General features: G+C 41.7%; 3 protein-coding genes across 10 annotated transcripts in view; 2 read left to right on the forward strand and 1 right to left on the reverse strand.

The window, feature by feature from the left end:
* Window positions 1–5211, forward strand: part of ABRAXAS1 (abraxas 1, BRCA1 A complex subunit) — a 16291-nt gene extending 11080 nt beyond the window's left edge. The window contains exons 6-9 of one of the 2 annotated variants that reach the window (XM_047799624.1): window positions 861–980; window positions 2214–2298; window positions 3566–3680; window positions 4029–5211. In XM_047799624.1, coding sequence (XP_047655580.1) covers window positions 861–980; window positions 2214–2298; window positions 3566–3680; window positions 4029–4462 — 754 coding nt within the window. In that variant the 3' untranslated portion in view covers window positions 4463–5211. The remainder of the gene's footprint in view (window positions 1–860; window positions 981–2213; window positions 2299–3565; window positions 3681–4028) is intronic. The other variant, XM_047799625.1, reaches the window with a different exon arrangement.
* A 1248-nt stretch (window positions 5212–6459) lies between these two features.
* MRPS18C (mitochondrial ribosomal protein S18C) lies at window positions 6460–13063 on the reverse strand. 3 transcript variants are annotated; one of them, XM_047799631.1, is made up of 6 exons: window positions 12907–13048; window positions 12147–12199; window positions 9559–9642; window positions 7361–7418; window positions 6770–6829; window positions 6562–6685 (listed from the first exon to the last, which is right to left on the reverse strand). In XM_047799631.1, exons 1-6 carry the CDS (start codon window positions 13004–13006, stop codon window positions 6609–6611), a joined length of 432 nt encoding a protein of 143 aa, XP_047655587.1. In that variant the 5' UTR covers window positions 13007–13048; the 3' UTR covers window positions 6562–6608. The 3 variants fall into 3 exon arrangements, with proteins under 3 accessions (XP_047655588.1, XP_047655587.1, XP_047655589.1); XM_047799633.1 differs by lacking the exon at window positions 9559–9642 and having other exon boundaries at window positions 12907–13057; XM_047799632.1 differs by lacking the exons at window positions 7361–7418; window positions 9559–9642 and having other exon boundaries at window positions 6460–6685; window positions 12907–13063.
* Window positions 13064–13067: 4 nt separating this feature from the next.
* HELQ (helicase, POLQ like) lies at window positions 13068–54022 on the forward strand. 5 transcript variants are annotated; one of them, XM_047799630.1, is made up of 18 exons: window positions 13072–13671; window positions 14617–15403; window positions 17417–17595; window positions 18459–18659; window positions 19692–19764; window positions 22212–22309; window positions 24205–24303; window positions 25578–25723; window positions 27096–27335; window positions 36696–36837; window positions 37181–37285; window positions 39876–40134; window positions 41002–41159; window positions 42101–42199; window positions 46158–46331; window positions 49276–49389; window positions 50214–50348; window positions 53712–54022. In XM_047799630.1, the coding sequence occupies exons 1-18, from the start codon at window positions 13144–13146 to the stop codon at window positions 53817–53819; spliced, it is 3645 nt and encodes a 1214-aa protein (XP_047655586.1). In that variant the 5' UTR covers window positions 13072–13143; the 3' UTR covers window positions 53820–54022. The 5 variants fall into 5 exon arrangements, 4 of the variants coding, with proteins under 4 accessions (XP_047655586.1, XP_047655584.1, XP_047655582.1 ...); XM_047799626.1 differs by having other exon boundaries at window positions 13076–13611; window positions 14686–15403; window positions 53712–54019; XR_007137611.1 differs by lacking the exon at window positions 53712–54022 and having other exon boundaries at window positions 13068–13611; window positions 14686–15403; window positions 46158–46309.
* Window positions 54023–54244: the final 222 nt, after the last annotated feature.

A 54244-nucleotide genomic window follows, 5' to 3' on the forward strand; every position in this document is an offset into this window, starting at 1 on the left:
CATGATGGGAAGTACCGCCACTGATTCTTTATAGATGGAAAAATGAAGGTCAGATGAGGAAATCAGAAGCCCAGTATGGAACAATGGCAAAGTGACTTGTGTTTCTGGTGCTGAGGATTTGCTGTTATTTACCGTAAGGTGAAAAAAATATGCATGCTTTAGATATTGGTTGCTAATGTACAACTGAAACCTGCATACCTGAGCAGCTTTTTGCTGACCTCTGCCAGGAAGCTGGGTGATTCTTGATGCTCCACCAAAATGAGCTAATGAACAGTTGATGGAAACAGCATTTTCATGAGCATGAGAATAAAGTTAAGAGAGTCCCGGAGAAGAGTAATTTTATCATTTATGGAAGATGGGATGGATCACAGCAAGACGGCCTTATTTTTACACGTGCTAGTCAGTTAAAATAGCTGTTAAAGTATTTTTCTTTCTTTCTGTTTTTTTTTTTTTTACGGCCGCACCCATGGCACATGGAGGTTCCCAGGCTAGGGGTAGAATTGGAGCCGTAGCCGCCAGCCTACACCACAGCCACAGCAGTGTGGGATCTGAGCCAAGTCTGTGACCTACACCACAGCTCACGGCAACACTGGATCCTTAACCCAGTGAGCGAGGCCAGGGATCAAACCTGCATCCTCAGGGATGCTAGTCAGATTCATTTCCACTGAGCCACAGAGGGAACTTCCTGTTTCACAACTTTTAAAAGCCGTTTGCCTCAAGTCAGTAAATTCTGTCTTGGCTAAGTAGTAAGGAATGGAATTTTGTTTTTTCTTATAAGGGCAAGGTAGTCTATACTAAAAAGTAGATGCTAATCTATCACTTTAAGTTTTTTTTTTGTTTTTCCAATTTTATTTCTTCAGACTTTTTCATAGAATACCTTTAGTGGTGGCCAATCTGGGCATGTCTGAACAACTGGGTTATAAAACTGTATCTGGTTCCTGTATGTCTGCTGGTTTTAGTCGAGCAGTAAAAACACACAGGTGAGATTCCTTAACTGCTTCCCCACTAAACTTAATTCCTGTTCATTTTTTGAAATTAATGTTTTAATTACACAAGAGAATAAAAATGAACACTAATGACTACATTACTCAGGTAAACCAGACTGTTTCTCCATATTTCCTTCTAGCACTTTATATGTCCATCTATAAAATCTGAAAGAGAGGGGCTTTGTTTAATAGCCTACATATTTTTACATAGTCTGAGAGTAAGGAGCTAGCCCCAGTATAATTTTTTAGGGCAGCAGTTCATATTAAAGACAAGAAATTAGACTGGATATTAAATAAAGACAAAAAAATAACCAAGATTTACTCACCAGTAGACGGCTAAGCTGTACCTTTTTTGAGGACAATAAAGGAATAGTTAATGTCGGGAATCACAACACTGGTACCGCAGATACTTAGTGTAAACTTTATGAGAATAATGAACTAGATTTTATTTATTTTTGTGTTCCCACGGTACTGAACCGTGTCTTATAGAAATGGAATATCACATTTCATTGATTCTAAGACGCACAGTTTTAAATTTATCTGAAATTGGGATTTTTACAGACATGCCTTAGAATTGTTTTTTCTTCGTGATATCTAAAATAACATTGCCTCTTTCAATCAATGATGACTTAAACTCAGTAAAATAATTGATCCCATTGTAAAGAAAAAAGCCCACCCCAACCCCACCCTTAGTTTCAGTCTTTATCTTTTTTTTTTTTTTGGTCTTTTTTTTGCCATTTCTTGGGCTGCTCCCACAGCACATGGAGGTTCCCAGGCTAGGGGTCCAATCGGAGCTGTAGCCGCCAGCCTACGCCAGAGCCACAGCAACGTGGGATCCGAGCCGCGTCTGCAACCTACACCACAGCTCACAGCAACGCCGGATCCTTAACCCACTGAGCGAGGCCAGGGATTGAACCCCCAACCTCATGGTTCCTAGTCAGATTCGTTAACCACTGCGCCACAGCGGGAACTCGAGTCTTTATTTTTAAATACTTCTTTTTTGAGTCCTGGAAGTAGTACTTAGGCTAAAAAAGTTTGCTAAGGTGAAGATAGATGAACTCATTTTTCTGCTTAGTTTTGCTCTATACAACTAAGTTGACAAAATTATGGCTCCTACAAGGCCACTAAAAAGAATCTTCTGTTGTTCCTTAACTACAAATAAGTTTTTCATTGTATCATTAAAATGAGTTCCATACATTTGCCTGAGGAAATGGTAATTTTTTACAGCTCTGAATTTTTTAAAGAAGATGGATCTTTAAAGGAGGTACATAAGATAAATGAAATGTATGCTTCTTTACAAGAAGAATTAAAGGTAAGTTAACATTTAAAGACTGCTTACAGAATTGATATCAAATTGGTCACCAAAATATTTTAGGGATAAACTGACTTGATAAGACGTGGATTTTTTTACTAGTTTAGCTTCAGGAACCAAGACCTCCATCTCAGTGGCCCACACAAACAAGTTTAGTCCCACTGACTTAGTGTCTTGGCTGCAACTTTGCTTTTGTTCTAAATGGCATCTTCCTTCTAAGATCTGGCCCTTATCTGATGTGGGACATGCTCTTCTCATGACAGAGGGAAAAGAGCAAGAAAGCTGGTGACAATTCACAGCAGCTCGCAGAACTTCTGCTTAGAGCTGGCATGTCACTGCCACTCACATGTCATTGGCCAGAGGCTGTCATGTCAGTAGTCAGGGATATATAACCCTTTTACAGGATAAAAAAGGAAGCAAATATTTGGGAATAAAACAGTCTGCCACAGTACGTGCTAAGCTCTATCTCATTGTGTCCATTCCGTTCCCTGAGAAGTAGACATAAGATGGGATTAGATGTGCAAGACACTTATTAGGCCTGCAAAGAATAAAGGGAAGGGAGCAGGAGTGGCTGGGGGACCTGCAGTGCAAGTCTGACACCTGAGAAGGGGTCAGGAAAGGAGGAAGGTTGGACAGGAAGAGCTTTAGACTGCAAGACCAGAACATCTCAGCCAGGCTGAGATGGAACGTCTGCGAGCACAGGCGTCCTGCAGGACGACTTGTACTAACAGCCTCTGTGCTGAGTCACTGGCTAGGAGCAGCCTGGCAGAAGAGGACCTAGGTGCAGACACAGTTTCCTGTTCCTGTGCCTTATCTAGGAGATAACTTGAAATAAAGCTTGTTTAAGTGGGAAGTTAACACATCTGGAAAGCATTTTATAACTATAAAGTACCATGCAAATACTTGCTGATTTCTTCAAGAAAAATAGTAAAATAAAAATTTTATAAAGAAAAATATATACCATGAAAGATTTTATGTTATTTGTGAACCTAGACTGTAGTACACAACTTAGAACTTTTATCTGTGCCCTTTATTTATTTATTTATTTTTTGCTTTTTTAGGGCTGCACTGGTGGCATATGGAGGTTCCCAGGCTAGGGATCAAATTGGAGCTATAGCTGCTGGCCTACACCACAGCCATAGCAATGCAGGATCCCCAACCCACAGAGTGAGGCCAGGGATCAAGCCTGAGTCCTCATGGATGCTGGTCAGGTTTCTTAACTGCTGAGCTACGAAGGGAACTCCTATGCCCTTACTTTATTTTGCAGAGTATATGCAAAAAAGTGGAACACAGTGAGAGAGCAGTAGAGAAACTGCTAAAGGATGTAAACAGATTAAAACAGGAAATTAAAAAAAGAAAACAAGCACAGATTCAAGCAGCACGTAAGTAAAAAGTTCCTGTGCTTTAAAGAAAAATTTTCGGATTGTAATTATCGATGAGCTGGCTGCACTAGCTGATGAATTTGTCTACTTTAGGATTAAAAATAGCTGTTTTATTAATACATTCAAATCCCACTGAACAGAGAACATGGTACTACCGTAGGTATACTATCTTGACATTAAAAAATATAATTTCCTTTTAGGATGTGTGGCATATAAACTTGGGACTCGTTTTTCTTAATTTAGATAGTTTGATATAACACTCTGAAGTTTTTTGCTTTAGTAACAGTTAACTATGGAAGCTTTGTAGGACAAATACTGTTAACATTGAACTACTTTTTGTTTGTTTAGGAGAGAAGAATGTACAAAAAGACCCTCAGGAGAACGTTTTTCTTTGTCAAGCTTTACGGACCATTTTTCCAGATTGTGAATTTCTTCATTCATGTGTTGTTTCTTTGAAAAATAGGCATATTTCTAAAAGTACCTGTAATACCACCCACCATGTCAGCGTGGATGGCCTGACCCTACTGGTGGAGTACACTGACAGTCCGGAAGCTAGTCCAGCTGGTAGCACACTGCAGACGAGTAAGCGCAAGGCTTCCGATGCAGATGACGGAGGGCGGTTCAAGAAGTCACGGCTGTTAGAGCTACAGAACATACCATCTAAGGCAGATACTGACAGCAGCGACCAGGAAAAGGCATCCACAATGAGTAGCCCAGAAACAGATGAAGAGCTTGAGAAAAGGAAGGGCTCTGGTGAATATCCACAGTCTCCGACCTTTTGACTCCGTTAGGCCCAAAGGAGATGCGTGGTCAGCTGAAGGATGAAGCCAGGCTCTTCTCTTGTTTTTACTGTGTTCAGCTCTGTGCAGTAACAAACGGGTGCATCAGTTAATCCGGAGTTTGAGTACAGAACGAGCCTGGTCATGCAGTGTATTTGGGATCAGCAGTTGGTCAATTAGGTGAAGAGGCCAGTGAAGCATGGCTCAAATGAGAGCATTTACATACACTCACTGCTTATGGTGTCTGTCACAGAGACTCCATTTTCACATAGAGCAGAGTGTACATTCATTTGTCAGACTTTTGTTGTAGACTAGGGACTTTTCTAAAAATGTCTTGGAATCCCTTTGTTCCATTACTTAACCTTTATAAGACTGCTTTAGTTTCCTTAAAGAAATCTGCAAATTAACCTAAGTACAAAATGCTACTTAGTTTTTTTCATCTCCCATTACCAATCTCATTTAAATATCCAAACTATACCTAATTTGGCAACTAATTTTTTTTAAGCTAGTTATCTTTACCAAGTCTTCTCAAAATATTTACTTAATATTCATTATAATGGTAATTTTCTTCTTAATGCTCGTATTCCTCTATACAAAAATACAGCTGACACACATCTGGGAGTAGCCAACTTGGCAATGCAGAACGCAACAGGTTAAGAAAGTCACGTCACGGGCTCCCATGTGACTTTTAAGGATGTAAAGCTCCCATTTCATCCAGTTTGATGGCTAATAAGTGGAGGTTGGTTAAGAGAGCTTTTACTGTGTGTTCTTTGTGTTTGCATTTTCCACAGCAGAATTTCCCATGAAGCATACACAGCACATGACGCCTTCATGTTTTACTCCGAGTGAGATGCTGAACCCACATGTTGACGAATGCTGTCAGTTACTTCCTAAGTGGTAGGGCCAACTCATAGCTAGCAGCAAAAGCGCTCATCTTCTGTGTGTTAGCATGCATTGATTCTCGTAGGGTGCTTATAAAGCCCACGTAACACCCGGGATGATTTGGGCAAAGAGAGTTTCCCATAGGATTGTCGTGCTGATTATATAAGCGCAGGGCAGGAGAGGAAATAGGGTTCAGTGTGAACCCTGATTTAAAAATAATTAGGTTTGCTGTCCCAACTTTCAGGGTGTTCAGTGAAAAGGAGGAAAAGAGTCCTTACTGGACATTTTTTTCTGCTGCTCCCATCTTTTGGCAGTTAGTTTGTATGAGTGGAGAAAGAGAAGATGAGAGATTGCCTGGACATGAGTTTACAAACAGGACACGACCGGTTTCAGGAGAGACGGGTCCAGGAGTAGATGTGACGGGCAGCACCCCTGTTCATCCTCATGTGACACTCCTCCAGAGGGAAGACCTAGGGTCCTGGCCAGGCTGGCTTATTTGCTTGGTAGAAAATCTTCCGTAGCAACTACAAATCCACACCCTGTCACATGTGATCTGTACATTCTGCAGGCATTTCACTTTCCTGCACCCAAATCCCCACAATCCCATTTGCAAGACAGAACCTGGGCCGAAAGTAAAATTCCAATACAAGTCATCCTTTCCCTGTTTAATGCCCCAGTATCAGTGGTATATTGTGTGAGCTATTTGGGGACCCGATACAAGTAAAAATCCCACAGTACCAATTTTTTTATTCATATGTAAGTAAAATGTAATGAGTGTCAACACTGTAAATAATCTGATTTATTTAATGAACATTCTCATATGAAGAGGAAGCTCCATCCCAAACCATTTCTCCTCATATGATTTCAAGTTATTAACAAACACTTAATACTTTAGGAGTTCCCGTTGTGGCTCAGCAATAACCCAACTAGTATCCATGAGGATACAGGTTCAGTCTCTGGCCTCACTTGGTGGTTAAGGATCTGGCATTGCCATAAGCTGTGCTGTAGGTCTGAAAGGCAGCTTGTATCCTGCTGTTGCTGTGGTTGTGGCATAGGCCAGCAGCTGCAGCTCTGATTCGACCTTTATCCTGGAAACTTCCAAGGGTCACACATGTGGCCCTTAAAAAAAAAAAAAAAACCTTAATACTTTGTAGTTTGATAAGAATTAACCTATTAATTTTCTATTCAAAGGTTATTAAATCTTATAGTTTGAGTCAATATTATCATCACACAAATATTGATAAGTTTATTGATAACTTTATATAATTTACTCCCTGTATTTGATGTTACAAACTTTAGGGTCTTTGAGATATGCAGGATCCTTGTATGTAACTGGCATAAACCCTGTAAAGAGATAATGAAAGTTATTCACAAAAGCTAGTGAGCAAAATTTTGGTTAGCATAATTCAGTTTTTCAGATGTTCTTACCCAGTATTTGAGCTCTCTTAATTGCTTTTGTAATTTCTTTTTGTTTCTTCCCACAAAGACCTGCAAAAGAAAATGTTTTCTTATTCATAAAAAAAAAATGCCAATATTCCAAATGCATAACCAATGCCCACATCATGGAAGGGTTGAAACCCCATCAAGAGCCAGTCAGTAAACGTCTTAGGCTTTGTAGGCCACACAGTCTCTGTCCTCATTACTCAGTCCTGCTGTTGTAGCTCAGACTCTATGGAAACTATAAAAACAAGCGGCAGATCTGATGTGGCGTATAGGCAGTAGGACCCTGGTTTAAATGATAGCCTAGGCATGACTAGAGTGTACTCCAAAACAGCAAGGCAATTTTTTTAAGCCCAGGTTTTCTACGTGTTGTCAGCCTATATACAATTAACTGAGTATAAGAAGACATGCAAATTAATAACCCTTTTGGCCTAAGACGAGGCTTTCTCAAAGTACGCATTGTATTTGGTCTAATAGTAATTTGTAGCACTATCTGAAAGTTTGCCAGTTTTCTTAAATAACAGTAGATTTATATAATTCTTACCTATATTTAAGTTGCTATAATAGAAAATAAAATACCTGTTATGTGCCTTCCATAAATGCATCCAGTAAAAGGAGAAATAAACTGGGATAAAAGCTGTTGAGTTTTATTTGGAAAGGAAAAAAAAATTTTATATTAATACACTTGTTAGTCAACCTTGATTGTGTAAATTTCAAAAACTTATGTCACCTTGAAGTTATGTAAATGTGTATTAATAAATTTCAGCCAAACGTAAAAAATTTGAATGAAAAGAGTGAATTATGTTCATTCTTCTAAGGGACCATCTTTTTATTTTTTTATGTTTTGGCTGCACCCACAGCATGCTAAAGTTCCCAGGCCAGAGATCAAACCCCCACCACAACAGTGACTTTTGGGCCACAGCACTGACAACACTGGGTCCTTAACCGGCTAAGCTACAAGGGAGCTCCAACAGATCATCTTGAATAACTAAATAGTTAACATCTTATCCAGTGTGTCAGAAAGTATACAACAGATTAATGAGCATATTCTTTCACTACTAAAGGTGTTTTCTTGACCATTCCTCTCTTCTAAAACAAAGCTGCTTACAATGAACAAAACATTCCAGCTATCACATATCAGACGACTGTGGGGTCTTCACAGGGTACAGGTACATCAAGCCATTTGCTGACTGATGTATTTATTTGTTTTAACTTAACGTATTTATTTCGCATTTTAGGTCCGCACCTGCAGCATATGGAGATTCCCAGGCTAGAGGTCGAATCAGCTATGCTGCTGGCCTACGCCACAGCCAGAGCCACACGGGATCTAAGCTGTGCCTGTGACCTATGCCACAGCTCACAGCAACACCAGATCCTTAACCCACTGAGCGAGGACAGACGTCCTCATGGATCCTAGTCAAGTTCATTACCACTGAGCATGACTGGAACTCCCAATTTGCTGTTATTTATGTCTCATTAAATTCTTTAGCACTTTCCAGGGACCAGGCACTGTTCTAGGCACCATGCATAATCCTAATATATTGCATTTTTAAATTTCTCTTTTTTTTTTAGCTTTCTTTTTTTCTGCTTTTCAGGGCCACACCTGTAGCATATGGAATTCCCCTTCTAGGGCTGGAATCGGAGATGCAGCTGCTGGCCTATCCTTAACCCACTGAGCAAGGCCAAGGATCAAACTTGTGTCCTCATGGATACTACTTGAGCTATTACTGCTGAGCCTCAGGGGGAACTTCCTTTTTTTTTTAACTCTTTTTTTTTTTGGATTTTAAAATTTCTTGAGTTTTCTCCCATTAAGGCAATTATCACTTCATACTGTTGTGAGTACACTTAATTTTGGCACCATTCTCTTCCCCAAATTTGCCACTTTTAATTTGCTGAGTGTTTGACAACAGATAAACTATATTTGACACAGTAACACTGGTGGTGAGCTATAAAGATGGACTTCGCCAGAGGAGCTTTTCCCAAACCGCTCAACTCCACCAACTGAGAATCACTGTCACAGTGAGTCATGGTGAAGATGTTTGAGGCAAAGAAAAAAGAGAAATACTGAGCTGCATTAACAGTAAATGAGGAGTTCCCATCGTGGCACAGTGGTTAACGAATCCGACTAGGAACCATGAGGTTGCGGGTTCGGTCCCTGGCCTTGCTCAGTGGGTTAAGGATCCGGCGTTGCCGTGAGCTGTGGTGTAGGTTGCAGACGTGGCTCGGATCCTGCGTTGCTGTGGCTCTGGCGTAGGCCGGTGGCTACAGCTCCGATTTGACCCCTAACCTGGGAACCTCCATATGCCGAAGAAGCGGCAACAGTAAATGAGGGGAGTTCCCGTCGTGGCGCAGTGGAAACAAATCTGACTGGGAACCGTGAGGTTGCAGGTTTGATCCCTGGCCTTGTTCAGTGGGTTAAGGATCCGTGAGCTGTGGTGTAGGCCACAGACATGGCTTGGATCCCACGTTGCTGTGGCTGTGGTGTAGGCCAGCAGCTACAGCTCCGATTGGACCCCTAGCCTGGGAACCTCCATAAGCTGCAAGGTGCGATCCTAAAAACAAAACAAAACAAAAACAGTAAATGAGGGACAGTGAGGGGGCTCTTATTTGAAGAAAAGAGAGTTGCCTTATACATAGAAGTATATCCAGATTTCAGATTATGAAGTTGCTAAAACAGCAACCCCTACACAAAGCCTGTTATAAAACTGACTTCTCTATTGTAAATATTAATAAAGGAGCAAAACCAAGTATCATAGTGAAGTAAAACCATATCTCACCTGCACATTCTTATAATCTACATGTTTTTCACACAAGATACATTTTTTCAGAGGCTCCTTATAAGGATTTTCCATTGGAACAGGCTAGGATAAAGAAAAAAAAAAAATCTGGTAATACAGTTTGTGTTAATTTTAAATAGAAAAGTCTCAGGTTACTACATTTAAGTCTCTCCAAGAGATTAGCTGTATCTTTCTTACTGTGAAAGAGAAATAAATACAACTTGGCTTGTAAAATAAATATCAAGTATTTCTGAAAGATCCTCCATTTTAAAGAGTTCAGTGTACTCATATTTTGTAGAAGCATCTTGTTTTAGTTTGGCTAGGAGGGATTAAGTTAGGAAGGAGAATTCTGGTATAAAATACAATCTTTGGAGAGAAAGGGCTATGGAAGGGGAAAAAAATCTGAAATCTTTGATAAGTAACTCTCCTCAAATGCTTTGCCCAGGTGGTAGGTAGCTAAAAATTCTCAACTTAGATTTAAATTAAGAAAAACTTAGAGCACAACAGTTATATGCAATTCTTAATAATAATCCCTAAATCCATCCCCATATTTCTGTAGATGTCTTGTCACTATTTCTGTGTTATTAAAAGACAATATCGGAGTTCCCATCGTGGCACAGTGGTTAACGAATCCGACTAGGAACCATGAGGTTGCAGGTTCGATCCCTGGCCTTGCTCAGTGGGTTAAGGATCCAGCATTGCCGTGAGCTGGATTGTGGCTACCACTCCGATTAGACCCCTAGCCTGGATATCTCCATATGCCGTGGGAGCAGCCCAAGAAATGGCAAAAAGAACAAAAAAAAAAAAAAAAAAAAGACAATGTCCCCATGGCTTACTATATAATAAAGTTCTCTGACTACAATTTTATGGTCCCAGACTGTTTTAAAAGTTTGTGTCAACTTTTTTGTTTTTTTCTGTGTTTACTACTGTCTCTTATGCTTCTGTCACAAGGCCTCCCTGCTATAATCAGTAGAGATATCTCCAGTCTGGAGATTTTTAATCTAGAAATGGTTTTGAAGTTCCTGAAGCCCAGTAGTTGTATGCAAAATTTCAAATAAATAGGACTCTGTGCCTTTTTCTGAGGGCACATAGCCTCATTAGAGTCTTGGTGGGGTTTATGACCTAAAAGAAGCTCTGGCAATTTCCTTTACTCTCTTGACTATGGTAGGAACTGATGACCAAGATGGACACTCAAAGGGACTACAGTTCTTGAGTTTTTGTAGAAGAGTTCATTTGCTTTTTCCAACTCCTCAAATTTTCTTTTTCTTTCTTTTTTTTTTTTTTTTTTCTTTAGGGCCAGAGCCAGGACATACTGAAGTTCCCCTGCTGGGGGTCTAATTGGAGCTGGAGCTGCCAGCCTACACCACAGCTATAGCAACGCCAGATCTGACCCACTTCTATGACCTACATCACAGCTCACGGCAATGCCAGATCCTTAACCCAATGAGCAAGGCCAAGGATTGAACCTGGGTCCTCATTGTTACTAGTCAGGTTCATTTCCAATGAGCCACAACGGGAACTCCAAGTTTTCTTAATGCAATTTACATTCAGCTCACATGTAATGACTGTATTCCTTCTCTACATTGTGCTAAGTGCTTTGTATGGTCTGATTAGTGTCAAATTATCTTTGCATGTAGTAAGAAAACCTTTACTGCCTAAGTCCAATGCTACCTAGTACTTGAAACCCCATTAAAGATATACCTACAGTTTAGAAGGAACTGTATTTAATGTCCTGGTATAAAACTTTAATTTGGATCCCTCATTTATTAAGGCAGCTCTTCCCACACACACCTCCCCAAAGTGATAAAGAGAACAAAGAACTGAATTTGAAATAAGGAAAACTTGGTACAGGTAAACTTTATACAATCCATTTGCTGGATTTTCTGCAATTACTGCATCCACCAAAAATACCTTTTTAATTTTTATTTATTATTCATTTTGTCCATGCCCACAGCATGGAGAAGTTCCTAGGCCAAAGATCAGACCCACAACACAGCAGTGACAAAGCTGGATCCTTAAGCCACTGTGCTACCAGGCAACTCCAAAACTACCTTTTTTTTTTGTCTTTTTGTCTTTTTGCCATTTCTTGGGCCAATCCCTCGGCATATGGAGTTTCCCAGGCTAGGGTAGGGGTCTAATCGGAGCTGTAGCAGCCAGCCCACGCCAGAGCCACAGCAACGCAGGATCCGAGCCTCGTCTTCGACCTACACCACAGCTCATGGCAACGCCAAATCGTCAACCCACTGAGCAAGGGGAGGGATTGAACCCGCAACCTCATGGCTCCTAGTCGGATTTGCTAACCACTGCACCACGACGGCAACTCCCAAAACTACCTTTTTTAATTCCTAAAGCACATATCTAGAAAGAAAAATATGGTGTTAGGGAAGCCATCCTTCTTGCTACGAAGCTAGGATTCTCTTACTTCAAAGTTCACTTAAGTGACTACTCAATAAATTTTAATTTTCAAACTTGACTAATGATTCTCGATTGTTTTTTTCCTTCAGCTGAACATTATTCAAACAGTTAAGACACAAGAATTTGATCATATTTGCAAGCACCTTATTAAAAGAAAAAAAAAAACAACTTACAAGGTCCTCGTTGCTGGCTACCTGTTTATATTGTGAACAACTTCTCCACAGCACTGCAATTGAACAGAAACAGCAAAAAACTACTTTTGATAGCTGAGCAGCTAAATATTTTGTTTCTATGGAGGCAAGATGAATTAAGGCATGACATAAAAGAAAGGTTTTTAATTCATTACACTAACAAGGTTAAATATAAGTTTTTTTAATCTGAGGCAGAGTGGACTTTGTGTGGTTTCTGGGGCTTTAGGGAAAGGGCGTATGTATCCCCACCATACAATCTCTTACCTGTTCTCTTCCTGAAATTTACTTTCTCTCTCTCATGGAGTAGAGACAGATTTTAATGCAAAGGAAAATGAAAACAGACTCCTTACAGAGAGTAGGTTTTGGCAGAGAAGCACAAAGTAGATTAAAGTGCATAAATGGTAGATTCCAGGGCCCATGTCACAATTTCGCCCTGATTTGGGACCTCGGATATCGAATTTGCTGCGGGGTTACTGTGAAGATGCTTCTTATCAAGTTCTACCCGAAGATCGTAAGCATGTCCCTGCCTCCTTTTGAGAATCCCCCCATCACTGTCGTACTGGACGTCCTCTTCAGCCTTAAAAAACTTGTGACAGGCCATGACAGATTCCCACTTACCTTGGAGAAACCTAAGGCCTAGACACCGGCGTCCATTAGCGAACGGTGTCGTCTAAACCGACCTAAACAGGGCTAAGCCAACGGCTGCAAGTCTACAAAGGAGCCTAGGATGTGGAGACTTTACCTGCATGAGTCCCGGGATCCGTAAGGCAGACAGCAGCATTCACGAAGTCTGTCGACTTTCTCCTCCCCAACCGACTGCAAAGAGATACCACAGCGGCCATGGCCCCTTGCCCCTCCTCTTCCGTTTTCCAAAGCGCCCGGACCAGCCCCTTCCGGTGTGCTTCCCCTGTGGGCCCGAGTACTCGGTTCAAAGGTTCCGCAGGCGAACGCGGAGAACCAAGAGCAGCTGAAGTTTTCGATGCGCCTGCGCAGCATCTTTCGGTTCTCCACTCCCACCCGGTCTCCGCGCCGCCAGCTGGGGACGTTAACGATTGGACAAGGAGAGGGCTCTTATGCTTGTGCCTCCGCTTCCGGTTCCAGAGCCCCAATAATTGGTTGGTGGTCTTTCTCGAAGGTGGATGGAGACGCGAGCCCCGTTTCCACCTGTTGCTACCTTTCCCCTGTTGCTGCACTCACCTTTCTACTGGGGTTTGGCGGCTGGGTCACTGGGGACGACGTTCGGGGAGGGCCCTCAGCCCCTGCCATGGATGATGGCGGTTCCCGTATCCGCCGGCGGGTGTCTGTCCGCAAAAGGAACCGATTTAGCACAGAGAGCGTTTTGGCCGCCCCCACCGCAGCTGAGCTTAAGCCCGGTGATGAGAAGGAAGAGGAGGAAATGGTGGCTGGGAGCCGGCGGCGGAAAACCGTGGACGTGCAGCCAGTCGAGGTACAGCCCCATCACCCCTCAAATTCCTCTGCGTTTCTTGTTCCATTTCCCACCCTTGGGATGAGGAGACACCAGGTCTCCCAGTGCGCATGCTCAATGGAAGACGTAGGCGACCAGCTGCAGGGGGCATGGATCTTGAAACAAACAAAAATTGGCAGATCCATTCCCAGGTGCAAACGCCAGCTGCCCAATTATCTGCCAGCGTTCAGGTGCTCACCTCGTTTTTGTTATCGATGTTAATCTCACTTGTGAGGTATTGCACTGTTGGCCCGTTTTTTATATATACATGTAAATAAAACATAGACCTCAAGACATACAAGTTGTACGCACAGCAAGTGTGGCATGCTGAAATGCATGTGGCATGACTGAAATGCAAACCTAGCCTTTCAAGTTTATGCCACTTAACCTTTCTCCGCCCCCGTTTCTTCATTTGTAGAATGAGGATGATAGTTTCTATTTAAGAGGATGATTTACATTTTGGTCTGTGATACATATATAACCATGTAACGATGTATCTGAGAGAGCCCTTGGCTGAAATTTTTACTCTTTTTTTTTTTTTTTTTTAATGGTTGCACGCACGGCACATGGAAGTTCCTGGGCCAGGGACTGAATCAAAGCCGCAGTTGTGACAATGTCGGATCCTTTAACCCAGTGGTCCTGGCTGGGGATGGAACCCATGCCTCCGCAGCACCCAGAGTGCTGCAGTCGGATTGGTAACCCATCTGCGCCATATCAGGAACTCCCGAAACCTTTTTTTTTTTTTTCTTTGTCTTTTTACTATTTCTCTGGCCGCTCCCATGGCATATGGAGGTTCCCAGGCTAGGGATCAAATCGGAGCTGTAGCCACAGGCCTATGCCAGAGCCACAGCAACGCAGCATCCGAGCCGAGTCTGCTACCTACACCACAGCTCACGGCAATGCTGGATCCTTAACCCACTGAGCAAGGCCAGGGATCAAAACCGCAACCTCGTGGTTCCTAATCGGATTCGTTAACCACTGAGCCACAATGGGAACTCCTCCGGAAACCTATTAATGAAGCTAGAATTGACCACAGATCTTTTGTTTTCTTTCCAGAATATTGACAGTGAAGAGGACATGTTTGGTGACTATGATAGTTTTGCTGAAAACTCTTTTTTAGCTCAAGTTGATGACCTGGAACAAAAATATTTGCAAATTCCAGAACAAGAGGAACATACTACAGATCATGCCACTGAAGATCTTTGTTCAGAAAGCATTAAACACAGCATCCTCAGCAGTAATACTGTAGGCGACTTTACTGGATTAAAAACAGATGAGCACACAAAGAACCAGAGTGGGCATGAAGACGTCTCTACTGAGCCTGAAGCTGATCTTTTGTATGATGTACCTTCTTCACAGATGTTATTCTTTGAAAATTTGCACAACTCTTCAGCTAACTTGGGCGATCCATCTCTTAAAGAGAGGGATAGGAGTTCATCCTCTCACAAGACCGTGAATGAGGAATTGCCCATTAATAGCATAGAGGAACCCCAGCAAATTGATGACTCCTCTTCTAAAGTCAGAACTAGTTCAGATGGGAACAGGAGACAAAGTCTTAAAGACCATTTAAAAAGCGCCATGGCTGGAAATGCCAGGGCCCAAACATCGGTATTTTCTAGGACTAAACAGCTCAAAGAGACTCTTCTATCTGAAGAAATGAATGTTGCCAAGAAAACGATTGCGTCATCCTCAGATGATCTTGGTCCTTTTTATTCATTACCCAGCAAAGTGAGAGACCTTTATGCTCAATTCAGGGGAATTGAAAAATTATATGGTAATGTTTTTTGCTGGAATGAGAAAAAGATCTACCATCATTACCATGCTGTTGGTGCAAATCATTCGAAAACTGATGCTTCCATAGTCATATTTCTCACCTTAAAAGAAAACATCCTTCCTCTCTGAGCCTTTCACCCCTGCGCTGCTACTATTGACCTTTTTTCCCTCCCTTCATGATCACACTTCTTCATCTGCTTTCCTTGCTGCCTCCCTTTCCTCGCCTCAGATAATTCCCGGCCCATTCCAACTCTGGGTTCTGTGCTGTCACCTAAGATATAATAACCAGGGGGTCTTGATCTGGTGATGTTTTTTATTATTTTTTTGGCTGCAGCCATGGTGTATGGAGGTTCCCAGGCCAGGGACTGAATCCAAGCCCCAACTGTGAGCTCCATCACAGCTCCAGTAACACAAGATCCTTAACCTGCTGTGCCACAGCAGGAACTCCCAGTGATGCTTCTAGTTCTTACCTTCACTGACTTCTCAGTTGCTTACCTGACACAATGGGCCAGACCCTTCTTGGAACACCCGCTTCTTGACGTTCCACTCGTGGTTTTTTTTTCTCTGATTGGCTGGCTGCTCCTCAGTTTTCTCAGCTGATGCATCCTTGACAGGCTCTTTGCTATCAATGTGTAGTTGAAATTCTTTTGACTATTCAGATGTCTTGAGTAAAAGAAGTCAGTATCCATAATGCCATTGATTAAACATCTTTAAAGACACCTGAAGTTAGGAGTTTAAGTGCAAAGAAATAGTAGTAATAATAATTTGTCTTGTAACACTTTTCAAAAATCTTGGGTCCTTGCACATATTTCAGATACCTGTCTTTTAAACAAGGGACACTTGGCTGCCACCCTGGAAAAGAAGCCTATCAATCAATCACTTACAATTCCTTCTGAAACTCCTATGTTATCATGAACTATACGAAAACATGGGTTCTCGGAGTTCCCGTCGTGGCTCAGTGGTTAACAAATCCAGCTAGGAACCATGAGGTTGCCGTTCGATCCCTGGCCTCGCCCAGTGGGTTAGGGATCCGGTGTTGCCCTGAGCTGTGGTGTAGGTCACAGACACGGCTCAGATTCCGTATTGCTGTGGCTGTGGTGTAGGCCGGCAGCTACAGCTCCCATTCGACCCCTAGCCTGGGAACCTCCATGTGCCACAGGTGCGACCCTAGAAAAGGCAAAAAGACAAAAAAAAAAAAGGAAAGAAAGAAAACACGGGTTCTCATCTGGAGAACACACTTTCAAGTAGGAGAAGTAGGATTACGGGAAACAAGGTCTAAGAGAAGAATTTCCAAGAGTCTGACAAATTCTAAATTATGAGGTTTGCACTTGAGGAGCTAAAGGTATTAGTCTCATTGGCGTAGCTGTTAACTTTCCTGCCTCTGCTTTTCTCCTAGCACCTTGTTCTTTGTTTAATCCGCATCTCCTGCCAGAACGAGTACCCTGAGGACAGGCCTCTATCTAACTCTTTTTCTTAGGTAACTAGCACTGAGCCTGAGTCACTGGCAGGTTCTCCACAGCTGGGGGTTGTCAGTCTAGTTATAAATTCTGGCCGTGTCACTTCAACACTAGTTTTGCACTGAGCCTTATTTCCTGATCTGTTAAAAAGGGACGATAATAACAGTTGTTTCGCCAGATACGTTCTGTCAGGGACACGTCCAATTAGACTTGAGAAATGTCTGTCAGTAAGTATGTTGAATACATCTAAGTAAGAACCTCAGGTCTTCTGATGTCCCAGGTGACACCTCTTGTCCAGCCAGCATTGCCTGCCCTGTGGAATCTTAGACTTCAGTCTGCAGCTGGCAAATAGCGGGCCAGTTGCCCTCTCCTCTGACCAGGCCTGAGCTAGAACACACCCTGCATTGGAGTTATTTGATGTATAACACTGATGTGTAGTTACGTTTATCATCATGAGAAGAGGTGACACAGGGTAGGATTTGATTGTTCCTTTTTAGAAAACTTTCTTGAAATTATAGAAAAGGAAAATAAGCCTTTCTTTTTTTTCAATTCCACAGAATGGCAGCACACTTGCTTAACACTGAAATCTGTGCAAGAAAGAAAAAATTTAATATATTCCTTGCCGACAAGTGGTGGAAAAACCCTCGTGGCTGAGATTTTAATGCTGCAAGAACTGCTTTGCCGACGAAAAGATGCTTTAATGATCCTACCATATGTGGCAATCGTTCAAGAAAAGGTGTAATTTTTTTTGCAACAAGTGGTATTTGCTAATGTTATTCTGACCTTCAGATATAAAAACTAGCATAGGAGTTCCCGTCGTGGCGCGGTGGTTAGCGAATCTGACTAGGAACCATGAGGTTGCGGGTTTGATCCCTGGCCTTGCTCAGTGGGTTAAGGATCTGGCATTGTTGTGAGCTGTGGTGTAGGTTGCAGATGTGGCTTGGACCCCGCATTGCTGTGGCTGTGGCATAGGCTGGTGGCTACAGCTCCGATTCGACCCCTAGCCTGGGAACCTCCATATGCCACACGTGCAGCCCTAGAAAAAAAGACAAAAATTTTTTTTTTGATTTTACATTTATTATGTAGTTTAAAGGTGGCATTCATTTGCAAAGATTAATACATTATTGAACATACAATCATTCTCTTAAAATAATTATGATATTTTTTACATATATGTCTCATCTGTGACCTTGTTCCCATTGATTGTTTTTTGTTTTTTGTTTTTTTGTTTTTTGTCTTTTTTCGGGCTGCGCCCATGGCATATGGAGGTTCCCGGGCTAGGGGTCCAATAGGAGCTGTGGCCACTGGTCTACACCACAGCTACAACAACGCCAGATCCGAGCCATGTCTGCAACCTACACCGCAGCTCACAGCAACGCCAGATCCTTAACCCACTGAGCAAGGCCAGGAATCAAACCCGCGACCTCATGGTTCTTAGTCAGATTCCTTAACCACTGAGCCACGACGGGAACTCCATTGACTGATATTCAACACTATTTTAGATTTTTAAATCCCTGTGAATGCTTAATAATTAGAGTTCTTCTTCATCTGAATGTTTTTTTTGGGGGGGGCCTTGTTAATTTTACCTGATATTTTTAGATTGCAGGTTTGTCAAGTTTTGGTATAGAACTGGGTTTCTTTGTTGAAGAATATGCTGGAAGCAAAGGAAAATTTCCTCCAATTAAAAGAAGAGAAAAGAAATCACTGTATATTGCCACTATCGAAAAAGGCCACAGTCTGGTGAACTCCTTGATTGAAACCGGCAGGATTGGCAGCCTGGGTCTGGTTGTTGTAGATGAGGTTGGCTACCACTTTGTAATTTATCGACGCTTTTATCGTAGTAACAGTTGTTGTTATGTGGGTTTGCTGGTACCTTTATGAGGAGAAGTATTTTAATACAGAGGCAGTACAGATGAAGACATTGCATGCTTGGTAATCTTAAATTTGGTTTGGTGTCAAGTGGTTTTCTTTTTAAGTTTTATTAAAGTATAGTTAATTTTTAAGGTTGTGATAATTTCTGCTCTATCAAATTAATTGTTTGTTTTTTGTTGTTTTTTTGTCTTTGGAGGGCTGTACCCAAGGCATATGGAAATTCCCAGACTAGGGATTGAATCGCAGCTACAGCTGCCGGCCTATGCCACAGCCCCAGCAACACGGGATCCAAGCCAAGTCTGTGACCTACACCACAGCTCACAGCAATGCCAAATCCTTAACCCACAGAGCGAGGCCACGGATTGAACCCTCATCCTCATGCATGCTAGTCAGATTCATTACCACTGAGCCACGATGGGAACTCCCTCAAATGTTTCTTAAGAAGTGAATATATGTGTGTGTCCAACTTTATAATAGTACCTGATGTACTATTCCAGACATCAGGATGTTTTCCTGGGGACAATCTCATTAATTTAAAATACCAGTGTACTCTGGTTGCCATAATTAAAAATGCCTAACAGTTATAAAGCAAAGATGGGAGTTCCTGTCATGGTGCAGCGGAAACAAATCCCACTAGGAACCATGAGGTTGCGGGTTCACTTCCTGGCCTTGCTCAGTGGGTTAAGGATCCAGCATTGCCATGAGCTGTGGTGTAGCTTGCAGACATGGCTCAGATCCCGTGCTGCTGTGCCTGTGGTGTAGGCCGGCAGCTACAGCTCCAATTGGACCTCTAGCCTGGGAACCTCCATATACTGCGGGTGCGGCCCTAAAAAAAGACAAAAGATTAAAAAAAAAGCAAAGATGCCTTCTTCATTTCATCAAACATATGCTTGTTTTATATACAGATATTATATGCAGATTTACTTGTCTCTCTCTCTCCTTCTTTTTTAAATCTCAAAGTTGCACATGATCGGTGAGGGAAGCCGTGGGGCTACACTGGAAATGACTCTGGCAAAAATCCTCTACACTAGCAGTAAGTATTTTTCACATGTGATGTGTCCTCCCAAGCCCTACAAAGACACCGACCGGTGTGTCACTAGCTAGATGAGGTAACCTGGGCAAGGAACTTGGGCGTTCTGCCTTGGTTTGTCGTGTCTGAAGTAAGCTTATACATTTTTGTTGGGAGCCAAGACACATGAGTAGAACAGTGAGGATGAGTGATGTCAGCAGGTAAGGACGGCCTCTATCGTCATCCTCCGCTCTAGCTACGCGCGCTTAGACGTGGCACGCGGCCTCTGTGTCTTCATCTGTAAAATGAGGATAATGATGGGACTGCGGTGGCGGCGGCACGAGCTCGCACCCCGGAGAGCACTCCGCCACACAGCTCCGCGAGCGGCTGCCGCTCCTGCCACCCTCACGATCGTCATCGTCGTGCCAGCGAAGCCCTGGAGGTCACGGCCACTTTGGGGCGCTATTTTGCAGCATCAGACAGTCTTTATGGGAAATATTTATTCTAAATAGCCTGTCTTTATCAATGGGCTATTGCAATAGCTTATTAGTTGTTGTATATGGTAACAGGCTATATATGGAAAATTATTAATCATAAAGGTCAGATCTTAAGAATTATTTTTACAGTTTTGATAACAGTGGTGATTTAGGCAGGTGGCAGCACTTTATGATCATTCATTTAAAAAAAGGTATTAGAGTTCCCCTCATGGCACAGTGGAAACTAATCCGACTAGAGTCCGCAAGGATGCGAGCTCAATCCCTGGCCTCGCTCAGTGGGTTAAGGATCTGGCGTTGCTGTGAGCTGTGGTGTAGGTTGCAGACGCGGCTCGGATCCCCTGTGGCTGTGGCTGTGGCAAAGGCCAGCAGCTGGAGCGCCAATTCAACCCCTAGCCTGGGAACTTCCATATGCCTCAGGTGTGGCCCTAAAAAAGAAAAAGCAAAAAACAAAAACAAAAAAAAAAGTAATGAGTACCTACCTACCATGTGTCAGGCCCTCCCTATTTGAAGTGCTAGGGATACAGCAATGAATAGAACAAGTTCCTGCTTCCTCAAACCTATGTTTTCATGAAAGTGAACAGATAATACACAGATAAATGAGAAAACGTGCTATTAGTAGGTGGCAAGTTCTATGGAGAAACATAAAGCAGAGGAAGAGAGGAAAATGACACCTTCCTGTCAAATCCAAGTTCACTGACCGTCCTTGTCCGAAGTCCTCTTCAGCATTCCATCGTTCATCACTCTTTTTTCCTTCGGGTGCAGAAGCAGCCGTCTCTCTTGGTTTCCCGCCGTCTCTGTGTAAGAGGGATCCCGTGTCAGCACTGAGAGATAATATAGCACAGAGGCTAAGGACAGACCTGAGCTAGATTCAAATCCTGGCTCCTTTAACTTTGTATGTGATCTTGGCCAAGTTATAATAACTGGGCCCCTTTTGCTTAGGCATCAAAAGTGGATGATAGTAATAGAAGCTTCCTCCCTGAATTGCCGTGGAGACAGTGTGAAGCAGTCTTTGCAAAGCATCTAGCACAGCACCTGAACGTAATGGACACGTGTTTACTGCTGCTACATGCTTACTCGTCTTTTTCTTTTTTTTTTTTTTTTTTTCCTCGTCTCTTTAGGGCCCCACCCGAGGCATATGGAGGTTCCCAGGCTAGGGGTCTATTTGGAGCTACAGCTGCTGGCCTACACCACAGCCACAGCAATGCCAGATCCAAGCCACGTCTGTGACCTACACCACAGCTCACGGCAACACTGGATCCTTAACCCACTGAGCAAGGCCAGGGATCAAACCTGCATCCTCATGGATACTAGTCAGGTCATCACCACTGAGCCAGGACGAGAGCTCCCGACTTGCTTTTTTCTGTCACCAATGCCTTACACTTCACAGATATTTGAATGAAAGGAATCTCTTTGGTTTTCTCCTCTTCTCGTCCTTTGTGACACTAATTTCTAAGCATGCTCATCACATACATTGGTGTCCCGTAGACTCACCTTGGACTCTTCTCTGCTTCCTGCTTCACACAGTCTCTGCTAATTCCCACCCTACTCTTGACTTCAAGTACTTCTTGTGTGCCGATGGCTCCCAGTCTCTGTTACCAGCTTACACCTCTCTCCTGAGTCTTATCACCTGCCAGGCTAATACTCTGGTACCAGCGGTTGACCCTTGAACAACACGGGTTTGAGCCGCATGGGTCCTTACATGTGGATTTGTTTCAGTAGTAAATACTACAGTGCCACACAGCCTGTGGCTGCCTGAATCCAGGGATATAGAACCAAGGACGTGGAAGGCTGACCTCACAGAGGATCGCTGCCCCCAACCCTCGAGTTGTTCCAATCAGCTGTTTGTGTTTTCCTTACCTGCCCCCATTTCCCAGATCACTCAGGAGGAATTAAGAACTCAAAAAAGGCTCAATAAATTGCTGTTATGCTACACTAAATAACCCTTTCCCTCCATGCTTTGGATGTTTTTTTTAGAAACGACTCAGATTGTTGGTATGAGTGCAACGTTAAACAACGTGGAGGACCTGCAAGCGTTCCTGCGAGCAGAGTATTACAGCAGTCGGTTTAGACCAGTATGTACCTGAGGTTTGATCGTTCTGTACCGTCTGCTGTTTAGAAAGAAAAGGAGCAAACCCATGACATAAAAATTCTAGCAGTAGCGAAGGAGCTCACCGCCACTCAGCAGGGCTAAATGCGCACAAGCGTGTGTAGAGAATGCGCGGTCTGCGGGGTCCAGGATCCTGGCGGGGTCGCTGCGGTATCTGTAGCTCCTGAAACAGCGCCTGGCCCGTGGGCCTTCCGTGAAGATTTACTGAATGAAATTTTTCATTCTGCTTTTCCACTTGATATTCTGTAAGGTACATTTTTTTTTTGCATTCAGTGAGAATTTCGTGATTCGTTTTTCAAGGTCCTGGCACATACAAAAATTTATCTTAACAGTTATATGTTCAACTGTTTATGCTCTGGTAGTTATAAAACTTTTTAAAAATAAGACTTCCCGTGGATTTAAATTTAAATGCCTCAGTAACGGTATTTCCAAAAGGCTTGAAGAAAGTAAATAAATGTACTTCATAGTTATTTGAGAGTAGCTTATAATGTACATGTACTCTGCAGTTTCTGTATCTAAATAGATGTTCAAAGAATAATTTTTTAGACTCACCAAATTTTAATTGGAAATTTGGTGTTTTTACATTTTCACTGAATATGAAATTTTTTGAGAAATATTTTCTAGCCTTAATTGTCAAATTAGGTGCTATTCTTTTAAAATTCAATGAGCTTTATTTACAAACTTTTCTTCCCTACTAATACTTAAGAGTATTACAGTGGTATTTAGGTTAAAACCAATGACTTATTCAGCTTTAAGTTTTGAGGAGTAATACACATAACTCCCTAAGAAAAGACAGTTGGGAGTTCCCATCGCGTCTCAGCGGAAATGATTCTGACTGGTATCCATGAGGACGCAGGTTTGATCCCTGGCTTTGCTGTGAGCTGCCATGTAGGTTACAAACTCAGCTCAGATCCAGCGTTGCTGTGGCTGTAGTGTAGACCAGTAGCTACAGCTCTGATTCAACCCCTAGCCTGAGAACCTCCATATGCCCTGGGCATGGCCCTAAAAAGCAAAAAAAAAAAAAAAGGACATTTGGGAGTTCTTTTATGGCTTGGTTCCTTAAGGATTTGGTGTCACTGCAGTGGCTTGGGTTGCTGCCATAGTACGGGTTCAGCCCCTGGTCTGGCAACTTCTACGTGCTGGGGGGACACGGCCGAAAAATAACAGAAACAAAACAACGAAACTACTATGGTTTATCTGTGTGTATGTGTTTAAACAAAAAAAAAAGACACTTGACTCGTTTATACTTGCTCTTGTGACAAATACAAGTGTCTATTTCCTGTTTGTTTGTTTGTTTTGGCCACAGCGAGCAGCACCTTGATGTGGGATCTCAGTTCCCAGAACCCAGGCCGCAGCGATGAAAGTCTCAACCACTAGACCACCAGGGAACTCCCTGATTTCCTTTCAGATATTGTGACTCTTCAAAAGTATTTCTTTTTTTGTTTCCTTAGGGCCGCACCTGTGGCATATGGAGGTTCCCAGGCTACGGGTTGAATCGGCGCTGCAGCTGCTGGCCTACACCACAGCCACAGCCACGCCAGATCTGAGCCACATCTGTGATGGCAACACCAGATCCTCAACCCACTGAGCAAGGCCAGGGATCAAACCCGCCTCCTCATGGATACTAGCGGGGTTCATTAACTCCTGAGCCACAATGGGAACTCCCATAACCCCTGCTGTGATTTAAAGGAAAAAAGAAACTTAGGAAAGAAGTAACTTTTAAGTTGAAGCATTTTACATAGCTTAGAAAAGCTAAAAGTTTTGTATAGCTTTCCTTTTTTACAGTATACTTTACAAAATTTGAAACTGGAAAGAGGAATTGGTAGATGATATTAATTGCAAATGTCTTTTTAATTCAAGGTTGAGTTAAAAGAATATCTGAAAATAAACGACACAATCTATGAGGTGGACAGCAAAGCTGAGAATGGCATGACTTTTTCTCGTCTTCTTAATTATAAGGTAACCTCGATAACCCCTGAAGGTGAGGTCCCCTGACTTTATGCCCAGCTGCCCTGGGGCACTGTGCCAGAGTTGCAAGGTGCCAGGGGACAGGTTAGATATTTGGGAGAAACAGCTGATGCTTGATATCTGCTGGGCGCTATACAGACTACTGATTCAAGATAGGCAGCTTCCAGAATTATCGTTAGATCCCAGAGCATTCCTTTCTGTGATATTGTATCTTTGCGAAGTCGAGCAGATGCAGTGGGGTGGGGGGTGGGGTTTGTGCTTATCGTAGGCAAATACCATGTGAAAACCAGTCTGAACCAGGAAATAAGCATTTCTGAGGTTTGAAAAACTGCAGGACCCAGTTGGGCACACTTCTCCTTAGGGGGCTGTGATGGTTACTTCGAATGAAAATGTTTTTTTATTCACTGATGGATGTTATTTGTTCAAATAGCTACTAATTTGTGAGGAAATACAAACTTATTAAGCTGTTTGGACCTAACTCTCATAATCAAAACTGTTAGTTATTTCTTTGGCCTTGGGGCTCCCGGAACCTTAGTGCTTATTCATTCGGCAGCAGGAGCAAAACAAGAAATACTTCTGGGCTGTATACTGGGCTCAGATATTGGCGTGTGAGAATGGAGATGTCTGCTGTGTTGTTGTCTGGTGACTTACATGAAAGACATTAAAAAGGGAAGGAAGGGGGTTAACAGCAGTTTTAAAATTCTATAAAGGTATGTTATTCTAAATCTGGGTCTTAATTAGTTTGCAGTCAAGTCAAAGGAAGTAAGATTTTAAATAACCTCACATTTGCCTTCATGTTGTTGGAATTCTTTGTATCCGCTTGATAAATATTTTTTTACTTCTGCTTAAGTCCTGTAGTCTGATTGAATCTGTGTTTTTGAGCCCTGTTAGTGGTACCAAGAGATGCGGCTTGTTCGTGCAGCTCTGTGACTGTCACTAGGCTCAGTCTGTGGTGGTCTCCGTCGACTTTTTCTGCGTTGGTGGAGAGGGGCGAGCTGGGCGGTTGTTCGTAACAGTAAACCATTTTCTCTTCCTTCATTTAAAACAGGGCACCTCACGAACCCTAATCACCTAAGAGAAAAGTGGGACTTCACATTTTGCAGCTTAATATAGGTTGCATCTTTGCTTTTAAATGATCATATCTATTCAATGAGAAGTTGGAAATTATGGCGGGTTCACTTACCATTCAAAGTCCTTCACCTTTCTGGCGAGAGGAAAGGCTTTCAGGATGGCTAACTACCTTGTTCCTGCCTCTCGTTGTGCAGTATTCGGACGCTCTGAAAAAGCTGGACCCTGATCACTTGGTAGCATTGGTGACAGAAGTCATCCCCAATCATTCCTGCTTAGTTTTTTGTCCCACAAAGAAGAACTGTGAAAATGTAGCAGAAATGATAAGCAAAATTTTAAGCAAGTATGTTAATTTTCTTAAAATATTGTTTTATTTTATATGATTTATAGGCCATGTACGCTGTTTATTTAACGAGCACTAATCACTTCTGGCAGAACATTCTTTTAAGCTGTTATGCTAGATTCTTAAAGGCCCTGACAGTGAAGAAAATTGAACTATGAAATTCACGTATGTGAGATAGCCAGAGAAAAGTTGTAAGGCTTCATGTAAGAGAATGCTGACGGATATGATGGTCTGGCTGCACGGCGAATCGGCCTGGGGCCTTTATAAGATGTAGGCCAAGCTACATCCAAGAGTCATGCAATTACTGGCCCTCTGCGTGCACCAGCAGCCGGAGGTCTCTTCTTTCCACGAAGCATATGCTAACACAACGTGGGGCCGTGTGTGTTATATTTATGTCTTAGATGGTACTTGTTTGCCCCTGGTATTCAGAAGTTGTTGCTTTGAAGTCAATTTGTAGCTCGTTGTGCTTACTCTTCCTTTGCTGTCTCTCTTTTCTCGAGAGGAATTTCAACTAATAGGTGCTTCTAGGTCAGGAGACATTGTAGGATATGACTGAGGCTTCTGAAATGCCAGTGTTTAGACAGTCACTGTTTTACGTATAATAGGTATGATTTAATAATATATGTTTTCATATTCAGAGAAGAAAATCATGACTCAAAACAAGTCATCTTCAATAAAGATGTATGCGCCTGTGAAAAACTAACATCTAGAGCAGTGGTTTAAACTTGGTTCCATGGATTCATAGGAAGTACAGGAACGAATCTCAGGAATTCCCTGAATCCTCTGAAATTGTTTGCATCGTGTTGTGTTTATATGGATGTTTGGTGTGGTTTGTTTTTTTAGCTTTAGGCACATTCTCACAAGGCTCCATGACCCACGGAAAGGCTGAGAGAGCCTGCCTAATAGTTAATATAATCAGAATCAAATTCTAAGAATATTTTATGTACGTATATCAATGAAAGTAATATGTTTTGGGGGGTTTTTTGGTGGGGTTTTTTTTTTTTTTTTTTTGGTCTTCTGTCTTTTTAGGGCTGCACCTGGAGCATATGGAGGTTTCCAGGCTAAGGGGTCAGATCGGAGCTGTTGCTGCTGGCCTACGCCAGAGCCACAGCAACGGGGGATCTGAGCTGCGTCTGCGACCTACACCACAGCTCACGGCAACGCCAGATCCTTCACCCACTGAGCCAGGCCAGGGATCGAACCCGAAACCTCATGGTTCCTAGTCAGATTCCTTTCCACTGTGCCACTATGGGAACTCTGAAAGTAGTATGTTTTTAAAAAGAGAATGTTTACCTGCATCTAGTAAAATTTAAATGTGAGGCACTTTGCTGTAAGATCCAGGGTTCATATTTCTAACAGATCTTTTTCCTAGGGAATATCTGAAACACAGAGAGAAAGAAAAACATGAGTTGCTTAAGAACTTGAAAGCCATCAGCGGGGGCAACCTGTGTCCTGTTTTAAAGCACACCATCCCATTTGGCGTTGCTTATCACCACAGTGGTTTGACAAGTGACGAAAGGAAGCTCTTGGAGGAAGCCCACTCCGCAGGAGTTCTCTGCCTTTTGACCTGCACATCCACCCTAGCAGCAGGCGTTAACCTACCAGCTCGAAGGCAAGTTTTAAGTAGTTGTTGGCCAGGCCCCAAACTTTCCAATTCCAGGCTTGCCAACAGCTTTATTGTGGTTTTATTCTTTCACTGGAGTGGGTGAGAATTTATCAAAAAATTTTTTAGCATTTGCTGAGTTGATTAATTGATTCCCTTTAATATTTTGATGAAAAATAATATTAAATGGGAGTTCTCTGGTGGCTCAGCAGGTTAGGGATCCAGTGTTGTCACAGCTGTGGCACAGGCTCAGTCCCTGGCCTGGGAATGTCTGCATGCTATAGGCATAGTCCACAGAAAGGAAGGAAGGAAGGAAACAGTAGATTTCTTGCTATTGGAGTTCCTTCTTTCTTTGGTGCCTTTCCTGTCTGTTTTTTGTTATGTTTTGTTTTTGTCTTTTTAGGGCTGCACCTGCGGCATATGGAGGTTCCCAGGCTAGGGGTCGAATCGGACCCCTACGCCAGAGCCACAGCAACTCCAGATCTGAGCTACCTCTGTGACCTATACCACAGCTCGTGGCAACACCAGATCCTTAACCCACTGAGCGAGGCCAGGGATCGAACCCGCATCTTCATGGATACTAGTCAGGTTTGTTAACCACTGAGCCACAACGGGAACCCCCCATCTGATTTTGATGCTAGGGTTTATGATCCTTGTTGTGTAGAAACAGTTGGCAAGCTTTCCACAAATTCCCGTGATCTGAAAGAGTTTATTTCACATAGGGCTTTCCGTGAAACCTGGAGACTCATCCATATGGTCTTTCAAGTCCAGGACCTTTTTTAAGAGTAGATCCTTGATTTACCTTTGCAGTTGTTACCAAAGCTGCCACAGCCTGTGTAACTCATCTCCACTCTTGGTCATCTGTGACTTTAAAATTTGTAACATTTTTTCAAATAAATGGTCAATTTTTATAAATCGTCCCTGAGCATTTAAAAATAAGTATTTCCTCTTCGGTATATGGTTTTATATAGCTGCATGAGATCACAGTTACTAATCATTTTATTAATTCTTCTTCTGTGTTCTTCCTACCTGTGATTCTTTGATATGTCAATTTCAGAGCATCTCCTGGTGTAACTATGGAGTTGTCAACTTCCCCTTATTACATTTTTATAAGTTTTTGCTTTGTGTTTCAAAATTATTTAAATATATAGCGAGGAGGACAAGATGGTGGAGGAGTAGAGGGACACGCTCGCCCTCTCCCACAAACACAACAAAAAAAAGCACATCTACAGAATAAATGACTCGCACAGAACAGCAACCAATCGCTGGCAGAGGAACCTAAACTCCAATAACGGCAAGAAGTTCGTGACATTACGGGGCAGAACGGGAGAAAAGAGGAGAGAGAGAGAAGGTGAATCTGAGTGGGACAGGTGCTCCCGAAAGGGAACTGCGGAGGAGAAAGGGATCCCGCACCCTGGAAAGTCACCTACATGGGGGAAAGATCAAACGAACCGGAGGAATCTCCAGATGCAGAGAAGAGTGTAGCAATAAGTTGGAGTACGGAAAAGCCGATCAAGAACCGAACGGACCATCTGAACTATGGGCACAGTCACCAAAAATTGAGACGCCTGGGTGGGGGCTGGGCACCGAGTCCTCGGCTCCAGAGGTTAGTCCCCGGGCTGGGGCGGTGGGGAGGAGCGGAAACTGCTTGGGAGGTCTAGAAACCATTTGACGGGGCAGAGGCTGCCTGGGAGACTAGAAAACAAAGCTGTCGCAGAGGAAGGGAGCAATACTCTAGGGGCGGGGAAGTGGAAAGCCGCATCAGAGGGAACCTGGGAAAAGAGCCTGGTCTGTGCCCGTGCTGGGGAGGGGAGAGAAGAAGGGGTGGGTCCCCATAGAATACCCCCCACGCCACAGCAAGCTTACAGGCCCGCTAGCTAGCTGAAAGCGGTGCTTCCCAGTGCATCCCCTCCCCCCACCCCCGCCACCCCCTACGCTCTCGCCGAACCTGGGGCTGCCTGCCATCCAGGAGGGCTGGCCTCAACAATTGCCTGAAGCCTACCACCGCAGGAGCTGTCCCTGCACAGGCCTGCTTGCCCTTTGGAGGGGCTACACTTCCGCAGAGTAGCACCAAACACCACCAGCCCCCGAGAAAAGGCCTGCAGCCCAGAAAAGCTAGAACAAGCCTAGCCAGGCAGTGAACAGATCTGCCTAATTCCCGGACGGTTTTTCTGAGTTGGGCTGCCCCGGGGAGGAGCCTCTTCGGTTTCCAACGGCCCTGCTACCCGCCCAAGCCCCCAGAGGGTGCCCTAGTGGATCAGCTGCATAGGACTGCCAGCTCCAGGCAGGACCCCCTACAGCCCAGAAAAGCTGCAACAAGCCTGGCCAAGTTGGGAAAAGATCTCAGACGGTCTTTCTGAGTTGGGCTGCCCCGGGGAGGAGCCTCTTCAGTTTCCAACGGCCCTGCTACCCGCCCAAGCCCCTCCCGCGGAATAGCTGCTCAGCACCACCAGCCCCCTAGAAGAGCCCCTGCAGCCCAGAAAAGCTGCAACAAGTTTGGCCAGACTGTGAAAAGATCTGCCTACATTCTCAGGCCATCCTTCTGAGTTGGGCTGCCCTAGGGAAGAGCCTCTTAGGTTCTCAGTGACCCAGATAGCTGCTCCAGCCCCCAGGGGGTGCTGCACTCCCAAGGAACAGCTGCCCAACACCGCCAACCCCCTGCAAGAACCCCACAGCCTAAAAACACCAGAGCAAGATCTGCATGACCAAGTGAAATCTGCTACCATCGTGGTGTGGACCTCCCAGTCCTGTCTGCCCTCAGGAAGCCCTCCTTTGCTTCAAAGAAACACTGTTAGCCCCATCAACACTCCAGAAAAGCCACATTGCCTCAAAAAAGATTGACCAACAACGCCAGCCCTCAGGAAATATTCCACGGCAGTGACAAGGCAAACACTGCCCGATAACCGAGAGTACAACTCCCTCAGGAGAGAGAAAACAACAAGCAAGATGAAGAAGCAGAGAAACCACCCCCAGTCAAACCAACAGGAGAACTCACCTAAAACAGTCAACAATGAAACAGATCTCTGCAGTCTGACAGACCTGGAGTTCAAAAGAGAAATAGTGAAAATACTGAAGGAATTAAGAGAAGATATGAGCAGTAATGCAGATACCCTCAGAAAGGAACTAGAAAATATAAGGAGGAGCCAAGAAAAACTAGAACATTCATTTGCACAGATGCAAACCGAACTAAGGGCAGTAAAAACCAGAATGAATAATGCAGAAGAACGAATCAGTGATATGGAAGATAGAATAATGGAAATCACTCAATCCGGTCAACAGACAGAAAACCGAATCAAAAAACTGGAAAGCAATATAAGAGACCTATGGGATAATATAAAGCGGGCCAATCTACGCATAATAGGAATTCCAGAAGGAGTAGAAAAAGATAAGGGGATGGAAAATATATTTGAAGAAATTATCGATGGAAACTTCCCAAATCTAAAGGATGCTGGGTTCAAGATACAAGAAGCACAGAGGGCCCCAAACAAACTGAACCCAAATAGACCCACAGCAAGACACATCATAATAAAAATGGCAAAAGTTAGTGATAAAGAGAGGATCCTAAAGGCAGCAAGAGAAAAACAGAATGTTACCTACAAGGGAACCCCCATAAGAATATCAGCTGACTTCTCTACAGAAACACTACAGGCCAGGAGGGAATGGCAAGAGATATTTAAAGTGCTAAAAGGAAAAAATATGCAACCTAGAATACTCTATCCAGCAAGAATATCATTTAAAATAGAAGGGGAAATAAAATTTTTTTCCAACAAACCAAAACTTAAAGAATACAGCAACACAAAACCCAGGTTAAAGGAAATATTGAAAGGGCTTCTCTAAACCAAAAAGAAAGGAAGGAAAGGGAAGAAAAAAGAAAAGAAAAAAAAAAGAAGAGGAAGAACTAGGGCTGAGGAAACCGCAATCAGAGAGCAGTCACTCAAATAAGCCAGCATACAGATTTAATCATGAACAGGCCTCAAACAAAATAAAATTAAAAAGAGTCATCAAAACCATAAAATGTGGGCAAGGGATGTTAGGAAGTAAATAACCCTTTTTGTTTGTTTGTATGTTTCTCTTATTAATTTTAATATAGTAATGAAGTGTTTGAACTTACAGGACCATCAGGCTAAAACACACAATTATGGGGAGGGGTTAGCATACTTAAAAAACAGGGCAACCACAAGCCAAAACCAAATATTGCATTTGCAAAAAATGAAAAAAAAAAATACACTCAAGCAGATAATAACAGGAGACCATCCAACCAAAAAAAAAAAAAAAGAAAGGAAGAATGGAGAACCATAGAATCAACTGGAACACGAGGTTCAAATGGCAATAAATAATCATTTATCAATTATCACCTTAAATGTCAATGGACTGAACGCCCCAATCAAAAGACACAGAGTGGCTGAGTGGATAAAAAGGCAAAAACCTTCAATATGCTGCCTACAAGAAACTCACCTTAGGACAAAAGATACATATAGATTGAAAGTGAAAGGGTGGGGAAAAATATTTCACGCCAATAGACATGACAGAAAAGCAGGAGTCGCAACGCTCATATCAGACAAGATAGACTTTAAAACAAAAGACAAAAAGAAAGACAAAGAAGGACACTACTTAATGATTAAGGGATCCATCCAAGGAGAGGATGTTACTATCGTCAACATATATGCCCCAAATATAGGAGCACCCAGATACATACAACAAATATTAACTGACATTAAGGGAGATATTGATGAGAATACAATCATAGTAGGAGACCTTAATACCCCCCTCACATCAATGGACAGATCCTCTAGACAGAAAACCAATAAAGCAACAGAGATCCTAAGGAAACAATAGAAAGTTAGACTTCATTGATATCTTCAGGACACTACATCCAAAAAAAGCAGAATACACATTCTTCTCAAATGCTCATGGAACATTCTCAAGAATCGACCACATATTGGGACACAAAGCTAATCTCAATAAATTTAGGAGCATAGAAATTATCTCAAGTATCTTCTCTGACCACAATGCCATGAAATTAGAAATCAACCATGGGAAAAGGAAAGAGAACAAACCTACTGCATGGAGACTAAACAACATGCTCCTAAAAAACCAATGGGTCAATGAGGAAATCAAGAAGGAAATTAAAAACTACCTTGAAACAAATGATAATGAAGACACAACCGCTCAAAATCTATGGGATGCTGCGAAAGCAGTGCTCAGAGGGAAATTTATAGCAATACAGGCCTTTCTCAAAAAAGAAGAAAGATCGCAAATTGACAACTTAACCCTCCACCTAAATGAATTAGAAAAAGAAGAACAAAAAAGTTCTAAAGTCAGCAGAAGGAAGGAAATTATAAAGATCAAAGAAGAAATCAATAAAATAGAGACTCAAAAAGCAATAGAGAAAATTAATAAAACCAAGAGCTGGTTCTTTGAAAAGGTGAACAAAGTTGACAAACCCCTGGCCAGACTCACTAAAAAGAGGAGAGAAAGAACCCAAATAACCAAAATTATAAATGAAAAAGGAGAAATCACAACGGATACAGCAGAAATACAAAAAACCATAAGAGAATACTATGAACAACTATATGCCAACAAATTTGATAATCTGGAAGAAATGGACAATTTTCTAGAATCTTACAGCCTGCCAAAACTGAATCAAGAAGAAACAGACCAACTGAACAGACCGATCACTAGAAATGAAATTGAAGATGTCATAAAATCACTCCCTACAAATAAAAGTCCAGGACCAGATGGCTTCACAGGTGAATTTTATCAAACATATAAAGAGGAATTGGTGCCCATCCTCCTTAAACTCTTTCAAAAGGTTGAAGAAGAAGGAATACTCCCAAAGACATTCTATGATGCCACCATCACCCTCATTCCAAAACCAGACAGAGATACCACCAAAAAAGAAAACTATCGGCCAATATCATTGATGAATATAGATGCAAAAATTCTCAACAAAATCTTAGCCAACCGAATCCAACAACATACCAAGAAAATTATACACCATGACCAGGTTGGATTCATCCCAGATTCACAAGGATGGTTCAACATACGCAAATCAATCAGCATCATATACCACATTAACAAAAAAAAAGGTCAAAAATCATATGATCATCTCAATAGACGCAGAAAAAGCATTTGACAAAGTCCAACATCCATTCATGATCAAGACCCTCGCCAAAGTAGGTATAGAGGGAACATTCCTGAATATAATCAAAGCCATTTATGATAAACCCACAGCAAATATAATCCTCAATGGGGGAAAAACTGAAAGCCTTCTCCCTCAAATCTGGAACAAGACAGGGATGCCCACTCTCACCACTGCTCTTCAACATAGTTTTGGAAGTCCTAGCCACAGCAATTAGACAAACAAAAGAAATCAAAGGCATCCATATAGGAAGAGAAGAGATAAAACTGTCACTGTATGCAGATGACATGATACTCCACATAGAAAACCCTAAGGACTCAACCCCAAAACTACTTGAATTGATTCATAAATTCAGCAAAGTAGCAGGATATAAGATTAACATTCAGAAGTCAGTTGCATTTCTGTATACCAGCAATGAAATATTAGAAAAGGAATACAAAAATATAATACCTTTTAAAATTGCACCTCACAAAATCAAATACCTCGGAATACACCTGACCAAGGAGGTAAAGGACCTATATGCTGAGAACTATAAAACTTTCATCAAAGAAATCAAAGAAGATGTAAAGAAATGGAAAGATATTCCATGTTCCTGGATTGGGAAAATCAATATTGTAAAAATGGCCATACTACCCAAAGCAATCTACAGATTCAATGCAATCCCTATCAAATTACCCATGACATTTTTCACAGAAGTAGAACAAACAATCCAAACATTTATATGGAACCACAAAAGACCCAGAATCGCCACAGCAATCCTGAGAAACAAAAACCAAGCAGGAGGCATCACTCTCCCAGACTTCAAGAAATACTACAAAGCCACAGTCATCAGAACAGTGTGGTACTGGTACCAAAACAGACAGACAGACCAATGGAACAGAATAGAGAACCTGGAAATAAACCCTGACACCTATGGTCAATTAATCTTTGACAAGGGAGGCAAGAACATCAAATGGGAAAAAGAAAGTCTATTCAGCAAGCATTGCTGGGAAACCTGGACAGCTGCATGCAAAGCAATGAAACTAGAACACACCCTCTCACCATGCACAAAAATACACTCAAAATGGCTGAAAGACTTAAATATACGACAGGACACCATCAAACTCCTAGAAGAAAACATAGGCAAAACACTCTCTGACATCAACATCATGAATATTTTCTCAGGTCAGTCGCCCAAAGCAATAGAAATTAGAGCAAAAATAAACCCATGCGGCCTCATCAAACTGAAAAGCTTTTGCACAGCAAAGGAAACCAAAAAGAAACCAAAAAGACAACTTACAGAATGGGAGAAAATAGTTTCAAATGCAACTGACAAGGGCTTAATCTCTAGAATATATATAAACAACTTATACAACCCAACAGCAAAAAAGCCAATCAATCAATGGAAAAATGGGCAAAAGACCTGAATAGACATTTCTCCAAAGAAGATATACAGATGGCCAACAAACACATGAAAAAATGCTCAACATCGCTGGTTATAAGAGAAATGCAAATCAAAACTACCATGAGATATCACCTCACACCAGTCAGAATGGCCATCATTAATAAATCCACAAATAACAAGTGCTGGAGGGGGTGTGGAGAAAAGGGAACCCTCCTGCACTGTTGGTGGGAATGTAAACTGGTACAGCCACTATGGAGAACAGTTTGGAGATACCTTAGAAATCTATACATAGAACTTCCATATGACCCCGCAATCCCACTCTTGGGCATCTATCCAGACAAAACTCTACTTCAAAGAGACACGTGCATGTTCATTGCAGCACTATTCACAATAGCCAAGACATGGAAACAACCCAAATGTCCATCGACAGATGATTGGATTCGGAAGAGGTGGTATATATACACAATGGAATACTACTCAGCCATAAAAAAGAATGACATAATGCCATTTGCAGCAACATGGATGGAGCTAGAGAATCTCATCCTGAGTGAAATGAGCCAGAAAGACAAAGACAAATACCATATGATATCACTTATAACTGGAATCTAATATCCAGCACAAAGGAACATCTCCTTAGAAAAGAAAATCATGGACTTGGAGAAGAGACGTGTGGCTGCCTGATGGGAGGGGGAGGGAGAGGGAGGGATCGGGAGCTTGGGCTTATCAGACACAACTTAGACTAGATTTACAAGGAGATCCTGCTGAATAGCATTGAGAACTTTGTCTAGATACTCATGTTGCAACAGAAGAAAGGCTGGGGGGAAAATGTAATGTATACATGTAAGGATAACCTGACCCCCTTGCTGTACAGTGGGAAAATAAAAAAAAAATTTTTTTAAATAAAAATAAAAATAAAAGTTTACTCCAAATATCTTATTGCTGAATTATGCCTTTCATCAATAGAATAGGTCCTTGTTTTTCTCATTTAGGGATTTTACTTTGAATACTAGGACTACTTTTTTTTTACCAAGTATATCTTTTTTTTTTTTTTTTTTTGGCTGTGCCCATGACACACAGAAGTTTCTGGGCCAGGGATTGAACCCACACCACAGCAGTGACCTAAGCCACTGCAATGACAACACTGGATCCTTAACCCACTGAGCCGCAGGAGAACTCTGTTTTTCTTTCGTGTCGTTTGTCGTTTTCATGTACTTGGAGATCTCAGCTGTCCACTGAGATTTATAAATAAAGAAGCAGGGAGATTATCTCAGGTCAGTGATATCAGTTTTCTCTCACCTCAGAACAGGAGAGCTGGTTGGAGACTTGTGTGTATGTCAGCAGGATTGAAATCACCGTTTGTAGGTCAAAAACCGTTGGAATATGCAATTTCATCTAGTTGACAGTAATACAAATTTATAAGCAAATATGCATATGTTGGTGGTCCATGGTCAGATCCTTCTTTTACGGAGAATCAAATCGAAAGTCTTTTGAGATTATTTCTGTAGTGGATTGACCGTAGAGGTTTGCAACTAAGCAGACTTATGTTCAGGTCACGGTTCTGGTCTTTACCCGTTGTATAAGTAAGCCATTCAGCTGTGCTTCAGTTTGCCCCGTTGTACAAGAAAGCTTAAGTAAATAAAAACATTGTCACCAAAAGTTTTATAAGATCAGATAATGTACCCAAAGAACCTAGGACATCATAGATTATTGGTAAGTAGTCGTTACCTATTACTTTGAGTTAATGTTACTAAACTTAATATCACATGAAATGAAGAGTTTAAAAAAATAGATGCTATTGCTCTTGATGGACCATCACTTTTAATTAACTTTCTCAATTCCATAGGGTTATTTTAAGAGCCCCCTATGTTGCTAAGGAATTTTTGAAGAGGAATCAGTATAAACAGATGATTGGCAGAGCTGGCCGTGCTGGAATAGATTCTGTTGGGGAGAGCATCCTTATATTTCAAGAAAAAGACAAGCAACAGGTAATAATCTGATTGTTCTTCTTGTCTTCTCTAGGTCTTTGGCTTAGCCTTTTCATGAGATCAACTTTTAAAAATTATCAATACTCCTTTAAATAACATTTCCTTCTCCTCTATGATTAAGAATTACAAAGAGTAGTTCAGATATTTTTGTATTTTAGGCAAACAATGAAAAATATATCTTCTTCCATTTTCATGAGGGCTGTTAGATCCTTCTTTTTTTGTCTTTATGCTTTTTATCTCCCCCAGCCTCCACAAGATCTATGCTAAATCTAAAATTTTATGTGGAACACCTTTTATTTTTTATAACATAAAACATAATATAATATTGCTTTAACTCATGTAGGTATTGGAGTTAATAAGCAGACCATTGGAAAACTGTTACAGCCATCTTGTGCAAGAATTCACCAAGGGAATCCAAACTTTGTTTCTCTCTTTGATTGGCTTGAAGGTATTTTAAAATATTTTTTATATCTTATTACTATTATCCAAGACAGCAAAGGTTAAAAAGTTTTGGAAACTCTAAAGAAAATGGAAAAAAAAAAAAGTTGGCTTTTAATTCAGTGTGACAAAGAGCAGTCTGTAACACGATACATGTAGATTTATTTGTACATTTTTAACCCTTTGAATTGTATGGAACAGCTCATAACTGGGCATCCATCAGCCGTAAGAGATTTGGGTGGATATTCTGGGGGCTATGAGGAGCTATAAAGACATGGGAGCCGATGTGGGATGATCCAGTATCTCTGCCCTACAGGGGAAGCTATAGTCCTGGCACCACAAACATTTGTGAGATCAGTGTAGCCTTTATCAGGCAGAAACTTAAAAAAAAAAAAAATTGGATGGGGCACAACAGGAAAACACTCTTTTTCCTAAAATTAGAAATTAGCAGAGTTCCCGTGGCTCAGGAGAAACGAATCTGACTAGCATCCATGAGGACACAGGTTCGATCCCTGGCCTTGCTCAGTGGGTTAAGGATCCGTCGTTGCTGTGGCTGTGCTGTAGGTCGCAGAGGCAGCTCGGATCTGGCATTGCTCTGGCTGTCTGGTTAGCTCCCACTCAGCCCTTAGAGTTTCACTTGGCCTCGCTTCCTCGGGGCAGCCTCCCTGTGCTGCTGAGTCGAGTCAGTCTATCGTGTACTTTATAGAAACACATTCCTTTCCTTTAATAGCATCTATCAGTTTGTAGTTGGAGTCTTGTTACTGCCCTTATTTGGCTAATATTTACCCTGGAATGGAAGCCCTGCGAAAGCAGTATCCACTTTTTTTTTTTTTTTTTTTGGCTGTACCTGCAGCATGTGGAAGTTTCCCAGGCCTGGGATCCAACCTGCCCCGCAGTTGCAACCTATACTACAGCTGCAGCAATGCTAGATCCTTAACCCACTGTGCCACACAGGAACTTCTCCCATTTATTTTCAGTTATCACTGAATCCTAGGGCCTAGCACTGTGCCTGGCATGTGCCACAGTGCTTGGCACTCAGTAAATGCCAGAATTAATGAACAGCTTGACTTTGGAGTTGTACATGGCTGAAGTTGCAGGTTGGGGCAACAGTGGAGAACCCAGCTTTGGAAAATCGTGGGGGCCAGAGGCAGAGGCTGTCCCAGTGGCCTTAAATCACTCCGTCTAAAAGTTTTCACGGAAGGATAGAAAGATGGTATGATAGTAGCTAGAGGGATCAAGTAAAGGGGTTTTTGTTTGTTTGTTATTTTGTTTACCCCCAGCGTTAACTGTAAACAACCAAGTAGAAAACAATATAAAAACTACATACATCAATAATCTCTAAACTGGGCGTCAGTTCTTGAATATCTTAAAAGTACAATTTTAGCCTAAATGAATACGGTATTAAGAATGATCTTTATTGAAAAGAGAAGCTGGAGTTCCGTTGTGGCTCAGTGGTAACAAACCTGACTAGTGCCCATGAGGACGCAGGTTTGATCCCTGACCTCACTCAGTGGATTAAGAATCTGGCGTTGCTGTAAACTGTAGTGAGTGTAGGTCGCAGACCCGGCTCGGATCTGGTGTGGCTGTGGCTGTGGCGTAGGCTGGCAGCTGCAGCTCCAATTCCACCCCTGGCCTGGGAACCTCCACATGCTTCGGGCCTAAGAAAAAGAAAAAAGAAAAAGAGGAGAAGCAATAGGAAATGTCTCTGCCCCACAGTATTTTTTATTATTCCTTATATTGGTTTAACATGAAATTACTACGTAAGCTTTCCAATGGAAATACCCACAGAATTGTAAGAGAAAGCTATATGCTCATTGACTGACTACTTTTCAGTATAACATGTTGATCTTATTGAAATTGGTTCATGGCAATGATGCTAATTCAGAGTCAGCTCTACATCTGAATACCGAATGGCGGGTTAAGCATTACTTCTGACTCCGCCCTTTGTAAGTTTTAAATAGTAAGTAAGGGGGAGAAAAAGGCAGCAAAATGTGGGGGGGGGGGGAGATGGGAATAAATGTGGGGGGGGGGAAGATGGGAATAAAAGGGACAAAAAGAGGTAGAAAACTGCTGTTGATCTTTAGGTGACAAGTCGGGAAAGTATGGCCTGATCCTGTTTTAGACTTACAGTTGTGTTTTCTGTGTGTGTGTGTGTGTGTGTGTGTGTGTGTGTGCGCGTGTGTGTGCGTGTTTAATACAATTTTTAAAGCTGAAGAATGTTTTCACAGGTGGCTGGAGAGGGGACGGAAGGAGGATTTCTGAAGGCAGCTGAGCGGGAATTAGTGATAATTGGTTGGGGGGTAAACAGCACAGCTTTGGAGATATTGTGAAAGATTATTCGAAAACCTAAGGAATCTCTGCATGAGAAGTGTGTAGCTGTTTCATTAGAAGTGTGAATGTGATAACCATCTTCTCCCTTAAGTTGTTTTCCTTGTGATTTTGATATGTCATTATAAAATTACCTTTGTGCAACTATGTAGATTTTTATAATGTTTATTTAAATAGCTTTGAGGTATGGAGATGAGTCATCATCTTGCTTATTATTCAAATGATGCCTTGAATCAGGGAAGATACTCCAATGATGTCCTAAACTGTTTCAGATTGCAACAACTCTTGGTGACATATATCACTTTATGAGCGGTACCTTCTTTGGTGTTCAGCAAAAGATCTTGTTGAAAGAAAAAAGTCTATGGGAAATAACTGTCGAGTCACTTAGATACTTGACAGAAAAAGGACTCCTACAGAAAGACACTGTTTTGACAGAAAAAGGACTTCTGCAAAAAGATACTGTTCAGGGGTCCGAGGAAGAGTTCCAGTATAGCTTTCGTATTACGAAGCTGGGACGAGCTTCTTTTAAGGGTAAGAGTTTCCCTAAATCCCATTACGAATCTAAGGAAATGCACTGGAAAAAATATAAATTATTCTGTGACTTTAAAATGAATGTGTAGTTTCATATTAGTAATATTAGTCTTCTGTTACTGTCAGCCTACTTCAGCCTTAAAAAGTGGGAAAGTGTTTTGAATCATAAGTAATTTAGACTCTCGCCAAAGTGTCTGGAGAAAAACGTGCCCAGTCCTCCTCAGTGCTCCCTCCCCAGGAATACGCATTACGACCCCCGAGCAAGAATGACCACTTGGACTCCATCGTCCCAGACATTTCCTGTAACTTTCCTAACAAGCAGATACATACATCCTTCCTAAGTTTTAGGTGTGTGCATATATGGGGGTGGGGGGTGTCTGTGTGTGTACATGTACCTGTACACACACACACATTACCTCGGGTAAGTGCCTTCGGGCAGCTGGCTTTTCTCGCTTGTGTAGAGCATCCTGGACGTCTTCCCGCGTCACCCCCTTTAACGCTTCCTCGTTGTTCGTTTGGGTCTGTAGTCACCCGTAGGAGGGATGCTGCAATTGATTGAACCACTCTTCTGTGGATGGGCATTGACTGATTTTTCTCACTGTAAACCAGGCTACATGGGCCTCTCTGCTCCTGCATTTTTGGATATGTATGGAAAGGTTTCTCTGGGTGAGAGCCCGGCAATAGAGTAGTTGGGTCAGAAGGTGCGTACTTACGAAACTGCCCTCCGAAATAATTGTGCTGAATTACCGAGTAGGAGACGCCTGCGACTTTCTGCTGCATTTCCGTAACTCCTAAACCGGACTTTCTTCAGCATCACCTCTTTCCCTCTTTGGTGTGAAAGAGGAACTGTCTGTGTCTTTCTTTTAGGGACTATAGATCTGGCTTATTGTGACATCCTCTACAGAGACTTGAAAAAAGGTCTCGAAGGGCTTGTGCTTGAAAGCCTGCTTCATCTAATCTACCTGACAACTCCCTATGACATGGCTTCGCAGTGCGACCCTGACTGGATGGTATACTTCAGGCAGGTGAGACGATAAGACTCTATGATCCGGGCCGCTTGGTGTATTACTCGTGATACGATTTTTGTCAAGTGGCTACTCACTTTTTTTTTCTATTAAAACATATTTGAAATTGGGCCTTTTGTCTTTGTTTTTAAAGGAGTGATGTGGCAGTAGTGTTTTTGTTCTGTTTTGCTTAAATATTTTCTGGGAAATATAAACATGTTCATAATCAAAAAGAAAGAAGGAAAGAATGGTGCAGAAAGGAAAAAAGGATCACCCCTGGTCCCATCCGCGGAGATAACTGATTATTCCTGTGATTTGGTGACCACCGCAGTTTACAATGCCTGGAATGGGAAGAAGGCAGGCAAACCATCCCTGACGACTGAGATAATTGCACGAGAGCCTGTCAGCGTCACGCGTGACGACACAGCAAACCCCGTGACGTTAATACCCGAGAAGGAGCGTCACCTTTACCGCCAGTAGCAAGGGTGGAACTGGCCGTACCTGTAACAAAACCAGTGGCAGAGCACAGTCTGTTACGATTTTGCTGTGAGAGGCTAGATGCGTGAACACATATTAGGGAGAAGCATGTGCAGCTTTTGGCTGCAGAAATTAACTTTCTTTTTCATGTCGTATTTTTTAAATGTTACTCTTAAGTTTTTCGAAGCGGTCCTGTAAAATGTAGTTACTTTTAAAAGCTTTTCCTTTTACCCCCCTTCAAACATCTCCCATATTAAACAGAAGCACATAGTCGGTGGTCTTTAAGTCATTCTACTCAAGTATGTATATTTTAATAATGTATCTTTTAAGCTTGCAATATTTGTAAATACAATTTGTGGGGTTTTTTAATAGCTTTTATAATCAAGAAAAAGTGACGTCACAGTAAATACTGGATTTGGTTCAAATGGCAGACGTTTTGAACTTACCATTCAATTTTTCTACGTATTTACCCTTTTTCTCTATAGTTTAGCCAGCTCAGTCCTGCAGAACAAAATGTAGCTACTCTGGTTGGAGTCTCCGAGAACTTTATTGGGAAGAAAGCATCAGGTCAAGCCATCAAGAAGGTACCATCGTCTTTCTGACATTCCTAAACAAGTTCATTGAACAGAACTGATGCTGTTGTATCATCTCCTTCACTGACTTGATCTTTTGGCTCACATTTTTTTTTCTTTAATATAATTCCCATTCTACTATTTAAAACATCTGAGGACCAGAAATTTAGCTATTTTTTTAAAACAGTGTTTATTTCTGGATGGTGTGATGGCCCTTTTTTGTACCTTTGTATTTCTAAAACAGCCCTGCACATGTGAGGCTTTTATCATGGGAAAAGGTAAACCTTATTAATACAGTTTTCCTTGGGCTGCTTATGGCTCCATTACAAAGTGTAAAACGTTCTCACAATATTTTAGAATCCTGAAAGAAGTTCAGTTCAGGGAGAAAAAGATATTTTCTAGAGACTTTTTCTTAAGGATTCTCAGGGATTCCGATAGCATGAGTTTGGGATTTTTGTTTTCCTTTGTCGCTCTTTGCTGTCCACAAAGAACTCCCAATCTAGTGCTTGATTCATAAAGCATTCTAGAAGATGGAAGTGGAGAAGCCAGTACTCCTAGGTGATATATTTTGGTGTTTTGAAGTTCAGTCAGTAAACAAGAAGCAAGCATCAAATGCATACACGAACTTTACGAGAAGTAGAAGTAATTCTTTGGCAAACATGCCTTCAAATTCCTTAAGTTAATATCATTTCTTATACTTTTTTTCCATTTTTCTTTGGTAATCGACTCTTGTAACTATCTTGCATATAACTTTCCCATTTATATTTTAAATTTACATAGATATTACTGGTTTCAGTGTTCCCATTGTGACTCAGTGGAAAAAAATCTGACTAGGAACCATGAGGTTGTGGGTTCGATCCCTGGCCTCACTCAGTGGGTTAAGGATCCGGCATTGCCGTGAGCTGTGGTATAGGTCACAGATGTGGCTTGGATCCCGTGTTGCTGTGGCTGTGGCGTAGGCTGGCAGCTACAGCTCCCATTCGACCCCCAGCCTGGGAACTTCCATATGCCACGGGTGTGGCTCTAAAAAAAAAAAAAAATTTTAAGAAAACATAGATGTTACTGGTTTCATTTTGAAAAATGGAAGATGGTGTTTACTGACATTTTAATTGAATAGTGCAACTGTCTCTTGAATTGCTATATTATAAAATTATAACTATATCGTACTTCAGTATTCATGTTGGCAATATTTAGATTGGGTTTTTTACCTCGGAAATGACTATATTGTTTTTTTGTTTTGTTTTGTTTTGTTTTTTTGTCTTTTTGCCATTTCTATGGCCGCTCCCGCGGCATATGGAGGTTCCCAGGCTAGGGGTTGAATCGGAGCTGGAGCCACCGGCCTACGCCGGAGCCACAGCAACGCGGGATCTGAGCCACGTCTGCAACCTACACCACAGCTCACGGCAACGCCAGATCGTTAACCCACTGAGCAAGGGCAGGGACTGAACCCGCAACTTCATGGTTCCTAGTCGGATTCGTTAACCACTGTGCCATGACGGGAACTCCCTGCTTTTTCTTCAATAGAGATAATTGTCTGATTTTTATTCTTTATTAATGGAGAGATATCTGATATTGAGCCTACCTGAAATTTCTTGTGATAAATCCTACTTGATCAAAATATATTTTTTAAAATAAATAACTGGGTTATATGATTGGGTTAGTCAGCTGCTATTTAGGATTTTTTTTTTTTTTTTTTTGCTATTTCTTTGGGTCTCTTCTGCGGCATATGGAGGTTGCCAGGCTAGGGGTCGAATCGGAGCTGTAGCCACCGGCCTACGCCACAGCCACAGCAACGTGGGATCCGAGCCGCGTCTGCAACCTACACCACAGCTCACGGCAACGCCGGATCCTTAACCCACTGAGCAAGGGCAGGGACCGAACCCGCAACCTCATGGTTCCCAGTCGGATTCGTTAACCACTGCGCCACGACGGGAACTCCAGAAATGACTATATTGTTTAGACCTTCAAAATGTTGAATAAAAATATTTCTTAAAACAGGCTTTTATGTCAAACTCTATAAAAATAAAGTAAAAACAAAATCATATTAATTTGGAACTCATTACCAAATAATAAGCTTTTATAAAGTCTTATTAGAATAATACATCTTTTAAAACTTGAATCAGAATTTTTTGTCACATTTTATGAAATACAGTCAATAAAGTTTGTTTAATTGATAATTAAATATAGAAAGGAGTATGGGCATGAATTTATCTTAATTACAAATAGATTAATTACTAGTTTAATGTTTTTTGTATGATTGTTTTGTTTTCTAGGGCCTCACCTGTGGCCTATGGAGGTTCCCAGGCTAGGGGTCAAATTGGAGCTATAGCTGCCAGCCTACACCACAGCCACAGCCACAGCAGCAAGGGATCTGAGCCGCGTCTGTGACTTACACCACAGCTCACAGCAACACCAGATCCTCAACCCACTGAGTGGGACCAGGTACCACATTCTCATGGATACTAGTCGGGTTCATAACCTGCTGAGGCACGACGGGAACCCCTAGTTAAATGTTTTAGAAGTATCCTAGTGTAGAAAAAATTCTACAGAACATCTACTTAAAATCTAATTGATTTCTCCACATTGAAAAAGACCTTTTCTTTAAACATTCCTTGTAAAAGATCTTGAAATTGGTATAATGTGGCTTATCTTGCCACGTGATATTATATCATTTTTCTTGGCTTGGAAAATACATTCTAAGCAAAATCTACCTTGACTCAATTTATAGTTAATAATGAAGATGCACTAAAATTGGGAAATTAAAAAGTGATCTACTCCTACCTGTTATTCAACTATCATGCTTTTTTCAACTTAGTGCTTTTTAAAAGGGTGATCCAGTGTCAACATGCAGAATCCATAATTCTTACATCAATATACCACCCTAAGTTCTCATCTCAAATGTTCTTTTACTTTAGTAAAGGATATAATTTTATATTTTGTACTTATTTTACTCTTTCAGGTTCATCCTTTTTCTCCCCCCTTCTGATTGAGTAAATGTGAATTCCTCGATCTATTAGTTAGCTTGATATTAGCTGTGAAATGCTTTACACAAAAAAATAATCACTAGACACTGCAGGCAAAAGCAGTGCACAGCACAGAAATTGTCAACTACAGGAAGCATTTTTTTCTCTTGTAGTATTTTAACTTTGGTTAACCATAAGTATTTATTATGACCATGTGGCAACCATCGACCTTAATACTACTCTTAGTTTACAATATAGACGAGCTTGTGAACATATTTGTCTAAACAAATGCATTTGTCTAATTTATAATCACAATCACACACATATACAGCCCACAAATACTGCAGCAAATTAAGGGTGTCCCCAGCTCCTTCACAGCAGAAATGTATTCTGTCACAGCTCAGGAGCCCAGCAGTCTGGAGCCGCGATGGTGGTTTCTTCTGGAGGCTGAGGAAGGGCCCACCCGGCCTCTGATAGCTTTCGGTGGTTGCCGGCAGCCCTTAGACGCAGCCCCCCAGCGTCTGCCTCCGTCTTGCCATCACCTCCCTCGGTGTCACTCTGCTTCTCTCCTCTCGGAGAGGGAGAGAAGTCATTGGAGAATGGACCCTTCAGGGGCCCCTGCACCTTCAGGACGATGGCATCGCGAGATCCCTAACTCACTATGTAGGCAGAGCTCCTGGTGCCAAAGATGGTCCCTTTCAGAGGTACCAGGGGTTGGGACTTGAACACGGCTTTTGCAGGGAAGACCGTTAAACTCGGACACCACCTGTCGAAGGAAGTTTAAATTGGAAACCATTTGGCACGCTTCTCCTTTTATACTTGGAAAAGAGATCTTGTGACCCAACAGAAAGTACATACGCTAGAACCTGGTTTTTGTGTACGTGGAACTGTTCTGTCCCGCTTTCCTGGACTCAACTTAATTCGCTTTAGCTTTTGTCCAACTTGAACGTAAAGGACGTTTTTTGCAGAGCTCGTCCCATCCCCAGCGTGTGTTTGTGTCTTTCTAGAAGGTGGACAAGACCATCGTCAACAGACTCTACCTGTCTTTTGTCCTGTATTCCCTGCTCAAAGAGACCAGCGTGTGGCGTGTGTCTGAAAAATTTAACATGCCTCGAGGATATATACAAAATCTTCTTTCTGGAGCCGCGGCATTCTCCTCGTGCGTGTTGCATTTCTGTGAGGTAATCCCGCTAGATAGATGATGTATGCTCTGCGCATCTTCTGTTTGAACTGTTACTAAACTCAAAAACCAGTTGGTATCATCTCACAGTTGACTTATTACAAAACACTGAAATTTATTTAAATATATCTTTGTTTTTATCCACTTACAAAAGTACTATATACATACATATAATATACAAAAATGACAGAATCAACTGAAATGTATAATGAATAAGTCAAAAGTACCTATAGTTATCCGTACTCTTAGAACTACCATCAGTAGTTTCAAGTGTTTGGAATCAGCTCTCAAATAACATTTCTCCGTTGGTGTGGCTTCTGCGTGTCTTTCTCCTGAGTGATGACAGTGTCAAGTGTAGGATTAGTATGTTCCTGATGTCCAGCCACCTGCTGATTGCCTAGCGCCATACTCTCTCTCTCTTTCTTTTTTAGGGACACACCCTCGGCATATGGAAGCTCCCAGGCTAGGGGTCAAATCAGAGCTGCATCTGTGACCTACACCACAGCCATAGCAATGATGGATCCATAACCCACTGAGAAAGGCCAGGGAACGAACCTGCATCCTCATGGATACTAGTTGCTTCATTAACTGCTGAGCCACAGTGGGAACTCCCCATGTACTCTTGATTGCTGTAGTAATTTCCTATTTTTGCTTCCAATGTCAGGCAGCCACTTTAGTTTCTATATCAAATGTGTATTTTATAAAATAAATCAAGAAGAAAACTTTATTTAGGCCATATGCATGTGGGACGGATTTGTTTAAGACTTTCTAAAAGAGGCTTTCAGAGTTTCCTTAAATAATGCAACAAAGCTTATCAGACTTTTCTACCCAGATAATTTTTGATGAATTTATAATACAAGCTGTTTTTGCTAATTAAATTTATTCTTTTTGGGTGGCATAGTAATGCTTATTTCTGTACTTCTGTACTCAATTTTTTAAAAACTTGGAGTTCCCATCATGGCTCAGTGGAAACCCATTTGACTAGCATCCATGAGAACCCGGGTTTGATCCCTGGCCTTGCTCAGCGGGTTAAGGATCTAGTGTTGCCGTGAGCTGTGGTGTAGGTCGCAGACATAGCTCGGATCTGGCGTTGCTGTGGCTGTGGTGTAGGCCGGCAGCTGTAGCTCCAATTCGACCCCTAGCCTGGGAACCTCCATATCCTGCGAGTGAGATCTTTTTTAAAAAAAACTTTTTTTTTTTTTCTTAGCCATGAATTCTACTTTTAAACTTAAAATCGAATTCATGTGCCCTGTCTTATTCTGTGAATGTATATGGCAGTTAATTCTGTCATATGTGCTAATGAAGAGAGTAAATAATCTACAATTACTTGGCTTTGGATTGATTGATAATTATCTTTCTAAATACCTTTGACTTATCTGATTTGTTGTTATTGTTGTTGATTTAAATTTTTTATTAAAGTGTAGTTGCTTTTAATGTTGCACCAATTTCTGCTGTACAGCAAAGTGACCCCGTCATACATGTGCACACATTCCCTTATGCTGATTTTTAAAGTTTAGCTTCAATTTCCTCATTATGTGCTAGCTAATCAGTAGACCAAAAACATGGATAATAAGAAAAGCTGGCCTTTATGATGTATTTTCTTAAGCTTTCTGTGTTCTTCATATTTAAAGGTGCATTCTCTAATATTCTGTTTTTACTTAGCCCTCCAAGGATGTGAGCCTTACAGAGTTGTTCACGTGAAAGAATTGTAGGTTCAACGTGAAAAACAACTATGATTTGATAGTTGACCCTAGGGTCAGTCTACCTGACAACTCTCGTGAATGTATTTTCAACATTTTAAAGGTTTTTTTTATAAAAGATTGTGTAAGCAAGATAAAATAGTATACTAGTCATATTAGTTAAGATGCTTTTAGCTACAAGTAACAGAAAAACCCCATAGAAATTTAAACCATAAGGAAAAATGGTTATCTTATATAGCAGGAAGGCCAGAGCGAAAGCACTTTGGGATCGATTGACTCAGTCATTCTCCTGAAGGTTTTGTTTCCTTCTTTTTATGCTGCCATCCTTAGCGCATCGACTACTTCTCGTGGTTGCAAAACAGCTAGCTAGTGTTGTTCCACGCATCCCAAATGCTCACAGTGGTACTCAAAGGTTAGAAAGGGAACTTAAGAAAAAAAAAAACTGTTATAGAAAATATCAACCATATATTGAAAAGGACAAGATAATATATAAGGAATATCCATTTACCCAGCAGCTTTAAGAATTACCAACTCATGGCTTCTGATATTATTATTATTATTATTATTATTATTTGTCTTTTTGCCTTTTTCTAGGGCCACACCCATGGCACATGGAGGTTCCCAGGCTAGGGGTCGAATAGGAGCTACAGCTGCTGGCCTACGCCAGGGCCACAGCAACTCAGGATCCGAGTCGTGTCTGCAACCTACACCACAGCTCACGGCAATGCCGGATCCCTAACCCACTGAGCTAGGCCAGGGACCGAACCCGCAACCTCATGGTTCCTAGTCGGATTTGTTAGCCACTGAGCCACGACGGGAACTCCTGATGTTATTATTTTAAATATTGCTGTACTGAGCTTTCTCTTGCACTTGAATCTTTCCACATGTAGTGTTTTGTCTTCAGGATAAATTTCCAGATATAGGAATTGTCTCCAGTCGTTTGGGGAAGAAAAACTTTGCATCCACTTTGGCCGATGTTTTGATACAAATGAACAGAATTCTTCCTATTGACTTATTTTTCAATTCCCAGCCTGTTTCCTCACCCTAAAGCCGTTTCATCAAATTGCTCAGTCTCTGCCCTGTTTCCTCATAGTATTTTTGCTTGGAGTCTTTGTTCACCTCTGGCTTAACCCAGCTTCCAGAGTTTGCCCAAGGGAGAGTCCTCTGTGAGGCCACTACCATGAAAACTAGACTTTGAAATAACTTCCCAAATTTAAAGTCCGCATATTTCTTTGTACTCTGCAGGAACTGGAGGAGTTCTGGGTCTACAGAGCGCTTTTGGTGGAACTGACCAAGAAGCTGACTTACTGTGTAAAGGCAGAGCTGATCCCTCTCATGGAAGTGGCTGGAGTGTTAGAGGTTAGTAGCGCCCGTATCTTGAAGGTGGTGACGACAACTAACAGAAAAATCCGGTTTTACTGTCGTGTCACAGCTTAAGTGACAACAATAGCCTTATTGCTCATTTTTCATGGGACTCTTTTTTTTTTTTTTTGTCTTTTTAAAAAATAAATTTCTGCCATGACCTCCCAGAAATCCCTGTTCCTCCATGAGCAGTTCTGGTGAAAAATCACATTTGTGGGAAAAAATAACAGGGGAGCCAGGGGGGCCTTCCCTACATATGTGTGTGCTACCCTCATTCTTAGCATCCCTTCCTTCCTCCACCCCAGCAAAGAGTCCCGCTTCTGTCAGTGTAGACAGTGCTTGTGGAAGGTAGTGGTAACTAGGTGGATTGTTTACATTTTTTAAGAGAGTGGGAATAAAGTATCTCCAGCTGGTTTCTTTACTTTCTGTTTTGCGCGCGCGCACACACACACACACACACACACACACACGTGCCCCGAGCAGATGGTGAGAACATTTTCGGGATATTGCACTAAAGCATTTGATTGGGGATCTGAAATAACACCCATAGCCTAAATGCTCTAGTGAGTTTCTCAGTTCCGATTGCAACACACGTCAGTGGACATAAGCTGCACAGAAAGCCAGCTCTCTGCGGTCAGGTGGGAACCACCCAAGTGCATCTTTTAAAAATTCTCCGGATGCTAATGTGTTCTCTCTCCATATTTACTTCATTATCTTAGTTTATTCCTGTCTCTTGCATGTGAATGTTTTTCCTTCAATAAGATACTTATTTTTTCCTAAACCCACATTCTGGTCCCAATGATTTTTGTCATACTTTTCAGGGTCGAGCAAAACAGTTATACAATGCTGGTTATAAAAGTCTGGCACACTTAGCTAATGCAGATCCTGAAGTGCTGATAAGGACCATTGATCATTTATCCAGACGCCAGGCCAAGCAAATTGTTTCATCAGCCAAGGTAAGCAAACAAACCATTATTTAATCTTTTGATATTCTGCAGTGTAATCTCCTTACATTTTAGATATAAAAGCAAAAACATTTGACTATAGATGCAAAAGTGTACACTCAACAATATGTGGTTAAAAACAGTGCATGTCTTAGGATACAAAGCTTGCTAACAAGAGGAAAAGGGGCTCCTGAAAAGTACAGACACCTTCAAGCGTTCACTGAAGTGCAAGGAACTCTGGGACACGTTGAATTCTGCCTCTCACCCCTCCTCACAGAAGTCCTTTCCTCAGCATCCCCGACACCCGGTCTTCCCACCTTTAAACGCCTTCGCTGACCAGGACCTTACAACCTCCAAAATTAGGTAGTTCTGTGTTTGGACTCAGAGCTTTTACAAAGAGCGTCCCAATAGAATGAGGCTGCCTTAAACTGTCAACCGTGGCACCGTGACGTTATCCTGTGGAGCCAGGCTCTGCCTCTGTGCGTCTGGTCATTCTTCACATACTTAAAAACAGCTCTGTTGCCCCCAAGGGTTTCTCTTTTTCTTTTCTAGCTCTTTATCTGTGGTAAGTAATCTGTAGCCTCATCTAGCTGGAGGCTGCTCCCAACCCTGGTTTCCCTCTGCGGGACATGGTCCAGTTTGTCATTACCCTCCCACTCCATGTGGGTAAGTGCGTCACACAGCATCTGGGATTATTTCCTTCTCTTCTTCTTTTTTGTCTTTTTTTGCCCTTTCTAGGGCTGCACCTGCAGTATATGGAGGTTCCCAGGCTAGGGGTCGAATCAGAACTGTAGCCACCGGCCTACGCCACAGCCACACCAACACGGGATCTGAGCTGCATCTGTGACCTACACCATAGCTCACGGCAACGCTGGATCCTTAACCCACTGAGTGAGGCCAGGGATCAAACCCACAACCTCATGGTTCTTAGTCGTATTTGTTAACCACCGTGCCACGACGGGAACTCTGAGATTATTTCCTTCTTGATCTCAACTTTAGTTCTAGCCTTCTGGTCTGAAATTGCAGTTTTTTTTTTTTTTTTTTTTTAACTTCGTTGTTATGCTATTGTCATATATAGATCAGAATTAGCTAAAAAGTAAATTTCCATTTTACTTTTTGGGATCCTGCTCACATTGTTTATATTACTTTAATTGACCTTCACAAGAGCCCTTCAAGGTGGCAGAGCTGGTTTTATATTAGGTTACATAGGACACGTGTTCCATTAGATTAGTTCTTTGGGTTGGTAGGAATGAAGTTGCAGTGATTTCCATCGCTGTAGCACTTAGCACATTTTTCAGCCGGTAGTAGATGTTTAACAAATATTTGAATAAATAAAGAAATGAGAGTAAAAGAAATTAAGTGATTTACCCAAGGAAACACAGCTCGTCAGTAAGTGGTCGAGCAGGACTGTGGAGTTAGACTATTATTAAGGCTACAAAGGGAGCTGCCACAATAATGGCCAAAATAAGTGGCTTTCACTGTTTATTAGACAAGTGCAAGCACAGGCAGTTCACGGGTGACACGAGGAATCCGTGGTGTGTCCCAGGACCCACCCTACCTCTGCCTCATTGCTCAGCCAGCCTTGATACCTGGTCTCCATCTTAGGGATTAAGGTCCATGCTCCTGTTCCCACTGTCTCTTCTGCTTTCCAGCCGCTTGAAAGAGCAGAGTGGATATGCCGTGCAGGATTTTGAGTAGAAGAGTCGGTTAGAGGTTGCAAATAGGGGAGCCAGAATGGAAATAAAGAAACCAGCTATGATTATATTGAGGTTAAACAGTTTTTTGTAGGAATGCCACGAAAATGACGCGTGTCCTTAGCACATCATATCAGGAACTACAGGATGTCACTTTATCCCATTACTGATAACGTCTTTAATCATTTGGTTAAGGAAGTGTCATCTGGCAAGTTTGTCTACTGTCAAGTTTTTATTTTTCCCTTTGTAATTAGTATTCTGGGAAAGGATACTTTGGGACTATGCAGATGCCTTCGTCTTCATTACGCTTTCACACAGTTGTTTTAGCATCCACTGATCATTTTTGCCTGACTCGCTTATTTCTATATCTGTCAAATGGTGACTTTCTACCTCCGTTATTCCTTCTACACTTATTTATTGGCATTTTACTTTGAGAAAAGATTTCCCTTCCCCATTTATTTCTCCGTTTATTTATATCAGAATGAACCATTGTTTCATATTTATCAAGGAGTTACAACCCATTACTATCATTAAAGATGGCCTCAGAGTTGGCCAGCAGGTGCCCCTGCCAGCTGGTCCCTGGGCCTTTTTGACCTGTTCCCATTATTACTGGAGTACTTAATTTCTGGCTCTATCTGTCAAGGCTAGTCATTGGGAACAGACACCACACAGTCATTTGAACAGGAAAGTGTAATGTAAAGAATGAGTCACTAGTAACAGAGGGTACTAGTTGGCTTCTCAGGGAGAGACAAATTGCTGCAAGTATTTTGCTGTTCATGGCGTCCTCTGTGTTCTAGTGATGCTGACAGTGAGCTTGGGTGGTTTACTTGCTACTCTTGTTGGTCTGTGGAGTGTTTACAGGATGTGCTGGGAAGTTCATTGCTCACCATTACCTCAGCTGCTGGAAAGCTTAGCTAATTACATTATAATTCCCTTTAGATAATGCTAGAAAATGCTAGGTTTTATATCGAATTGGTAGAGAGTGGGTTTTTTCTCTATGTGATTTTGTTAAGCTTTTTATTACAGAAATGTTATAAGTAGTATAAGTATTTCATACCAATAATATACACAAAACCCAGCTGCAACAAACACCAACATGTTACTTCTAGTGTTTTAAAGAAAAAGGGGGAAGATCATTATTCAGCAAATACTCATTGACACCCATTATGCACCGTGTTTAGAAATACTTCCTTTGCTCGTTATGCTTCTTTTGAAATTAACCATGTTAACTTTAGGAGCTGGAATAAAACTTCTCTTTGAAACTTTGATAGGTTTTTAAAAGATAGCATACTAAACTTTGAGGAGTAATGAAATACATATATAAAGGATAATATTTTCAAGAACTAATTAAATTTTTGCAAAGTTGTCTTGACTTTTATAGATTAAAAGTTAAATTTTAAGTGGTTGACTCTTCAATAAAACAAATCTTTGAGAGTATTAAAGCTCCCTTATTTTTGGTATACCAAGCGCAATGATCAGCTAAAGTGGCTTTAACTAAATGCCTCAGCTTCATATTCTATAATCATTTGTTCTTAAGTGGCTCTCTTTCAATCTCATTATCAGTTTTAATGTCTAGATTGCTGATATGTAGGGATTCCTACATGGTAGATGATGATGGTAAAATGTTAGCAGTTCTCTAGCAATGCGTGTTTTTGCCTCATGTCTTGATTTTTCATCATAGATGCTGTTGCATGAAAAAGCAGAGGCTTTGCAAGAAGAAGCGGAAGAGTTATTGAGATTACCTTCTGATTTCCCTGGAACGATGGCCTCTTCCACCGAAAAGGCATGAAGCTGTCTGATGAGCACTTTTATATATGAATTATCTCTTATGTATATGTTTTATTAAAGACTCCCTCTAATTTATAAATGAAAAAATATATTTTAATTATAAAGAACTATTGATGATGTTTGAATATACCTCTTACCCATAATTGCATAAATAATTACACATTTCTCTGCTTCAAAATCTGGTATCTGGCATAAAATGAAATCTGATTTTCTCAACACACCTTTGTAACCAGATCTTTCATTATTCTCTAACCCATTTCTTTCATCAAACTGGACTATTGGAAATCGTGGAATTTTCCCTGGACTTCCCAAACCCGCCATTTGCTATTCCCAGTGCGTGGAAAATTATCTTTAAAATGTACTGTATACGTTTAAGTTTCACCTCAAAATGCACGAATACTTTAAATCTCAAATAGAAATGCTTTC

This window comes from Phacochoerus africanus, chromosome 10 (assembly GCF_016906955.1).
Source record: "Phacochoerus africanus isolate WHEZ1 chromosome 10, ROS_Pafr_v1, whole genome shotgun sequence".
In the NCBI taxonomy this organism is placed as follows: Eukaryota; Metazoa; Chordata; class Mammalia; order Artiodactyla; family Suidae; genus Phacochoerus; species Phacochoerus africanus.

Coding starts and splice junctions, on each gene's coding strand:
- HELQ (XM_047799630.1), top strand. CDS start 13,144: ATGCGCCTGCGCAGCATCTTTCGGTTCTCCACTCCCACCCGGTCTCCG. Junction 13,672..14,616: donor TTCCATTTCCCACCCTTGGG/ATGAGGAGACAC, acceptor CCACTGAGCCAC/AATGGGAACTCCTCCGGAAA. Junction 46,332..49,275: donor GCGTGTTGCATTTCTGTGAG/GTAATCCCGCTA, acceptor TGTACTCTGCAG/GAACTGGAGGAGTTCTGGGT.
- MRPS18C (XM_047799631.1), bottom strand. CDS start 13,006: ATGGCCGCTGTGGTATCTCTTTGCAGTCGGTTGGGGAGGAGAAAGTCG. Junction 7,419..9,558: donor TAGATTATAAGAATGTGCAG/GTGAGATATGGT, acceptor AAAACTCAACAG/CTTTTATCCCAGTTTATTTC. Junction 6,830..7,360: donor TTATGGAAGGCACATAACAG/GTATTTTATTTT, acceptor TTTCTTTTGCAG/GTCTTTGTGGGAAGAAACAA.